This window comes from Octopus bimaculoides, chromosome 29 (genome assembly GCF_046866305.1).
Source record: "Octopus bimaculoides isolate indiv1 chromosome 29, ASM4686630v1, whole genome shotgun sequence".
Taxonomy (NCBI): Eukaryota; Metazoa; Mollusca; class Cephalopoda; order Octopoda; family Octopodidae; genus Octopus; species Octopus bimaculoides.
This window is the reverse complement of record NC_142956.1, coordinates 3,447,684-3,513,571: the sequence shown is the minus strand read 5'-3', so window position 1 is coordinate 3,513,571 and position 65,888 is coordinate 3,447,684. Positions and strand designations below refer to the sequence as shown.

Sequence of the window (65,888 nt, the reverse complement as noted above, 5' to 3'; positions counted from 1 at the left end):
GTTTGTGTGTATACGTCTTTGTGTGTGTGTGTGTGTGTAAGTGTATGAATGTATATGTAAGTGTATAGGCGTATCTGTGTGTGTTTGTGTGTATGCGTCTTTGTGTGTGTGTGTGTGTGTTTGTGTGTGTGCGTGTTTGTGTGATCGTCTGTTTGTGAGTGTGCGTGTGTGTGTGTTTGTATGTATATACATATAAACTTTTTCCTGCATTTAAATATATTTTTCCATGATGAAAGCTGCAATGTCTAAAATAGTTATAGGAATATCCTTCATTTCTATGGATTTCTATACCCTTGAAACGGCCGTTGAAGTATTACCACCTAAGTATTTAAACTGGAGTACCTACATCTAATTATTGGGAACTTCAACCTCCATGCTTAAAACATCCATTTATTCACTTTCTCGCAAGGATTTTCACTTTTAGTTTTTTAATATTTCTTAACAACACCTTTAATCTTTAAGTAGGACAATGTTTTCAATGTATACCTTTTAAGATGTTAATATATATTTTTATAGTTCAATGTAGTTTTTCTCCCCATATCATATTTTTATATATTTATGTATCTGTAATTTTTAATATTTTTTAAGATCTTAATGAGTGATACATTATATATATTTCTAAAATTTGCATATGTCAGTTTTTGTGTCTGATTATATGTTATTTAAATATAATGTATATATATATATATATATATATATATATATATATATATATATAGTGTCTCACGTTGTCACAGTACTGCCTATATAATAAACAAAAATATTATTATATATATTTGTATGTGTGTCTTCGTGTCTGTGTTTGTCCATCCACCCCGCTTGACTACCAGTGTTGCTGTGTTTACATCCTCATAACATAGCAGTTCACCTCATAGAAACCGATAGAATATGTACCAGTTTTAAAAACAATAAAGAAATTAAGTTCTGGGTATGGTTATAAAATTGACAATGAGAAAATAAGCCATCTATTGTATATGGACGGTATGGGCTTACTTCTCAAGGTGCCGAGTAGCAAACCCACTGACTTTTCAGGGTTAATTTTTGCTCCTGTCACCGTTTCGTATTCTTTTAGTATCTCGCCTAGCATCTCGATGTGCTTTTGGCTCGACGCTATGATGGTGACATCGTCCGCATATGCCGACACGCTCGTCCCGCAACCCAGCTCCCGTGGGATGCCCCTCAGTGTCGCCAGCTTCCGCAGTAGTGGCTCGAGAGTCAATACAACAGAAGCGCCGACAGGGGACATCCCTGACGGACCGAACGCGTGATGTCGACCGGTTGTCACAGGTGACCGTTTACCTGAAATTACCGATTGGATGCTACTATGCAAGGCAGCGATCCAACCGTGGAAGATGGGACCAAAGCCAGCCGCCAGGTATTGATGGTCGACCCTATCGAAAGCTTTAGATTGATCAGCGCCCCACCCATGCCAGGATCCTCAACTACCCTGTCCAAGATGTAGCGCATGAGGTGGAGGTTGTCATGGATGCTTCTGCCCGGCATGGCACATGTTTGCGCCTTGTCGACCAGTTTATCGATGACAAGCACATGCCTCTCGGCTATTACTTTGGCCAAAATTTTCAAATTTTCAAATCTGCGTTGAGCAGAGTGACGGGCTTCTCGCGCAGCTTCGATCCCTTCGTTCCATAAGGCACGCATTTTAGCTCTGACGACGCAACCTTCGTGTTTGGCGTTGAGGTGTTGGTAGAGGGCCATCCTCGCAGCCAACGTTGGTTGCGCTGCCAGTTGTAAGTGCTTCTTCTAGTTTCTTAACTAAGTCTCCCTCTACTCTATTTCGATCTATCGCTAATTCTTTGATAAACCTAATCGATTCCGATTTAATTGCCATTTTTAGGGCAAACCACCAGGTGTTGTTAACAATGGCTCCTGTTAACGCCCTCTTAATTAACTCGCTAATTCAGTTCCTGTAAACCTGCTGCACTAAGAGCGATACGTTCAGTTTCCAGTAATCGGGACCCTGCCTATGTGACTTATCTCAGTCGAGCGTACACATCACAAATTTGTGATCTGTGTAGCTGACTATTTTAAATTGTAGACATCCTACACTATCTCTATCCGCTGTCCTACATAGAACTCTATCTACATATGATCTCGCCGATCCGACGCGGTTTGTCCAAGTCCACCGTAGCACATTTGGATGGTCGAGTCGGAACCTGTCAGACAAATGGAAACGTCTGAGCAGGTCTTTAAGGCACTTACATCCCCTTCTACTCCTATCCATTCCCACATAGTCTAGATGCGTGTCCAAGGTGGCGTTCCAGTCCCCTACTAACAGTAAAGGTCGAGACGTTCCCAAGAAAACCTGTAGACGTCTAAAGAAATCTGCCCGACCCGTTAAGGACTGTGCATACACTGCCATCTGACGGAAAGCACACACATTTCTGCCATCGACGTCCAAGACAACCAGCCTACCTTCCGGTTCTAGGAATATTGGCCTTACTTTTAGGTTCAGACTTCCGAATAAGCACCACGGTACCACCACCACCCATGTTTGGTAGACAGGGAGAAAAATAAATGTCGAATTGTCCGCCAAACATGGACTTGAGGGCCCACGGGTTACTGAGTCTGGTTTCACTGATAGCTATGATTTCTACGTTCTGTGACTTGATGTCATTTAGAAGATAACCTTGTTTCCAAGCTGACGCCAAGCCACATACATTTACACAACCTAATTTAAACATAATTTTGTCGAAACAGTAAAGAGACGAGAAAGAAGCTTACTTACTCATTTCAAAAGTTTTACATTCGTCCTCCTTTGAAGTGTCTTGGAGGAGGTCTTTAAATAATTTTTTGGATAGGAATTTTTGGAATTCTCCCTACCACATTTGGAGAGAGGGATTTGAGTGTGTGGTGCTGTGTCTGTGTCATGTGTACTATTTTAATATGTTCTGGTGGTGTTGTTCGTGGGTGATTGTTATTTTTGAAGTCATCTTCACAGATGTATGTGTGAGATGCGATATTGTTCATTAGTTTTGTGTCTTTTGTGTTTATAGCAGAGAGCAGTGTATGCATTTTTGTGGTGTTGGTGCTGGTTTGGTTGTGTAAGGGGCTTTCAGGGGTTGTGTACCTCCCTGCTTTGCTTGTGTTTGATCTTGTCTTTTTTTTAAATCTCTTTCTTTTACCCCCTGTGGCTATTTGCCATTCTACTGGACTGTCATCGTTAGACGAAAAGTCCGATGGATCAGAAGGCGGTAAGGGCAAGGCATCTGGTTCTATGTGTGTACTTTTAGACGTTGTTGTGTTGTGTGGTGTGTGTGTGTGTGTTGTTGGGGAATTAGGGTTAATATTTGTCTCTTCTTCATTGATATTTGTTGTTCTTGGTTGTTGTTCTTGGTGCTGCTGTTGGTCTATCTTTTGATGTTGGTGGTGGTGTTGTTTCTCTAGTTGGTTTCGGTGTCAGGGGTAATTGTGATGGTGTTGTTTCTCTTCTTCGTGTTGATGGTGATGTCGTTTGGTTTTGTTTGTTGATTTGTTGCTCTTGTAAATGGTTGATAATTGCAATAGAGACATTAGTCTCTCTCTATCACCTTTCAACATAATTATATATGAAGATACAGTAGAACAATTAACAACATAATAAAAATAAGTTTTATTCTTGGATGATGCTTGGTTTTACAAATCCTGTGTCATTCAGCTTAGCAGCCGCTGATTCGGTTGTCATCGGAATTGGAAGGGAAAGAGCTTCCTTGATGCATGCCAGAGGAACAAGTAGCTATCACATCGATGGCATCGTGGTGAAGAGTGCTTCGTTGAGGAGCGAGGTGTTTTCACGTCGAAGGTCTCTCACTCAACTGAGTTATAAAACGAAAGTAACTCTTAAAGTACTGGTTTTACTACGCATGCGCACTCGAGGGGTTTCCGGTGGTGAAGTCCCTTGTGCATGCGCAGATTGTACTTCCTCAATGGCGGCTATAATTTCGCGCCACTACACTCTTGACGAGATTGCATTTCTTTGTATATTTCTTGGGTCATTTGTGGGTTTGGTGGTGTTGGCACCAAACGTTGTCTTCTATTTGTTTTGTGTTTTGATTGTAATTGTTCTCCTTGTTGTTGTTTGTTATGTGCCAAAACGCTCTGTCTTTCTCTCTCTCTCTCTTTCCTTCTCTCTTTACGCATCTGTTCCAACATACATTTGATTCGATCTTTCTTTCTCTCCCTCTCCTCAATATATATATATATGTAGTGGCGCGTGTGGCCGCCATCTTGGGAAGTGCCATTGCGCATGTGCCAGGGATTTGCCGTCAGCGGAAGTACTCGAGCACGCATGCGCAATGCAACAGGTGGAGAGAGAGCAATAGCGTTCGATCTTTTCTCTCTAGCAGCTGTCGTGACAAGACGTTCTTCCAGGCTCTCTCAACTCGACCCCCGACCTGTGGTCAAAGCTTCTTTGGTATCCCAGCGGCATGCCTGTTCACACAGGAACGAAAACGGCTCTACACCAACCTGGAATAAATTATTGATCTGTTGTTACCGTTATCCCTCGTGTTGTTGTATTTCTGGATTTAATGATTAATATAAGAACTGGGGAGAGATGGCCGAGCCGTCATATCTCATCCAATTCTTATATATATATATATATAACACATTCGCTCCGTCTTTCTCACTCTCTCCCCTCGCTATAATATTAAGCATTTCTCTTCCCCTGTCTCTCTCTCTCTCTTTCAATCTCAGCTTAAACTCGTCCACTTTTACCAAAACGAATATATCATGATCTCTTTGTCTCTAGCTTTCTTACTGTCTTCCTTTCTTTCTGTCAATCTGTCTGTCTCTTACTTTCTTTCTGTCTCTCTCCTAAACATATCTACCCCCTCTTTCAAAACATATATATCATTTGCCTTCTCTGTCTCTTCTCTCTTTCTTTTTACAACTTCCCACCTCAATGTATATTAATGTATCACTTATCCTCTCTCACCTCCCTCGCAACGGCCTGTGAAGCAAGGAACAATTATTTAACAATCAACAGACAACTTGTCAACAATTATCCAAGAATACCTTTGGAAATGCAAATCTGGAAAACGACAACACAAACACTGAATGATCTCAATATTCCGATACATAAAGATCGACTTTCATCCTTTTGGGGTCGATAAATTAAGTACCAGTTGCATACTATCCCCTCCTCCAACATTTCGGGCCTTGTGCCTAAAATTGTTGTTGTTGGCACTCCGTCGCTTACGACGTGGAGTGTTCCACTTGATCCGATCAACGGAACAGCCTGCTCATGAAATTAACGTGCAAGTGGCTGAGCACTCCACAGACACGTGTACCCTTAACGTAGTTCTCGGGGAGATTCAGCGTGACACAGAGTGTGACAAGGCTGACCCTTTGAATTACAGGCACAACAGAAACAGGAAGAAAGAGTGAGAGAAAGTCGTTGTGAAAGAGTACAGCAGGGTTCGCCACCATCCCCTGCCGGGGGCCTCGTGGAGCTTTAGGTGTTTTCGCTCAATAAACACTCACAACGCCCGGTCTTGGAATCGAAACCGCGATCCTATGACCGCGAGTCCACTGCCCTAACCACTGGGCCATTGCGCCTGAAATAGAATAGAATATAATAATACGTAAAGGGAGATAATTAGACATTACTGTTTCAAATATTTCAGGCATGGAATATACGCATGCGCATTGAAACGTGATTCCTGATTAATGTTGACTTCCGGTTCAATGTCCTTTCAATGAATTTCTTTTAATCAGCTGATAATAATAAATCCATTTAGAATTCTTAAAATACGTTTCTCAATTGCCATATACCCACATATATAAACAACACGATCCTTTATGAGACATTTCCGTAAGTATTAATGAAAATATTCTGTTTTTAATTCTGGAGACTTTTGGCGCCAAAATGTTTCGTTTCTTTTCTAGGTTTTATGAATGAGAAATGTCCTTGATTTGTGCGGGATTTGGCTGCTATTTCTATTCATGGAAGAGAGATGTCCTTGATTTGTGCGGGATTTGGCTGTTATTTCTATTTATGAATGAGAAATGTCCTTGATTTGTGCGGGATTTGGCTGCTATTTCTATTTATGAATGAGAAATGTCCTTGATTCGTGCGGGATTTGGCTGCTATTTCTAGCTATGGAAGAGAGGTGTCTGCAATTTGTGTGGGTTTGGTGTCTTGTTTCTTTCTGTGGAAGCTTCCTTCTACACTGTCCATCGTTGCCAAGTTTGGAAATGGAAAATCTACGTTTTATTTTCGTTGTAACTCTATAAATGTAATTTATTGGATTAGTTGCGATGAATGTGGCGTAGAGTATGTAGGAGAAACTACTCAGGAATTACATCCGATGAAACACACACACACACACACTCTCTCTCTCTCTCTCTCTCTCTCACACACACACATAGAAGACACCTTCTCTCTCTCTCTTTCAGTCAAACACACACTACAAAAAGATTCGAGAAAAAGTACACAAATAAGATTTACGCTCTCTCGCTATCTCTCTCACACACATACACACACAGTGATACACTCTCTCTCAGTGAATCACTCACACTCATTCAAAAGAGATGCGAGGAAAAACAAATTAAAAAAATGTAAGATTTTCTCTCTCTCACACACACAGCAACACATATCTTCTCTCTCTCTCTCTCTTTCTTCCTCTCTCATACACACACACACACACATACTTTCTGTCTCACACCCCTCGTCAACACATCCACACGTCCCTGTCAATTTTCTCACTTTCACTTTATGCTGACATCAAATGTAATGTACATTTCCAGCCACAGAAATAAATAATATCTGCAATGTATTGTATGAGTTTGTGGGTGTTGTGGGATGTTTCTCTGAAAATGAGGCAATACACACACACACACACACACACACACACACACCTCTTCCAGTATAACGGAGACAATAAATTTCTGACCGTTACTTCGCAAACTGTTACGACCCTTGTCCACAAAAGCCTCTATAGAAGGTTTTTCTGTCCTTCTGATCCTAGATGCCCCATTGCTCCATAAATGACAAATCTAAAGAGTGTAGAACCTTCTGTGGAACATATTTCATATATTTTCCAAGAATACACGAAATCCGCTGAAAAACATTGATTTTACGTGAGATCAAACTAATGGTCAATCACACATACATACACATCTTTCGTCTTGAATATTATAGATATGATGGGCTTCTTTCAGTTTCTGTCTACCAAATCCATTCACAAAGCTTTGGTTGGCACGAGGCTATAGTAGAAGTCACATGCCCAAGGTGCCACACTATGGTACTGAAACCAGTATCGTGTGGTTGGGAAGCATGCTTCTTACCACACAGCCACGCCTGTGCCTCTGTGTATATATATACATGTAAATAGCCAGACAGGCAGGAACAGATCCATGTACGCAGCAAGTAAATACACACATGCACAGACTCGGTCATATGTGTAAATACATAGACATATACATATACACACATCTATATATGTAGATGCTTGTGTGTGTATGTACACTGTATGGATATGTGTGGATATGTAAGCTTCACACAAGATTCTGTGATGGAGATTTTAATAAATTAAAATATTCAGCTGTTAAATACTTATTCTTACAGTTTATCTCAACAGAAATGAATCTGTATTTTTGACATAGCCTCTGTATCTTACACTGTTGTTTCCATATAATTTCAGAACATCAGATGCCATTGATTTAACAGAAGAAACGGCCTCAGTATTTACCATTTTAATGAAGACTTAAAGAAAATATTATACAAAACAGAAGTAGGACATTGTTTCTGCAATTCTGTCGTAGAATTCCTGTGAAACATTTGCTCTGAAATAATACTATTAGCCAAGTTTGTGAACAACACTGACTGGAGTGTGAAGAAGAGGAGCTTCTGTGCTGATGAAACTTGGATAAATTTATGTAATTGCTGCTAGAAAAAGGCAACACTGGATTGAAATACAACAGCAGAAGTATTTGTAAGGAATTAAGTATAAGAATAAAACAAGAAAAAAATTTTAACTGGGATTTGAGAAGAAAATAATGGAAAAGAGAGAGAAGCTTAAAGAATTGATTTCCTCTGAACAAATGAAAGAGAAAAGAAAATTGTCTTGTGACTGTGACATCTGTAAAAAGGTCTTCTCTCTCAAATGTAACCTAAATTCCCACAAATGTATTCACACAGGAGAGAAAGCATATCATTGTGATATCTATGGTAAATCATTCTCTGAGAATAGAGCCTTGGCAAAACACAAGCGTATTCATACAGGAGAGAAGCCATATCACTGTGATATCTGTGGTAAATCATTCTTTCAAAGTAATGATTTAAAGAAACACAAACGTACTCACACAGGAGAGAAGCCACATCATTGTGATGTCTGTGGTAAATCATTCTCTGAAAGTAATAATTTAACAGCACACATACGTATTCATACAGGAGAGAAACCGTATCATTGCGATATTTGTGGTAAAGCATTCACTCAAAATAGTGCATTAACTACACACAAAATTATTCATACGGGAGAGAAGCCATTTCACTGTGATATTTGTGGTAACACATTCTCTCAAAATAGGGCCTTAACTACACACAAACGTAGTCACACAGGAGAGAAACTGTATCACTGTGATATCTGTGGTAAATCATTCTATCACAATAGTAACTTAACAAAACACATACGTATTCATACGGGAGAGAAGCCATATCACTGTGATATCTGTGGTAAATCATTCTCTGAAAATAGTGCCTTGGTAATACACAAACGTATTCATACAGGTAAGAAACCATATCATTGTGATATTTGTGGTAAATCATTCTCTAAAAGTGATGCCTTGAAGAAACATATGCGTGTTCATACAGGTGAGAAGCCATATAATTGTGGTGTTTGTGGTAAATCATTTTCTCAAAGTGATGCCTTAAAGAAACACAAACGTGTCCACACAGGAGAGAAGCCATATCACTGTGATGTTTGTGGTAAATCATTCTGTCGGAATAGTAACTTAACGAGACACAAAGATATTCATACGAGGAAGGTTAGTTTCTGTAGTTGAGACTTGTTTCTTTTCAATATTCACCTCCCACTCATGTATCTACTTTCCATGATGTAAGGACCCCTTATACCAAACCTCCTCCTCCTGATAACTCTACATATTATTCTTTATTGAATATCGCATCCTGTAATTACAGCATATTTTATTGTTTATTGTATTTTAAATGGTTCACTCATTATGTTACACAATAACTTACAATATTAATTTTTTAGACTCAGGAATATTGTAAAGGGAAATATTTATGTAAAGAATGACCCCAAGAACAAAACAGAAGAAATCACAAAGGAAGATCATGAGGCATAAGTGTAGTTTAGTGCCCCACACAAGACTGATGCCTTGATAGTTTCTGAATAATGTTTTTTTTTAAATTAAACTTTGCAGAGATAGGTTTTCAAGTGTCCAAATTATGATGATTTCCATAAAATAGAGAAACAACATTTGGGAGTAGATTTCTCACTATTCTTTGTCAACTCTGTTCCACTTTGATAAACTTATCCACTTCTTCAACATGTGAGGTTAAATTCAGTTCAGCCTAGATAACCTATAAAATATCTTTTGTTACTCTGACCTAGCTTAGCTAAGAAATTTTTATAAAAACGGAACAGTAAATAGAATGCTCTCTTTCTTTTACTTGACATCTGTAACAGAGGCAACATGTCTTGTCTCAGTAATGTCAGAGACATAAAGATGTCTCTGTACTTCGCATAGACCCAGAGTAATGTTCAAAGTTCCATGGTAGACTACTGCATCAGATGAACTACGTACACAAACACACACACACACACAAACATATTCATTCCTGACATATCATTTCCACAGATGTACCCTGTTTCTATTTCTAGCAACTCGTAGCAGTTGTCAACATTTTGCATGTAGTGAAGAATTATGTGTACCAACGACAAATGAAGTCCAATGAATAAATTATTTTTAATTATGAATCGATTCACTCATTTGTTTACTTCAAAGGCACTCACATTCCTTTGGCATCTGTTTACCAAGATACACATGGCCAAGCATATTGTGCTCTTCTGTCAATAAATTTAATTTGATTTGTTGTTTACCATATAATATGTGAAGGACAGTTTAGAATGATGTCTCAAAAAATACTGTTCATTAGGTGTTCTGGCATTGTGCAGGAAATAACAGTGAAGTGCTCTGAATTTCACTTGGTCTCCAGGTGGTCTCATGCGACGCTAGAAATACAAACCAAATGCTAAAATATGCCTTGTTTTTCATATAAAATGGAAGGACACTCAAAATACACACAAAATTACTGTTTGAAAGAGATCTTACACCATTTTAGAGACAACACCCAAGTGTTCTAAAATTTGTATTGATTTTTGTATAAAATTGAAGGACACTTTAAGAATGATTTGTGAAACACTGTGCTAAAGGTGGCCTCACTTCATGCTAGAAATAGCAGCAAAATTTGCATTCTTTTTCATAGAAAAGTGTAACACAACTGTCAAAATATTCTCCAATGAATCCATGCCATGCTAGAAATAACAGCCAGTTTGCAGGACGTCCTCATCGAGCTTTGTAGATCTTGCAGGATGAGGCGCGTCTTCTAGGCTGTAATTTCCGGTTGACACTGGCTTACGCTTATTGTCCAATCCCCATATACTGCATTAATATTCCTAGCACTTTCCTTTGCGTTGTTGCCTTTATCAAACTCACAATTCAAAATATGCTGAATATTCTCCTTTGTCACTTCCATTATAGCTTTGAAAAAATAACTGTTCAAGTCGAACTGCGCTCTTGATGGAACAAAATATACCTACACACATGTGTTTATATGTGTGTATGCATGCGTAGTAAGAGACACATATTATAGAAAGTGTGTGAGGTGGGGCGATATATTAATATGGGAGGGGTTGAGAAAGTATTTTCTAACTATACTCTTTTACTTGTTTCAATCATTTTGACTGCGGCCATGCTGGAGCACCGCCTTTAGTCGAGCAAATCGACCCCAGGACTTATTCTTTGGAAGCCTAGTACGTATTCTATCGGTCTCTTTTGCTGAACCGTTAAGTTACGGGGACGTAAACACACCGCCATCAGTTGTCAAGCGATGGTGGGGGGGGGGGGGGACAAACACACACACACACACACACACACACACACACACATATATATATATATATATATATATATATATATATATATATATATATATACACACATATATACGACGGTCTTCTTTCAGTTTCCGTCTACCAAATCTACTCACAAGGCTTTGGTCAGCCCGAGGCTATAGTAGAAGACACTTGCCCAAGGTGCCACGCAGTGGGACTGAACCCGGAACCATATGGTTGGTGAGCAAGCTACGTACCACACAGCCACTCCTGCGCCTATAAAACTTTAAGATTCTTGGCTGTTATTTTTCAGATTAACACCCACACGATCTTCACTAGGGTGTTAGGGTCAGGGTTAGGGTTAGTTTTAGGGTTACGGTTAGGGACGGAATTCCCCAACCCTAACCCTAAAACCCTAGTGAAGATCGTGCGGGTGTTAATCTGAAAAATTACTGTTATTTCTAGTATCACATAAGGACCACTAGTTGGGCAAGATTTCTTCAGACGCTTCGTAAAGTGTCCTTCAATCTTTCATGAAAACCAATGCAAAATATAGTGTGTTGAGCTGTTATTTCTAGCATATTGCCAGACCACTTGTTGGACAACACATTTTATAGACGCTTCGTGAAGTCTCCTATTTCTATATGAAATACATTACAAATTTGATGGTCGTTGCTTGCTGCTTCCCGAACGATACGAGACAATAAAGAGGTCTGTGTCTGTAGCAAAGGCCGAAATAATTATGCAAGGAAGATAATTATTGGGTTGGTGTGTAATTGTTGCGCCCTTTTTTCAACAACAATAATAACAATATTTAACAAAAGCATCTTTAAATGACGGTCTGATCGTCTGCCAAGCAAATGGGAAGCAGTAATTGAAGTGGATGGTGACTATTCTCCAGAATAATCATTTAAAGATGTTTTTGTACATGTTGTTGTTGTTTTTGTTGAATAAAATTTGTTGTAAAAAAGCCGCAATAATTATGTAACCGTAGGCGCAGGAGTGGCTGTGTGGTAACTAGCTTGCTTGCCAACCACATGGTTCTGGGTTCAGTCCCACTGCGTGGCACCTTGGGCAAGTGTCTTCTACTATAGCCCTCAGGCCGACCAAAGCCTTGTGAGTAGATTTGGTAGACGGAAACTGAAAGAAGCCCGTCGTATATATGTATATATATATGTGTGTTTATGTGTCTGTTTGTCCCCCCAGCATCGCTTGACAACCGATGCTGGTGCGTTCACGTCCCCGTAACTTAGCGGTTCGGCAAAAAGAGACCGATAGAATAAGTACTAGGCTTCTAAAGATTAAGTCCTGGGGCGGACTTGCTCGACTAAAGGCGGTGCTCCAGCATGGCCGCAGTCAAATGACTGAAACAAGTGAAAGAGAGTAACCAACCGAATAGGTTGCGTGAGGGAGAGAGGATGGGTGGGTGGGAGAAAGGAAGGAAGAGAGAAGAGGGGGGGGGGAAACGCGAGGTTATTCTGTCATAAAGAGTGAAAGAAAAGAAATGGGAAAGAGAATGAGAGAAAGAAAGAAAGAAAAGGAAGAAGAAAGACAGAAAGTAAGAATTAAAGGAAGATAGAAAGAAATAAGGAAATAAACAAAGAAATGAATAGAAATAGAGGAGCAGTATGAGTAGAGAGACAAAGAGAAGAAAGTCATAAAGGGAGGGAGGGGGAGAGAGACAGATTGAGAAATTGAGGTTGAGGGTGAGGTAAACGATAGAGTAAGGGGCTGAGAGAAAAGAGACAAAGTGGGAGATGTCGGTTGTGTGTTGTAGGAGGGAGGGAAAACGAGAGAGTATAAGGTAAGAGTATAAATGAGACGGAATGATATAGTAATATATATGAGTAGGGGAGAGAGAGAGAGAGAGAGAGAGTATGAGGTAAGAGGGAGGTTAAGAGAAGCGGAGTGACGTAGCAATACATGTCGAAAGGGAGAGAATGAGTTAAGAGAGAAAGGGGGAGCATACAGTAATATATAATGAGGCGAGAGAGCGGTGGGAGGAGAGAGAGAGAAAGAACGTATGTGAATTTTTGCGTGAGTGTACGTATGTATGTGGAGGCGCAATGGCCCAGTGGTTAGGCCAGCGGACTCGCGGTTTCGATTCCCAGACCGGGCGTTGTGAGTGTTCATTGAGCGAAAACACCTAAAAGCTCCACGAGGCCCCGGCAGGGGATGGTGGCGAACTCTGCTGTACTCTTCCACCACAACTTTCTCTCACTCTTACTTCCTGTTTCTGTTGTACCTGTAATTCAAAGGGTCAGCCTTGTCACACTGTGTCACGCTGAATATCCCCGAGAACTACGTTAAGGGCACACGTGTCTGTGGAGTGCTCAGCCACTTGCACGTTAATTTCACGAGCAGGCTGTTCCGTTGATCGGATCAACTGGAACCCTCGTCGTCGTAAGCGACGGAGTGCCAGTATATCTATGTATACGCTCATATGTTGGTGCGCATGCAAGTACGTAGGCATACTCCTGTTTATGAAAGACTAGTCTCCTGTCTTGTTCTCTCGTAAAGCTTTCCTGTCCTTCTTCAAAGAAAGTATATTCAGCACTTTCGACTATTTATAGTCTGGGAAAGTTGGGTTCAAGGTGGACGAACAATAAAAGGGTGCGTCTGAATGTGCGGCAGACGGTTTTCACATGTTTGACCATGTGTGCAGGTTATACTTCTTGGTTCGAAGTGAGAAAATATTGAATAAATAAAGGAATAAATTCAGAATGAACTAGAAAAGCAGTCGGAGAGCGCTGGCCTCTGCCAAGCAGCTCATTTCCACCCATATACACGCATACTGAAAACCGCCCAATTTCCCAAACCAACGCCGGCAAAAACATGACCTCCTTGGCGGGGGTAAAAAAAGAAAAAAAATTAACACAGCCATACTCTTTACTCTTTTACTTGTTTCAGTCTTTTGACTGCGGCCATGCTGGAGCACCGCCTTTAGCCGAGCAAATCGACCCCAGGACTTATTCTTTGGAAGCCTAGTACTTATTCTATCGGTCTCTTTATGCCGAACCGCTAAGTTTCGGGGACATAGACACACAAACATCGGTTGTCAAACGATGTTGGGGGGAGAAACACAGACACACAAACACACACACACATATATATATACGACGACCTTCTTTCAGTTTCCGTCTACCAAATCCACTCACAAGGCTTTGGTCGGCCCGAGGCTATAGTAGAAGACACTTGCCCAAGATGCCACGCAGTGGGAATGAACCCGGGACCATGTGGTTGGTACGCAAGCTATTTACCACACAGCCATATGATTTTAAAAAAAAAGAACCCTTTAAAAACAGGAATCATCTGAAGCAGTTATAATGCATCAATGACAACAGCAAGCTAGTTTCACCATACAACTAAACAGAAACAACAATTACCTAAAACTTGAGTGATACACACACAGCCACCACCACCACTACCACCATATCACAATCACCACAACAACTATCCTACCACTATTACCACCACCACAACCACCAGCATTGTCATTGCTTCCACTTCAACCACATACACCGCCATCAATGTTATCATGACGGTTACCTTGACAGTCACTTTCACCACCACAACCACCACCATCACCTCAGCATCACACATCACACCGCTCCTGTCGCCATTATAACACCACCAATACTATTTTATCCTCCTCCCATTCTTATCTCGACCGTTGTCATCGTCAACCCTGTCTCTGCTTTCACCACAATCACTGTCAAAACTACGACCACCACAATCAGTTTCTTTACACAGTTCAAAATCCATTATCCGATGCTCAAGGGACCGAGATTGGTGCAGATTTCTAATTTCAGAGTGCTTTATCAAAAAAAAAAAAAAAATTGCATCTACAAAACGGAACAGTTTGAGGACAGAAACCAGGTCTAAACACAATAGCTTATAGACATACCCTGAATGTAGTTCTATATAAATCTTTAATAACTTTTGTATACTTCAGACCATCAGAAATGTTAAGATATCAGCCTCTACCCACGTTGTCATGCTTTGATTAAAAGATTACAGCATGGATTAGATTACTTCGATAAATTTCGGCCGAAGTTGACTCAGGCCATGTCTAATTTAATAGCACCACCTGGAAGAGATACACAGTCAGCTCTGGGGAACCGTAGCCCATTCCAACAGAGGGTTATTGTTTTCAGAGACATATCTGGTATTTGATGGGGGTGTAGTAACGCCGTGCGCATGCGTGGAATTAAACAAGCAAGCTTTCCCGCTTAATTCATTCTCTTTCTCGGTCGGCCAGCCATGAGCATGGACGTGTCAAGCAGTGTCTCCAACATTCCAACTCTGGAGACAGTCTCTTTACGTGTTTAGCTGTCACTCTCCATCTTTCGGACTTACACTCGACAGCTCGCTTACATCTACATACCAACGTCCCAACAACTATGCTCACACACACAGAAGCTGTAACAACAAGAGCTAAAGATGTATATATTTACCACCTGAATAAATGTTGTTTAAGTTGATAGTCTGGAGTTCAGCGTTCCGTTATATATTCTTAATTTTATATAGGAAAGTCAGGTATACATCTAATGATGTATAACCAACTTTCCTATAGCGGTAATCATCTAGGGATGATCGTTTGAATGCCGTGAAGTCTCTTTCCTCCTTTATGTGTGTCTGGCACGATGTTGAAGAGAGCAGGGCCAACTGAGGTGAAATAGTTCTGTCATAGTGTTGTGATACGACACGAACATTTCTGTAGTGGACGGATGGCATGGGAGCCAAGCCTCAAACGAATTTTAAAGACGGGCAATGTTGATGGAATATTTTCCACATCATACAGATGATATAGAGCTCACAGCGGCGGTGGAGAGAGCAAAGCCCGAGCTTTTTGAGTCGATCCCAATAGTCAAGGCTTGTCATCCTCCAAAGACCTCCGCCAAGCAGCTCATTTTAAGATAGATACGCGAGTAAAATTACTAATAGACAAACGAAAATAAACTTTGGAAACAGCAACAACACTATAGGTTATGTGGAAATGATGAACGTGTTTTCAAGGGAGATAATCAAAGACTGTAACATTGTAATACTTCATGTAAAGTAAATATAACAAATGAAAAATCCTTCAAGAATCCATAAAAATTCCCGGATCACGACCAAAATTTCATCATCTGTTCCTTGTGTCATTACGAACTTTTCGTGCAAGTTTCATCAAGTACTGTTCACAACTTTTTGAGTTATTTTTCACACAGACGGACAAACCAACGCCGATGAAAACATGACCTTGTAGGAAATTGGTTATACACCATTAGGTGTACACCCAATTTCCTATATTAAATTAGAATGAACGGAACGCAGAACTCCAAACTATCAACTCAACAATATTTATTTAAGGTGGAAAATAGACAGCTTTACTCTTGTTTGTTGTGCTTGTCTTCTGTGTGTGAGAACATGGTTGTTGGGACGTCGGTATGTTGATGTGAGCTGTCTGGCGTGAGTTCGAAAGATGGAGAGAAGACAACTAGACACGTCCATGCTCAATCGCCGGCCAGCAAGAAAGAGACAGAATAAAGCGGGAAAGCTTGGATGTTGAATTCCACGCATGCGAGAGACTACGCATGAGCACAGCGTTACTACAGGGCTCCCTTGCCATTGCGGAACGCACGATAATATAAAATTCTGTTGGAACGCCTGAGGCAGGATGGCCACTGAAAACCACCCACAAGATGTAGCACAAACACACACAAAGAAAAATGAAAGAAATGAAATGTACACTCGTGTGATACATGCATGCAATGTACAAATGAAAGAAAAACATGCAATATGGGCATTTTGGTTGTTTACGTTTTATTCGATTTAGTCCTGAGGTACACAGACGCACATACATAACTATAAACATAGATGCATACATAAATGTCGACCCCAGCACTTGTCTGTTTAAGCCTAGTACTTATTCTGTCGATTTGTTTTGCCGAACCGCTAAGTCATATAGTGATGGGTGGGGTGGGGTGGGGTGGACATAAAGGCACACTGACACAGGCTTCTTCCAATTTCTGTCTATCGAATTCACTGAAATGATTTTGGTCAGCCCAAGGCTATAGTAGAAGACACTTGCCCAAGATGCTGCGATGGGGAACTGAACCCGGAACCATGTGGTTGAGAAGCAAGCTCCTTATCACACTGCTATGCCTGTACTTACACACACACACACACACACAACACACAAGCACACACACACATATATATTGTACGTACGTAGCTTAGTGGCTAGAGTGTTCGGCTCACGATCATAAGGTCAAGAGTTCCATTCCCGGTGATACATTGTGACTTTGTGCAAAACACTTTATTTGAAGATGCTCCAATTGGCTCAGCAAAAATGTCACCTTATGTGTAACGCTGAATATATATATATATATATATATATATATATATATATATATATATATATATATATATATTCAGCGTTACACATAATGTGTAGGCGCGGGAGTGGCTGTGTTGTAAGTAGCTTGCTTACCAACCACATGGTTCCGGGTTCAGCCTCGGGCCGACCAAAGCTTTGTGAGTGGAAAAACTGAAATAAGCCCGTCGTATATATGTATATATATATATATATATATATATATATATATATGTATGAGTGTTTGTGTGTCTGTGTTTGCCCCCCCCCCCCCCAACATCACTTGACAACTGATGCTGGTGTGTTTACGTCCCCCGTAACTTGATTTTCTCGACTAAAGACGGTGCTCCAGCATGGCCGCAGTCAAATGACTGAAACAAGTAAAAGAGAAAAGAGAAAGAGAAATATATATATAAAACATTCGAGCGAGGTCGTTGCCAGTGCCGCTGGACTGGCACCTGTGCAGGTGACACGTAAAAACACCATTTTGAGCGTGGCCGTTGCCAGTACCACCTGACTGGTCCCCGTGCTGGTGGCACATAAAAGCACCCACTACACTCTCAGAGTGGTTGGTGTTAGGAAGGGCATCCAACTGTAGAAACTCTGCCAGATCAGACTGGAGCCTGGTGCAGCCATTTGGCTCGCCAGTCCTCAGTCAAACCGTCCAACCCATGCCAGCATGGAAAGCGGACGTTAAACGATGCTGATTCTGCTGATGATGATGTAGCTGAAATTTACAGAAAAGTAAAAGACGAAGACAGGTGTGTAAACAACAAACAGGTGTATTTGTTTAGCTCTCGGAAAGGTGAGAAAGTCTTTTATGTTTCGAGCCTACGCTCTTCGACAGAAAGGAACGCAAGGAAATAAACAGGGAAAGAATAAAAAATTTAAAAAAAAGACTGTTGGAGCTAGCGGTCAATCATGGGTACATGCATATATGGGTACAAGATGTCACCAACAGTAAACAACTACGAAAACAAATGAATTCAATACGCAAACGAGAGAAACAAATGGAAAACAGGACAAGTAACACAAAGAACGACCCTTCATCAATTGTCGGCTGTCTGTCTACTCCCCATTTCGAGCATCTTTATGTTATTTTTCCTGTTTTACGTCTGTTTCTCTCGTTGTTTGCGTTTTGAACTCATTTGTTTTCGTATTTCATGTTGTTTACTGTTGGTGACATCCTGTACCATATATGTATATATATATATGTGCATATATATATATATCTATATATATGTGCATATATATATATATATATATATATATATATATATATATGTGCATATATATATATATATATATATATATATATATATATATATATATATATATATATATATATATATATGTGTGTGTGTGCATATATATATATATCCCTCTCGTTCTTCCTCTGTTACTACTACGTACCTCTTTTTCCCCCCTCGTATTTCCTCTCTTTCTCTTTTCCCCTGTTGCTCACCAATTCTTCTACTTCCTCCCTTTGTTTCTCCCTCTACCGGCATGGTCACATGCTTCCGGTCAATAATCCTTTCCTTCCTTGGCTTCCGCCAAGCAACGCACGCACCACTTTGTCCCTCTCGGGTCCGTGCCTCATCGCGTTCATACACACATAATTTTTCTCGTCTGGCCGTAAAGCCTTTTCTGTTTGTTTTCCTGTCTTGTTTTTTGTCCGCCACTACATTCCTCCATGGCTAGATTTAATTTGCATATACAAATTTAATCTGCGATCCATGGGAAGAGCCGTTTTAACGATGCGTCCTGCCCGAAGCTAGTCGAAACGCTGGTGTTAAAACGTGGGTAGCTGATGAAGTAGAATGTTCTCGTCTACGTTTGTTTGCAATGTCCTGTACCCAGATATGCACCTATACATACAGGTGGATGTCGGTATGCACATACCTGTACGTATATATGCATATACTCATTTACTATTTGTTTATATATATATATATATATATATATATATATATATATATATGTATATATATATTATTTACATTATTATTTGACTGAACGCCACGTATCCATTTCTAAGTATGGTGGTAGTGGTGGTGGTGGTGGTGGTGGTGGTAGTGGTGGTGGTGGTGGTGGTGGTGGTAATACGGCGAGCTGGCGGAAACGTAAGCACGCCGGGCGAAATGATTAGTGGTATTTCGTCTTTCTTTACGTTCTGAGTTCAAACTCTGCCGAGGTCGACTTTACCTTTCATCCTTTCGGGGTCGATAAATTAAGTACCAGTTGCGTACTGGAGTCGATCTAATCGACTGGCCCCATCCCCTAAAATTTCGGGCCTTGGTGTCTAGAGTAGAAAAGAATATTGACGATGACGTAGGCATTGAGATGAAGAATGAATGTTGCCGGGAATGGAAGATACGGGAAAGATATATTCACACGGTGTGTGGGAATGCTGGACAACATCGACATACATACATGCTGCAACAAACACACACACACCCATTAATCAAACATATACACACAGCAATATACACACCCGCCAACAGAGACACTAGAACAAAGATAACACACACAGACATTTAAACAAAGATATACACAAATATATCAAAGTAACACCCACATATTTATAAACTTCCGTATGCTTCATTATACATAACCCATCGAAGAGTCGCATAATTCTTTCTGCTGTTTTAACGAACAGAACTCGCAAGATTTTAGAAGGACTTCAGGCTGAAATTGAACCCTAAATATTATTTGAGGTAAATATTATTGTATTAACACACTTACATCGTTAAACACTCATTACGACCATTTCAAACATATATATACTTTTATATTGAACTTTATTTTAATTTCATACAATATTTTATAGACTAGAAACTGCTAAAACCTCTTGCAACAAAACATTTCATTTATTTCGCTTTGAGATTTGGTTTGCAAGATTCTTTATATGAGTTCGTGTGTTGAAGCATATTCTGTTGTGTTTGGAGTGAGTCGTTCTCTTTTAATGCCTTATAATTTCCCCGGTGAGTCTGTCAAATTATAAGGCACTAAAAGAGAATGACTCTCCCCAGACACAACAGAATGTTCCTCTAATTATCCAACATTTTAGTCAGTTTATCATGGATTTCCAATTCACAAGTGAGATTTAGAATTTGTAAATCAGTTTTATAGCCGTTAAATTCATTGGTTGTTTTTTTTTTTCTAAATTTCATTTTTGTAATATGTTTGTCAGGGCGAGAAAGCCCCTGCCTATAACCCTTGTTTTTTTTTTTTTTAACCTGGGTCTTTGAGAGTAGGGAGTGGGAGGAAGGCAGCCCCAAAACACGAGACCCAACATGAATGCATAAACAGAAAAATTCTCTGCTAAAAGGAGTCGAAGATCATGTGATCCTGTTAAAATAGGTGATAGCATAATCGACTTACCTCGTCCCCTGAAATTACTGGCCTTGTGCCAACATTTGAAACAAATATTTAACCCTGAATTTAAATGTAATAGTTCTGGTAATTAAAGAAGAATTGTTTGAATATGAAATAGTTTTGTGATAGCATATATCTTTTTATCACCATTTTGTTGGCACTCCGTCGCTTATGATATCGAGGATTCCAGTTGATCCGATCAACGGAACAGCCTGCTCGTGAAATTAACATGCAAGTGACTGAGTACTCCACAGACACGTGTACCCTTAACGTAGTTCTCGGGGATATTCAGCGTGACACAGAGTGGGACAAAGCTGACCCTTTGAATTACCTGTACAACAGAAACAGGAAGTAAGAGTGAGAGAAAGTTGTGGTGGAAGAGTACAGCAGGGTTCACCACCATCCCCTGCCGGAGCCTCGTGGAGCTTCAGGTGTTTTCGCTCAATAAACACTCACAACGCCCAGTCTGGGAATCGAAACCACGATCCTATGACCGCGAGTCCACTGCCCTAACCACTGGGCCACTGCGCCTCCACAATAATGAAATAGTCATAAAGATATTTGCAAAACTGTATTAAGTAGCCACTTGTTGACAGTGTCTATGGAAAGAGTAGCAAAGCAGATGCGGTAAGATCAAAGATCAATACAGGAAGTTTTATTGTACAAACCCTATTGTCTATTGATTCTTTTATTAGTTTTCCTAAATGAACTTCTTTTTATAGAATCAATTTGTGTCTCCACCCAGTTGGGCTATGATCCACAGATTTATAGCTCAAGATGTAGTATCACCACCTAGCTGATTAATAGACTGTACCTTCCAATGTTGTGGGTTTAATTGTAACCAGTCAGACTGTAAGCTAACCTAGAGACACAACACAATGACTGTTGTTAGGTTTATTAGTGTCAAGAAGAACGTTCAGCTATAAATAATACTTGAGATAAACTGAAGTTTCTAATATTTATGTTGTGCAAGATTTTAGAACCATCATTTTGAGTATATTGTTGTTTACCTCGTTTTATAAGTTTTATTAAACCTGTTTTACTTTCTTACTTTTGACATCTTTTACTTAAAAGACATGGAGGTTAGTGAGATCATGAAAAGAATTTTTTCTGGTGACATTGAAGGAGTCAAAATCTTCATAAAAGAGCATCCAGAAAAAGTAAGTTGCTCTGTTTATTGCCTTCGCTAATTTCACAGTTTATTTTTCTAAACCCAATATTAAACGTTCCTAAGTCACCACATATATTTGTCCATAATATTTCATTTCTTTCATTGTAAGGTAAATACCACCTTGACTGATATCCAAAATACAGTGGAGAAGTCTAACCACTGGATTTGGTTAAAAAGGGATGATGAGCAATGGCTAGAGAAATATTGAGCTTTATTTAATAACCAGTTGATCTAGCAAGCGGGGCCTCATATCAGTGAGGGGTCCAGTGCGCATTCATGCCGTCAAGAGGTAGGCCCCGAAACAGCGCACATTCTCTCCTGATGACCCCATACACTTGCTGGCTTCTGGTATGCAGAGTTCTCAACTGGTAGCACTTGCATGTGAGAGTTGTTTGCAAGACATCAGTTTATTTTTCTAAACACAATATTAAACGTTCCTAAGTCACCACATATATTTGTCCATAATATTTCATTTCTTTCTTTACCTCTTTCTTCTAATCCTCATCATTGTCACTTTTTATGAATATTCAACCAAAACCTTGATGCATGCCAGAATTGATAGACTGTGAGTGAGAGAGAAACCCACCCTCACACACTGCAATGGGGTATTCTGGCAGGAAAAATTCAGTCCAAGAGATGAGAGACAGATGGAGTCAGTAGATGGATGGTGACTTTTTAAGGAAGTCCTTTTGCCACAAACAATTGAAGGTTTTACTGATGTCAAGGGCCACACCAATTCTTTTGCAGAATTTATCAAACATACGAAAGCACTGGTGTGTCACATAGGAATCAAACCCCAACTTGATCTGGCTTTATAAAACTGTACGGGTGACCATTGAATAGAGAAAGATACCCAAAGGGACAAAAATGATGATTGTTTGTAGCTTTTACTTCATAATTGAAATATTGGAAGTTAGAATGACACGATGATAGTCAGTAGATGGGATATTGTCTGCAGGAACCTAGAGCAGGGCTTCTCAAAGAGGTCAGTACTACTAATGTTTAGGGGCTGTGGGAAAATTTTATAAGAATTTATGTATATATGAAACTCAAAGTATGCGTACCTGAGTTTGGTTGAAGCCATGTATTAAAGGTTGGATCAGTAACAAAAGCGAAGTAGTGATTCATTAAATATTTACTTATTGTGTGTGTGTGTGAGGTGGGTGGGGGGGTAAGTAGTCACCCATTTCAAGACTAGGACCCAGAGCTAAATTAATCTGAGCCGGTATTAATTAAAACAACATTAAATATGTCCACAATATTTTTATAAATTCTTTCTGTCCATTTTCCTCGCATTTTCCTTGTGTTAAACGGAATAATAACTTAAGTGGTTTGTAGACGTTTGACGTCTATTTCTAGCGTACAGGCGCTGTCCCTCCAGTGCCCTTTATTATAATTGTAATTCTTATAATTATACTTTAAATATAAATTAACCAATATGGTCTTGTTGGCACGCTGGCCACTGATAAATCACTAATTAATGACTTTATCCTAATTATGTGTCTATATATATATATATATATATATATTTATATAGAGACAGAGAGAGAGAGAGGGAGAGAGTGATAGGGGTCTCTCAATCACCTGGGAGGTCAATAACTTTGAATAACGACTCATTTGAAACCATGAAGTCTCCTACAATCTATGCCAACGTGGGATGTGGAAGTAAAATGATGATATATATATATATATATATATAAAAATATATAAATAAACAAATGGAGTTAAACGCAGGTGTTATTCAAATTCTTTTACTTGTGTGATTTTTTGCTTCCCTGGTAACTATTTATCTATTTTTTCCGTGTTAATTGTTAACAAGGGGAAAATCCACACACATCTATCTATCTATCTATATGTTAGTATGTGTGTGCATATGTATGTGAGTGTGTGTTGTTCATGTCTCTTGTCCGTCTTTCTTTCTTTTTCTTCTCCCTCTTTTTTCCATTTATGCATCTTCCTTATTTTTTGTCTGTCTGTCTGTCTATCTGTCTCCTTTAATTTATTTCAAATGTCGTTACTATCTTCTCTTCAGATTAACCAAACTGATTCAGACGGTAAAACTTGCCCCATGACGGCCTGTAAATGGGGCTATGCAGATTTAATAAACTTATTGATAGATTCTGGAGCTGATTTGGACATGCGAGACAACATATATCGTCGTACAGCTTTACATTATGCTGTGTCTGGGTAAGTTCAGAATTAACTAAAATCTCCAGATCTGTTTTTGTTTTTAAATTTCTTCCAATTCCAGACAGCTTAAATATTCAAAGATGCCATAGTTGTGGCAGTGTGACCTGATGACAACATAGCAGTAGTTAACAACATGGTTTCTCTCTTTCTTTTTCTTCTCCATGTATTCACTTCGCTATTGGATTATAAACATCTGTTAGGAGATTTGCTGTCAAAACAGATTAGTTTTGTTTTAGAAATAATCTTTGAGAGCCAATAGTTCTTCAGATTGATCCAGTGTGGTGCAGTGTCCTCTGTTAATATTGATTATAGAGAGGTGAATCAATTTTTCCGCTAAAAATATTATTTCAGCTCTAAAATGAGAAAATTTTGTAACTTATTATGCTGGCAACAATCTGTAAACTTCCTCCCAGAGATTATATCTCACTTCCATCTACAATATACTCAGCACTTTCTTAGATGGACTCTGACATGAACTGTGCCTCATCATGTCATCTCTGGAAACTAAAGCATTTTTTTAAAGTTCTTATTTTTATAGCTTCCTCAGTCACAAATTTTTGTTGTGTTTCACACATACACACACTTGATTTCACAGTCAGACGCCCAGACACACACACACACGCGCACACGCCCAGACACACACACACACGCACAGACGCACACACACAAACACGCATGCACACAAACACACGCACACTCACACATACACGCACGCACACACACATACAAACACACGCACAAACATGCACGCACGCACACACACACGCAAACATACACACACACGCACACAAACACACGCACACACACACACATAAACCTTTTCTCACCAACAGAGTTAATATCTCTCTGAACTTTCTTCATCTTGTTTCTTATTCTAGCAACTCTGACAATTTCTTTTGTGATTTTTCTTTCCAATTTGCTATGAGTCTTTCTTCTTCATTTGTTCACTCTTGTTGTATGAATATTCTTTGATGACAGTATTTTCTCATAGTTTATCTCTTTGAAATTTTTCTCTTGTGATGTAGTGACGAATTTGGCCACCAAAACAATTGTAAAGAATGAAATCTTGAATAAATATTTCTTTCCCTTATTCCATAATATTGATTTGTATTCTATGGTTGTTGGCACTCCGTCGCTTACGACGACGAGGGTTCCAGTCGATCCGATCAACAGAACAGCCTGCTCGTGAGATTAACGTGCAAGTGGCTGAGTACTCTACAGACATGTGTACCCTTAACGTAGTTCTCGGGGGATATTCAGCGTGACACAGTGTGACAAGGCTGACCCTTTGAATTACAGGCACAACAGAAACAGGAAGTAAGAGTGAGAGGAAGTTGTGGTGGAAGAGTACAGCAGGGCTCGCCACCATCCCCTGCCGGAGCCTCGTGGGGCTTTTACGTGTTTTCACTCAATAAACACTCACAACGCCCGGTCTGGGAATCGAAACCGCGATCCTATGACCGCGAGTCCGCTGCCCTAACCACTGGACCATTGCGCCTCCACTGTATTCTATGGATATTGCAACCAATGAACATAAAAGTTGGAACTACTTTCAAAGCTGGGATTGCACAACCGCATTGAAGCTTTTTCCAATGAAAGTCACGTGTGATAAAGAAAAGCAAACATTTTTGAGGATTGCTGTGTAAGGGAGACAATCAATTTCTGACTGTAACTTACGGTGTAAGGGAGACAATCAATTTCTGACTGTTCGCAAAGTACAGACTTTTTGGCTTTAGAAGCCCCATTTCTCCATTTCACCCCGCAAAAGAAAAATCTAAATGGTGTAGTGCCATTTGCCGAACACAAGTAATGTATTTGCCAAGTGTGTACGAAATCGGATGGAAAATATTGGCTTTACGCGAGATCAAGTATTGGGGGAGGGTGTATGTATGTATGTATGTCTGTGTATTTATGTATGTAGAGAGAGAGAGAGAGATGCATACTCACACCGAATGTATATATATGTATGTATGTATATATATATATATATATATATATATATATATATATATACACACATGTATTTTAAAAGGCTTAATTTTTGTGTCGGGAACAATTATATATCTAAAGAAAATATAATAAGTCCATGTCTCTCACGTTTCTATCTTTTACTTTTAGGTGTCAACTTGAAGCTGTGACCATCTTAAAATCTCAGGGAAGCGATGTGAACGTGAAGGACAGATATGGTGACACTCCTCTTCATTCGGCTGCGTGGAGGGGGAAGGAATGCAAAGATGTGGTGGCAACGTTATTACAGACAAAAGGAGAGAGCGTGCTTGAGGTTAGTGACTATATATTTATGTGTGTATACGCACGTGTGTATTCATATATGTATGTATGTATGTATATATATATATATATATATATATATATATATATATATATATATATATATATACTTTATTTAAAAGCAGTAGAAATATAACAAAAAACCGTTACTCTGAGTTTCACGTTCCCGTTCAAAACTGTCCGATGAACGGGAACGTGAAACTCCGAGTAACAGTCTTTTGTTATATTTCTGCTGCTTTTAAATAAAGCATATTACTCTACCTCTGGTATTTGAGTACTCCTTTTTTCCCACCTTGTTGCACATTTCATGTGCTTACTCCGGTATATATATATATATATATATATATATATATATATATATATATATATATATATATATATATATATATATGAATACACACGTACACACACACACACACACACACACACACACACATATATATATATATATAAAATGTGTGCATGTATATATAATGTAAATTGTGATGCGTGAATGTTTGTGCCTCAATCAATTTGTTTGTTTGTTTATTTTATTCATATTAAATTCCGAAATAATCCTAATCTACTTTGAAAGGATTTTCTGGAAATTTTCATAAAAATTTATCCATTAAAAAAAAAAAAATTATGAGGAAACAAAGTCGACTTTTGCGAATTTTTACTAAACACCTCTCCCAACCTTTGGGACACACTTAGATAGGTATGTATATACAATGTATGTATATCGTGAGGTGCGGACAAAAGCCTCCTAGGACCAAAGCCCCCTAGGACCAAAGCCCCCTAGGACCAAATCCTGCTGGGCAAAAGCCCGTCAGACAATTTTTTTTCTTTTTACCTTTGACTTGTTTCAGCCATTACGCTGTGGCCATGCTGGGGCACCGCTTTGAAGAATTTTTAGTTGAACATATCGACCCCGAAATATTATTTTTTAAATGATTTTTAACCAGCGCCAATTAGTTCAAAAAGGTTTTTCTACATGCTATAAATAACAGCCAAATCACTTGAAATTCTTTTATAGCCACTCGGTTATACTTTTCGGGTATTCTTCGGTTTTTTTTTTAAATATTTTCTAAAACTTTTTTTTCTCGTTTCAATCATTGGACTGTGACCATGCTGGGGCACCACCTTGAGGAATTGTTGCCCAATGTATCTACCCTAGAATCTTTTTTAAGTGATTTTCAACCAGCACATGAAATTAAGCCAAGAAGGTCTCTCTACGTGCTAGAAATAACAGCCAAATCTTAAATTTTTTAAATGTAATTTCACGTAAACTAAAATGGAAATCACGGTTGGCTTTTGTCCGGGGACCTTTTGTCCTATAGGGACATATATATATATATATATATATATATATATATATATATATATATATATATACGATAGGCTTCTTTCAGTTTTCATGTACTTACTGCACAGCCACACCTGTGCCTATGTGCATAAATATGATATAAAGCACCTTTAATTACTCCACACACCAATCAATCCACCTCTTTAATTCATTTAATTCTTTCTCTTCTCTTTTCCTCAGTTTTTTTTTTCTTTTGATGTTCCTGCCCCACGACCCCTCCATGCACCATCTACAATGCTTTTATTCTTTTTTCTCTTTCAGGTGAATCAACGAGATGACTTTGGTCGCACACCTCTACACAATGCGTGTCTCTGTAGTCAAACAGACACAGTTCGCCTCTTATTGAATCACAGTGGCATGGATGTCAACGTGGTTGACGATCATGCTAACACACCTCTACATTTCGCAGTTCATTTGTAAGTCCCCATTGGATCGGGATTATCCAAATTTGTTTCTTTCGTGTTTCCAATGATGTTTGTTTCTTCTTCATTGAGTCATTCATGACATAATCCCACCATGGGGGTCATTGTTTTTCTTCTCTCTTTCACACAGTAAAGACACTGTAATCAACTTCATTAATTAATCATCACTATAATTGTTGTTGTTGTTGTTGTTGCTGCCTGACTGGACTCTTTCCTTCATCTCATCCTCCGTTACCTCAGTGTTACAGGTTCAAATCCTCCCTTTTCTTCCTTTCATCTCATGTACAACTGCCTTCTCTCTCTCTCTCCCTTGTAGTTTTCCCCCTTTCCTCTGACCCTGGGCTAAATACAGAATCATCCCCTTACAGTATTTATATTTGTCTCTTTATGTTTCATGTTCAAACCCTGCCAGTGTATCTATTATCATTCCGGGGTCAATATAATTTGTACCAGGGGTTCATTTAATAAATGGTCCCCCCTCTTTTCTCCTGTTCTTACGCCTTATTACTGTAGGACAAAATACCTTGTGATATTTATTTACGATTCTTTATGTTCTGAGTTCAAATCCTGCCAAGGTCAGCTTCTTCTTCCATCTTTGCAAGGTTGATAAACTACAATACCAGTCATGTACTGGGGCCCATATAATTAACTGTAGCCCTTCTTTCCTTCCTAAATTTCAGTTGTTCATTGTACCATATATACATTTCTGTGTATACTCAGGTGTGTATATATCATTGTTTTACTGTGTAGAATGTGTATTGATTAAATGTGTATGTGTGTAATAATTGTTGTAATTAGCTTATGGTGACCTAATTATATTTGTTTTTTCTTTTAATGACCTAATAACTATTAATCATCTCAATCTCTGTAATGTTTGTATTTTTCATGTTTTTCTTTCCTCTTTCTATAACTTCCAGCTAACGCTATGATGTGGTGACTTTGATGCTGTCCCAGGTTAGTTCACAAATACATATTATATACACTCTCTCTACTATTTTATTGATCTGTTTAATATTATCATTATCAAGGTACCAGTGAAATAATGGGGGTAGATTTAATCACCTATGACAGATCTTGGGTCTTTGGAGGAACTGTATATTGATCATGATCATGCTGATGGTAATGGCGATGGTGACAGTCCAACTGACCACCACCACTGACAATAGTATTTTTAATGGTCAGATGAAACACGGTCATTATGAAATTAACCAAAATATAACAGATTTCATGCCTATAAATATATATATATATCATTTATCTGTTTAGACATTAGACTGCGGCCATGCAGGGGCAGCGCCTTGAAGAATTTTTAGTCAAATGTATTGAAACCAGTACTTTTTTAAGCATAGTACTTATTCTCTCAGCCTCTTTGCTGAACCACTACACACACACACACACACACATGTTGGAAAAATAGAAGTTGAAAATGCACTGAAAATAGTTAAAATATTTTTTCTTATAAATTTTGAAGCTTTAACCGGTTTCACAGTTTACAATGATTTTCAAGAAGTTCAAATAGAAAATCGTGGCTTATGCCGCAGCTGTTTTGCTTCTGACTAGTGTTTGAAGTTTGCCCTGTTTTTATAGGGAGCATGGCTCAAATATGAACCCGCATGGGACTGATGCAAAACGGATCGAAATGATTGGTGTTATGAATAAAGATTCATGTTAACTCCATTTTTCTTCTTTTCTTTTCCTTCTTTGGAATGTCATCTTCACTGTATGTGGCCAAGCATTATCCTGATGAAAGAATATTTTTCGTCTTGAAACCAAAGTTGGTCATTTTCCTTCTAGCACTGCTCAAACTACTCACAGTAGATTTCCTTTGGAATTGTTTGGTTTCAGTTTAAAGTTTGAAAATGGATTAAACTTTTCTTAGGAGTAAAGATTATTTGTCAACATAACATGGCAGTCCTGCTTTAGGACGAATGTTGCTGTAATTTAGCCCCAGGAGGCATCGTCTCCAGCTGGCTGTACGACACGACCTGTGTCCTTATATTTTCGAACAAGGGAATCTAGCACCCCCACTCGGCTCAAAACAATATCTGTGTATCATGATTATTGTTTGAGCTGAGTGGGGGTGCTAGATTCCCTTGTTTGAAAATATAAGGACACAGATCGTGTCATACAGCCAGCTGGAGACGATGTCTCCTAGGGCTAAATTACAGCAACATTCGTCCTAAACCAGGACTGCCATGTTATGTCGGCAAATAATCTTTACCCCAAAGTACAGTTGCGGAATATCTCTCATTGTGAGATTTACAAATAGTAATTTTCTAAGTTTGATCTTGTAATCCAGTAGAAGACAGTAATGATATATTAATATCCATCCTTATTTTCATTTACTTTTTTACCTTCACAAAGGAGTCATTGAAATTAGAAATCAAAAACGATGATAACAGGACACCATTGCTTGAAGCTGTCGTTCAAGGGCACATCGGAATAATGCACAAATTGATAACCAGGGGTGCAAAGATAAATGCTGTCGATAATGAAGGCAATAATTGTCTGCACCTCGCTATTAAAAGAAATGCATTTCATTCCGAGGAGGAACACATTGCTCTTTTAGATAAGGTAAGTTTTAAAATTGCTTGTGAATGTATTCAGGGGTTAGACAAAATAATGAGAACCCCTTCTTTCACTTTTGACATGTAATAGCTGTGGTGTATACTTGCGAGTAGATGTAAACGCCTTACCTCAGTTTTCCTTTCGTCTGTCTTTTGCGGTATCCGATCCTCGAAGCTTGCCCCGACCTGAAGAACACTAGGAATAGCAGCTGCTTCTCTCAAACTTAGACCGTCGCTTAGCACGTCCTCTCCTGACCACGACCCCGTTCGAAAAAAAAAGGGCACGAATCCCGATTGAGGCTCCCTCTGCCCTTCTTCCTCTTCCGGTGAACTCGCCCTTCCAATCAGCTCCCCAGTCACTGACGTCATACCACAATAGCGAACCAGTGTCATTGTATTGTTTTAAATAAATCAAGAAGAAAAAATTACATGTTGACATGGGATTTGATACTATTACCACGTAAAATTTGATTTGATTTGGTTGAGCCATTTGAGAATGCATTGGGAACAGACAGACAGATAGAGGAACACAGAATTTTAGATACATAGATTTTGTATTGTGATTGGCAAGTAAATACTCATTAAATATCATTGAACTTAATGTTAAACAATAATGTATGTTTTGTTCAATATAATGATCATAAATATTGTCTTAACGTAGAAAGTAAAGCAAAGACAAATAATAATGAGAAATGGACTCAGCTAGAGATGATGTAGAAACACAACGTTGTGTAATTAGTTTAATCACTGGATAAACAAGCTATATGAAGCTAGATGAAGTAGTTGAGACGTTGTGTAATTTGGGACATCAATAATGTGTATTTGTGCAATAATGTATTCATCATTTTATATTTCACCATTTGTAGTGCTGCACTGAACTTAAACTGGGAACGGAAAAAAGGCTCTCTGGTGTGGTGATTGCTAATTATTTAGCTCGACAGGGAGCCGACTTTCACTATAGAAACATAGACTGTTTAACTCCATTGGACCTCCTTCAAAAAGCAGATTTGAAAGAGAATTTAAGGATACTATTCCCATTAGAGTAAGTATTCATTGGCAATGACAAGATAAACCAATTCACTTTCTATTTCGTATATAATCATGTTTATATGTTTGCCTTGTTTTAATTCTACCAATACATTATATTGTCTCAGTGTCTTGATAAAAGAACACACAACAATAGTAAGAAGAACAATAAACAAAATCCAATTGTTAGGTGATCAAAGAAAGCACATTATTTTGATTACTTTCAAATGATTGGTTGTGTTGACAGTTATACCCCACTGTCCACCCCACCTTACTTCCCAATTTTAAAGATTTGTAAACAATGGGAAAATGTAGAACTAAATAATGAGGGGAATGAAAACATTTTGAAATTGTTACTTAGAAGTCTACCGACATTTTTTCCTGTCTCTTCTCTGCCCCTATCAGTCCTCATCATGTAAGCTATCTTGAGAAAAAAAACATCTACAAATACATACAAACAGTATATAGATTCAGTAGATATAATACCACTTGCTAAAATCAGAGCCAAGGTTCCAAAATCCACCATAAACTCACGATAAAGATACACGTGAGCAATGCAATGAACATATGAGAAATAGGCTGTAGTGGCGCGAAACTATAGCCACCATTGAGGAAGTACTATCTGCGCATGCGCGAGGGACTTGCTTTCCCGGAAGCCCCTCGAGTGCGCATGCATAGTAAAACTAGTAGTTAAAGAGTTACTTTCGTTTTATAACTCAGTTGAGTGAGAGACCTTCGACATGAAAACACCTCGCTCCTCAACGAAGCACTCTTCACCACGATGCCATCGATGTGATAGCTACTTGCTCCTCTGGCATGCATCAAGGAAGCTCTTTACCTTCCAATTCCGATGACAACTGAATCAGCGGCTGCTAAGCTGAATGACACAGGATTTGTAAAACCAAGCATCATCCAAGAATAAAACTTATTTTTATTATGTTGTTAATTGTTCTACTGTATCTTCATATATAATTATGTTGAAAGGGGATAGAGAGAGACTAATGTCTCTATTGCAACTGTCAACCATTTACAAGGCATATATTTGCGTTGAATACAAAAGTATGTATCGTATATTTCATTATCAATTGATTTCACGCTTTGCATGACAAACATACTCTGTGATCTTCAGAAGTTCGTTCCATGTAAACATCTTTTGCTGTGTAAGAAATGCTGTCCCCGAAAGATACCAAAATGATGTCCTGTGTGTGGACAGAATATAACAGGCAAAACTAGTTTGGGTAAGAATATTATAATCATCTGTCTGTTTGTCTCAAAGACTTTATGGCATGGAATATTGTACTTCATATCCAGTTCTGCCTTAATCAAGCAGACTTTTGATAAAAGATGTTCCAGGTGTCTCTGTGATATTATATCTCTCATTACACCCGCTAAACATTGTCCTTGTCCAATTAGAAGACTTGTCACACTTCAAGATGGTTACTTTCTGCAACATAAGAATAATAAAGAATACTGAATTATAAATGGTGACTAAATATCAATAAATCTCCAAGGTTCTGTTAGTAAATGCTTAAGTTTTACTATTAATTGTGAGTGATTAGAGTGATTAATGATTTATCAATAGATTTGGAAGTTGGTAATTAAAAACAACTACACTTAAATGAATATCAGAGTGAGCCTTTATAAAGTAGGAGATTCAATAAGAAAATCTCAACTGAGGGTTTAGGGACCAACATTAAAGAGGAGACATCAAAAGGGTGGGGAAACTTTGATTGATGTATAGATTAGTATTCTTGAGAATCAGTTCTTCTGAACCGTTTCAAATATTTTCACAACCATAATGTGTGGATGACAAGTTTTATGTCGTTAATGAGGTTTTCTGTGAATGTATTGTATTAATTTAGGACACCAGACATCACCTCCTGTTCGACCTAATCTCACTTTCTGTTTGACCTGCTTTATTAAGAAGGATGAATGACATTGAAATATCTTCAGATATTTCTCCACATCTGATTGCATTCTGGAGAACTGTGAGGTGGGTAATTGAATTAAAGATTACTATCAGTAACCAATAACAATGAGAGCAGGTGTATATATATATCTATCTTGAAGTTGTGTGTCGTATTTGAAGCTGGATCTTCGATGCACAACTTGGTTGACATTGGAATTAAGTAGATGAGACGAAAGTTGATTAGAGAAGTCTAGAGGTGAAATATATGAAAAACAATACAAAACTAAGAGAAAATCTGATATCAGGTGATAAATGAGATAATTACAGAATTATATGAATTGTTGGATGCCTTAAGAGACAGAGAAGGTTTAGTCTATTCCTTTGTGGGCCTCAATATTGAAACATTACTCGCTAACGCTGTAGAAATTACCAAAATGTTGTCCAAAAGCCTATTGGTCACCATTTGACCAATACTCCCCCGTAACAATAAAATATAGATCATAAATAAGGAGAAAGAAACTTTACTACAAAGTCTTAAAAAATTTGGAAATATATTTTTCAGTTGTTTTACAGTCATCGAGGAGGGAAGTCCAGATATTGGCAGAATCAGTTGGTAAGTATAAAATAACTGTACCTAATTATGTTAGTCAACATTACTTCATAAGGAGTATAGGGGTGTGGTGTCCCGGTTTCTTTGGCATATATATATTCCTCCCTGGGCTGAAAGCTAGCCCATTGTGAGATTATTAATTTTCACAAGCCGAGTGGTCTGGGTCAATGTGGAATGAAATGTTTTGCTCAAGAACACCATGCGTTGCCCAGTCAAGGAATTGAAACCACAATCTTAATGTCCTGAATCGAACACCTTAGCCTCTAAGTTATGCGCCTTCTCTTACTGTACCTAATCGATTTCTATAAATTTTACCTTCACCTGAGCTATTTTATTTGACCGAATGACTGACAACAGGTTCCGTTCATTTGAGAGGTTAGCTCTAAAGTAATTGTATTAAAGATATTAGTGAAAATTCATAACATCGAGTCTAGCATGGTTTGTAAAATGGATAAATTAGAAAATCCAATAGAGTTGATATTATCTTTTCGAACAGGGAACTAAAAAAATATGTTGTTTTTGTGTAAGTTGAAGATAAAGATTTTGTTTCTTTCTTCTCCTAATTTCCTGACTAAGTTTTCTGATAGATTATTGTTGTTGTTGTTGCTAGCTATCCAGATATTTGTTGTAACATGTTGTCTTCTGTTGAGGAAGAGAAGATACCCAGGACGTCTCCGGTCACAATATGTACCATTCTTATACGGTATTAACTCTGTATAACAATATTGCTTTTAAATCTTGACTCAAGGCCAGCAAGTTCAGGGCAGGGTGTAAGATAATTAAAGGAAACCCAGGGCTTAACTGGTACTTGTTTTTTCCACCCTGAGAGGATGAAAGGCAAAGTCAACTTAGGTGGAATTTGAACTCAGAACATTAAACCGCAAGAAATGCTGTTAAGCATTTTCTCCAACGATTCTGCCAGTTGACTGATTTACTTTATATAAAATTATTAATTTCAAACATTAATTTAATGTCTGCAAGTCTGGAGAAAGGGGTCAGTTGATTACATTCACTCCCATTACTCATCACTTGTATGTGTGTGTGTGTGATGTAAACTTATTTTGTCATAGCATCGTCTTGTACCCTCACCTTACATTTTACATTTTCTTACCTTCTTTGTAATTACTATTGTTTTACTTGTGTACAGGACCACATCCTCACAAACTGGGGCTATTCACCTCTATAGCCTAGTAAGGTCCACATGACAGTGTGTTGGCTTCATTCCATAGAAAACAATATGTTGTGAAACGTTTCTGCTTATTTATGTGACACTCACTCGATATATTTTATAATCCATGATAGTGATATTTTTTATATTTCGTAAGAAAATGACTCTGCCCAGACACAACAGGATATTTTTTATAAATTGATCTTAATTAGCATTAGTGATAATTGTGGTAAAGTAGTGGTGGTGGTGGTGGAGTGGGGTGTGAGTATGGTTACATATTCTTTGTGATAGTGTGACAACGACATCAAAAAGATGTCTGTTAGTTAAAGCCTTCTGCAAGGGTGTGTATTTTGTGTCCTCAAAGTTGCCGGTAACGGGGTTTTCACTCTCTGGGGAGAAACTTTGACTGATCTATAAAGATATCCTATATTCTTGAGAACCAGTTGTTTTTGTGCCATTTCAGATATTCCCACTGCAATGATATATGGATGAACAGTTACTTATATGTAGTTAATGAGGTTTTGTGCAAGTGTATAGTGTTTAGGACACCACCTGTTACCATTTTCTGCTCCACCTGCTTAGAACTAATCATTGCTCACTTTTAAAGGAGACTTCAAGTATTTCCTGAATCAGATGGCATTTTGGTGAACTGTGACACAGGCAATTGAAATTAAAGCTTATCAGAGGCAACATTTAACAAAGAGAGCAGATCCTACTTGAAGTGGTGTGTCATGTGTTCTTGGCAGGATCCTTGATGCACAACATTGTTGACATTGGAACTAAGCAGAAGATAAGCTGAATGTTGGTTAGTAAAGTCTGGAGGCAGGAGGACAATAACGTGTCATAGATTTGACACAGATATAAGAAACAAAAGACAGAACTAAGAGATAAACAGTCTTATCAGGTGATAATTAAATGAAATATTTGCAACAATGTTAGATTAATTAAGGATGTCTTGATAAAAAGCGAAGATTCAGGAACGTTAGTCTATTTGGTTGTAGATCTAAATTTGGTACTATTAATGTGACCATGATAGAAAGCATAAAAATGATGGCCAAAGAATAGGGGTCACCAGTTGACCATTGATGGTAGAAATATCTCACAATAATAAAATATAGATTATTAATAATAAATACTATTAAATGTAAAACTTGGAAATATTTTTTCAGTGTCTCTAATGTTTGAGGACAAGGGTGTACAGACTGATTCCCAGCCAGTACAGTCCACATACCAGCAAGTTGGTGAGTATCAAATAACAGCCCCTAATTGATTTCTATAAGGGTTACTTACTTCACCTGGGAATATTGTGTATGAAAGAACAACTTAAACCAAGTTCCATTTCTACTTTCCAATTGAAAGATTAAGCTGTATAATACTTCTATTAAAGATATCGATTTACTGAAAGGTAAATCGATATCTTTGTTGTTGGTGATAATGTTTAAATTAGAGAATTCAATAGAGTTAATTTTGTCTTTTGATCATCGGAACTAATGATGTAAGTGTAAACAGGTGAGTTAATTAGGTTTCACATTTTTAATGTTTATTGAGGAATTGTTATTGTTGTTTTTTAAGCAGATGTCTCTCATAAGTTGGAAGAATTACAATGAAAGAGATGGCATGAAAATACCATATAATAGATCTGACCTAGATATAAGAAAGAAAAGGCAAAGCTAAGAGAAAAAAAACAGTGTTATCAAGTGACCACCCTGGCACTGAGAGTAAATCTGTCATTTTGTTTATTAAAAATTGTCTGTCCAAGTAGAAGACTTTGGTTTCATTCTTGGACAACCATTGTCACACACACACACACACACACACACACACTCTCTCTCTCTCTCTCTTACACGCTCTCTCTCTCTCACACACTCTCTCTTACACATTCTCTCTCTCTCTCTTTCTCTCTATCGCCCTTTCCTCAAGATAAATACTTGTTGCAAGATATAATACAATAAATGATATCGTCCTTTATCATCTGATTTTCAAGCTGCCCTGCATTGGCTGTGTCATCCGTGATCAAATAAGTTTTTATTCAGAGTTACCACCCACCCACTTTAGTTGAGGAACACATCTCAATTACACATTCCAGCTTTTCGAAGGTCGTATGCTCTTCCTAACACCATCCACTTTATAAATTGTCCTGGGTGCAATTTATTGTGCCTAAAGTAATAGAAAGTTTGTAATGTCTACAAGAATATTAAACGCTCTCCTTTAATTTATACAAAGAAATATCAGATGCTTTGAAAGAACCCTTAAGAACCCTTACAGGTTACTAGGAGGCTGTTTGCAGATGCTGAGGGTGGCAGGTAGAAATGTACTGAAAATGAACTGAACAAGCATATAGATAATACCTACAATGACCCTAAAGCGGGATCAACTGTTCCCACTTGTGGATGGTTTGAAACACCCACCAAAAAACCGAAGGGGGTGATGGTGTGCCATACAACGTGTACAAGTATTGTACTCAATTATGGTATAAGCTTTTCCTCCTACGTTGAGAGCTGGAGTATAAAGGTGGCCTGGTTAATGACTGGTGCAAGGTAGAATGAGTTTACTGACCAAACAAAGCTGATCCGGGACCGATCGTCCAGTTCGATCGACATTCTTTTGTCTAGAATGTAAATGGCAAGATTCACATGGGTGTACTTGCTAAGAGATCAGATATATATATCTACAAAATAATGGCTGAGAGAAAGTGTGCAGAAGGCTGGCATCTCTGGAACCCTTATAAGTAGAACATGGATTTTCAGTCTGGGATGATACAAAGAAGATACAAAGGAAAATTAAAAGGGATTTGAATGTCTTATGGCTTGAGCTGGTCGAAGCTTTTGGCCTTCTGCGATGCAGTTGATGTCTCTAATCAATTGTTGATGGATGCAATGAATCTGATGAGGAGCTGCTAAAACAATTTCAATATGAAGTTTGCGACAAAATATTTCACAAAAGACTGCCATCGTCTTGAAATCGGAATTGCTGTAGATTGCACAATAAAAGTCATTTGGTTTGTGCCTGTTATGGAGATGTTCCTTTGATCAGAAGAGATGGACGATTCAAGTGAAATCACCTAAGAAGGTATCCATGGATGACATAACAATACCATGTAATAGATTTGGCACAGATATAAGAAATGAAAGACAAAACTAAGGAGAAACAGTTTCATCAAGTGATAATTAAATGAGATAATTGCTACATTATTTGATGGTGAATGTAGGATGTCTTAATAGAGAGCAGTTTAGGAAGGTTAGTCTATTTAGTTGTGGACCTAAGTGTTGAGCTATTCCATGGGACCAGGAAAGAAAGTATAAAAATAATGACCAAAACCATAGTGCTCACCAGCTGACCATTGATGATAGGAATGTCTTACAGTAATAAAATAAAGACCATTTAACAGGAACAGAGACATTATACTATGAAGTGTAAAATTTGGAAATATTTATTTCAGAATCCCTAAACCTGGGTGAGGAGCATCTTCATAATGTAGCAAATAACATAGGGATTAAATGGCAGCAAGTTGGTGAGTATAAAATACTTAATTGATTTCTATACATTTTGCCATCACTTGAGATTTTTGTTTGTTAGAATGACAGAGAACAGGTTCTATTCCTAATTTCCTATTGAATGGTTAGCAAAAGATATTACCGAAATTTCACCGAGGCTGGTAAAATAGATAAATTAGAAGATACACAAGAGTTAATATTGTCGTTTGAAACAGGTAACTAAATTATATGTATGTATGTATGCATGTATGTATGTATGTATGTGAGTTTTTAATACATTTTCCCACATTCAATGCAATATTGCACTTTACATCTACACATCAAACGCTCTGCACTTCATCTGGAAACAGAATCACTTAAATGCAAATAGACACAACAGCTCTCTCTCTCTCTCTCTGGACAAGTTTGCAGATCAGCTTCTATGCTTTCAGTATAGTCTCCACCACTTCTAATTATATCTGTTATGTAACAGAAACCACCAATTATCCAGTAACACAGTCACGTGATTAGAATGTCATAGAAAAGAATCACAAGACGGGTTCTTCAAGCTGAGCTAACTGAGAGGAGACGTAGGGGTAGATCGAGACTAGATTGTTGGATAAAATCCATAGTTTCAATTGGTCATGTTTGAGAATGGATTCAGAAAAGCTTCTGATAGGACCCGATGAAGGAGGTTCCTAAAGACTCTAACCCTGCAACCCTCCTCTGAATACAGGGCAGAGAAAATGGATGGATGGATAGAACAATTAATGTAACTGTTGGTCTTTATAGATTCTTGAGGCTCTCATCCACAGAAACACTTCTCCTTCCTGTTGTTTACCAGAAATTTCCTCGTCTAACATTCAATTAATTATTTTTAAAATGTGTTTTCTCCATTTCCATCATTTATTTCAGCGTGTTTTTTTTGAAAAATTTTTTTGTCAACATCTTTAGAAATAGAGATCGATGTCTTCTATTTTCCATGTTTCTTAAGTATTTCTCATCCCTCTAATCACATAATTTCTTTGTTATATTCGTAACAACCTATCGGTCATATCGTTGCAATTATTTTTTGTATTGTATTTTTTGCAGGAAGAGAATTAGGAATTAAACAAGTTCAATTGGGTATTATCCAGTACAATAACCCTCATGATGTTGTAGAACAAACTTTCCAGATGCTCTATAAATGGTTTCAGAGTTGTGATCCAGCGAAACGTACACTTGGAACTTTAAAGGAAGCTCTTAATAAAACGGAGTGTTTCGATGCTCTTGAACACCTATCATCAGACGTAAACTGAATTTCTGTGTGAATTGTCACTGTTGTCCAGCCCCAAGTCTACCTTTGACAAACAGAGACCTACACGCAAATGCCATCCGTCCAGGACCATCCTGTCTCTTTCCTAAAACCACATTGTCTAACGTATCCTTTAAGGTGATAAGATGTGAATTGAGTAGGATTCGGCTACTAATTCTAGCAAATTTGTCTACTACATGGAGACTCCTTTTTCTTAGAGATTAACCTTTGGAAATAAAGATAAACTTTGAAATTTCATTTGTTGTTGATGTTGTTGTAAGTCCCTGTATCTCTCGAAACTTCTCCATTGTTATTTCAGCAGTTTTAATATCTTGTGGATTTCTTAACAAAAGGAAATGTGCAAATCCATTTTATAAAGCTTGCTTAAAAGCATATTTTGTTTTCGAGTAGAACCTCCTTGCAGACACAATTGTCAGTAAATATATGGTTTCTATTTCTAGCAATCAGTATTATTATATTACAAGCATTCCATATGAACTCAACGAATGCTAAAATAAGATCTGGCTCAAAATTGTGTTCATGGTAATACTTCTATTTGCACAAAGAACACATGTATAATTTTAGGGTAAACTCCAAAAGATTTCAAAGACATGCCCCACCAAAATTTGAGGGCCAAGCCCCTTGTAGAGCATGAATGTCAATTTATACAAAATCCAGTGCTGAAAATCTTTAAAACTAATCTTAGGCCAAATAGCGTGAATTAACAATGAAGGAGATGAAAAAAACAAGTTGAAATTTGAAATGGATAAAGTATGGATATATACATTCCTGCGTTACAAGTTTTCTTTCTTTGTTTAATTGCTCAAATGGTGAAATTACGAGGCAAAACTGGTCAAAAGACTGAGTTGTTTTCACCTCCAGCCATTTTCAGAGGCGTCCTCTGAATATCGTTTACGCCTTGTACATTGTCAGTCTTCCTATCATGGAGAGATTAGTCCTGAAATTGAAGAAACTCAGTAGAAGTTTGCTATTATTATGCCTCTTGGTCCCATCAGGGTCCCTTGGATATTGATTGTTTTTACATTTTCACCTATGAAAAGATTCTCTCTTTCTCTTTCTCTCCCTCTTTCTAGCTGTAATGCGTCATCCTGGATTTGTTCTTTTCATTCGACTGCGGTCAGGCTGGGGCATTGTCTTAAAGAATTTTTCGTCATCAACATTATCATTATCGTTTAATGTTCGCCTTTCCTACAGGCATGGGTTGGACAGTTTGACAGCATTTGGCCAGCAGAAAGAGCTGCTGTCCCGGCATCATTTCTGGCTTGATACAGTTTCTACGGCTGGTTACCCATTCTAACGCCAACCACTTTACAGAGTATACCTGGGTGCATTGACGTGGCACCGGTGCAGCTGCGTCAGCACCTACGAGCCCACAAGATTGTGTACGCTCAACTTAAAAGGGATGCGGGGGAAACACACGATTTTAATTCGCTTGACGAATCTTTTCAAGTATAGCAAACTGACCGGTGTCATCCCTTCTGCGAGGCCCAACGTCGTCAGATCCTTTCTCACCAGTAAAGATACAATCAGCTGTGCCCCTGGAGGAACGAAAAACACACTGACACTCAGACACTATATTTGGAACTACGAAGGTATTTAAATGTTCTAACAAAATGTGGGCAAGTACCTTTCCAACGACAGACAAAGGTGAAATCCCATGAAAATCACCACACAGATCCTTTGGCCCCTGATTTATACAAGGAGACTAAAATGGCATCAATCCATTCTTGAGACACTTTCTCAGTTCTCCAACAGTGACAAATTAATATATTTAAGAGTTCAAACATTTTGTCACCCCCATATTTCAAGACTTCTGCACAGATTCCATCAGACCCTGGAGACTTATTTGTTATTCAGCTTATTCACAGCTAAATAAATGTCGTTTAGAGTTGGTTCTAATGCCATCTCTTCTATAACTGGAAGGTGTTCAATTTTTTTCTATCGTCCTCATGTCAGCAGATGATGGTCTATTCAGAAGTGCAGGAAACTGTTCTACCCAACACTTATGAATAGAAGCAAACGTCCATTTGCTGTTCTCACTGGAGCTACTGAGGAAGATTTGGGGCCATATCATAAGAGTAGAAACGCTTGGCATCCTTTCTATCAGCTGCTTCTTGTACCCCTTTTGCTCTATTATTCCACCATTCCTGTTTAATTTTCCTTTGAGCTGTCCCCTCATGCTCAATCCTTCTCCACCTTCTATGGTCAATAGCTATGCCCGCCCATGTATCAGGAAGCCATCAGCAAGTCTTTACATCTCTTTTTTGGTTTATGTGGAGGTCGTTCTCCTTTAGCTAACTCTCCATAAAAGAGTTGTTTTGGCATCCTTGAATCCTTCATCCTGACCAGATGACCACTCCATCTGAGCCTTTGCTTCAACACAAGAGCTTCTACACTTTCACACCGAGAGTTTTCCAATATTTCAAGATCACTGATGCGGTCCTCCTACTTAATGCCACAGATCCGTCTGAGACACATCTGATGGAAACGTTCCAGTTGTTTAAGGTGGTATGGATATGTGACCCAGGTCTGGCAGGCATAAAGAAGAGAAGAGAGTACACACACCTTGTACACCTTTATCTTTGTCTTCCTGCATATGTCTCGCCGACCCCAGAGACGCCATTCTAGCCTTCCGAAAGCATCACTTGCTTTCCTAATTCTGTATGGAATTTCATTGTCCAAATTGCCATATCTATTAACAGTGCTTCCCAGGTAGACAAACTGATCGACTACACCAAGTCTTCTACCATACACATAGATATTTGGTTCAATATACTGCTTACCAGGGGCAGGTTGGTACATGACAGCAGATTTCTTGAGACTGACTGTCATCCCTAAGGCAGTGCAAGCATCAGAGAATGCATTCAAAATGCGTTGCATATCAATCTCTGTGTGCACTGCTAGATCACAATCATCTGCATACAAAAGGTCTCTTATGATATTGGTAAATACATTTGTTTTTGCAGCAAAGCGCCTGATATTAAATATGCTGCCAGAGGTTCGATAATGGATGTAAACACCACATCTGCAATTTCTGAACGCAATACAGAAAACCATCACAAAATATATGGCAAATAGGGTCAGTGCTAGAATATCCCCCTGTTTCACTCCATTTTGTATTGAGATGGGCTCCGACATTTTACCTCTAACATTAACCCTACCCTTCATGTCGTCATGAAAAGACCTTACCACAGCAAGGAACTTTTCAGGACGACCAAGTTTCTGGAGGACTTTCCACAGTGCTTTTCTATCAACTGTATCAAAGGCCTTTGTCAGATTGACAAAAACCTGATATCAATCCAGACCCTGTTCCACACCCTTCTCCTGAAGCTGTCTAGCTGAGAAGATCACATCAGCAGTGCCGCGTCCCACACGAAAGCCAGATTGACTTTCTGGAAGAACACAATCTGCAACGTGTTTCAGCAGATGGTCCAGAAGTACCCTGCATAAAACTTTTCCCACGACAGAAAGCAATGATATTCCCCTGTAGTTACCACAATCATTCCTGTTGCCCTTTCCCTTATATAAGACCACCGTTACTGTATCTCTCCAGTCCTCAGGTACAGATTCACTATCCCATATCCTGCCAAACAAGAAGTGAAGTTGCTGCAGAAGTTTCTCACCACCATGCTGCAACAACTCTGCATGAATGCCATCCAAACCCGGAGACCTCCCATTATTCATCCTTGAGACAGCCACTGCAACTTCTTCCAGCATTGGTGGTTCCACAAGAGCCGCCCTCACAGGTTATTCAGGGATGAGACTGAGAACATCCTCACTAACTACAGACTGCTGATTCAAGAGTTCATCAAAGTGTTCTCGCCACCTTTGCAGAATTCCTTGTGAATCACGAAGAAGTTCTTTACCATCCCTGCTTCGAAGTGGTGTCATCAGAGAAGAAGTCGGTCCATAAACTTCTCACAAGAGACCATATAACAGCTTTGAGTTATTGGAATCCGATGCCGCCTGTATCTCATCAGCCTTCTTACTCCACCAGGTATCCCTCACCTGAGAGAGCCTCCGCCTCACACGTGATTTCACATCCTTGAGTTCCCTATGCAACACATCTCTCTCCTGTGGCTTTGCTGACAAATGGCGTGACAAAGTATGTCTTTTATCAGCCAATAAATCATCTATTATGTTCATCATTTTCTTTAAACCAATCTTGTATCAATCCCAGAACTTTCCTGCCTATATCATAAAATGACTTTTTAAGGGTCGGCCAATCCTCACCAATATCTGCAACATTCATTTCCTCTCGTAAAGTACTCTTCACACTGTTACACCTAAAACGAGCAACATTCAGTCTTTGAGGTAGGGTAATCCCTGCAGCCCAGATTTTACATTTTGTGATTAATTTCACTTTTGCACATATCAGGCGGTGGTCAGTCCAACATTCAGCCCCACGAACAACACCGCACATCTCGTCTGTCACGCACCCTAATAAGGATGTAATCCAGAATATGCTATTCTTTAGACGCAGGGTGCATCCATGTGGTCTTAAACTTATTCTTTTGTTGAAACATGGTATTGGTAACACACAGACGCAGCTCCTCGCACATCTGCAACAGAAGCATACCATTACTATTACACTTCCCCACCCCATGCTTTCCAATTACTGTCCATGTGTTAAAATCCCTCCCCACTCTAGCATTAAAGTCACCCAGTACGATGACTTTGTCTGCCCGGGGGATGTATATTACGTGCCACCTGCACAGGAGCCAGTCCATCGGCACTGGCAACGATCTCGCTCGAATGTATTTTCACGTGCCACCGGCACAAGTGCCAGGGAGGCGACGTTGGTAACGATCAACGGCCACGCAAAATTTAAAAAAAAAACAGATTCGAAATTGATTGTTGCATAACAAAATATAATAGCAGAGTGTAAACCTGTATTATATTGAATGAAATCACGGTGACAACGTGACTGACAACGTGAAAGACAACTCGGGTGTGGCAGGATTAGATGACGATATGAATTTACCCCAGGTGTGTCCATTATTCTCTTCTCGTTATTTTACCAAAAATCATCCCGTCTAAAATTAACCACGGTTCTCTTTATGGTGTTTTGTGCATGTGTATGTGATATTGTTGGCGTTGTCATTGTTGCTGTCATCACTCCCATTTTGCTGAGCAATTGACAGTATTGCAGCCTCAGATATATCGTCCCGGATATACTACGACTACATACTGCACTGGTTAGGTGGTTGGTGGGTGAAATGAGGCCACGTCTACCTGTTTCACTATTTCAAGTGAACACTTGATTTTTAGAAGTGAGTTTTAATCCTAGGTGGTGTTTAGCTCTCGGATAATCTCTAACCAAGAATACATTCTAGCCATAACCATATATATATATATATATATATATATATATATATATATATATATATATATATATATATATATATATATATATATATATATATATACACACTTTATTTAAAAGCAGCAGAAATATAACAAAAAAGTGTTACTCGGAGTTTCACGTTCCCGTTCATCGGACAGTTTTGTTAGAAATGGGACTCTCCCATATTACTCTCCCATTTCTAACAAAACTGTCCAACGAACGAGAACGTGAAACTCCGAGTAACAGTGTTTTTGTTATATTTCTGCTGCTTTTAAATAAAGCATATTACTCTACTTCTTGTATTTGAGTACTCCTTTTTTTCCCACCTTGTTGCACATTCTATGTGCTTACTCCAGTATATATATATATATATATATATATATATATATATATATATATATATATATATATATATATTAAGGATGGGATTTTTTTCCCATATAAAAAAGTAGACAAAATAAATAAAGATTGGTTTAGAAACATGAAACTTTTGTATGGAAACGGGTGGACTGATTTTGGTGGTGGTGGCCACGCTGGAGATGATGTAAACAAAGAAAGAGAAAGAAAGAATGTAGCAATGGATAGGAGGTGCGGGAGAGAGATATTATTCAGTCTGTGGTTATTTGAGACGAGTAGTCACAGTATAGCCACCAACACACGCTACAATATACGCATACATACACACATATACCTTTAATCAAACACACACTCACACTACAACATACGCATACATACACACATACATACACCAGATACCATGACAGTATAACATACATACTTACACATACAGACATTTAAACAATGGTACACGCAGAGGACAAGGTAACGCCCATTAGTTTATAAACTTCGTCCTGTTTTTCAGAATTGCCCAGCGACTTTTGCAGAAGCCACATATTTTTCTGCTGTTTGAATATATTGAACTTTCAAGAGACCGAAAAACTTCAGGCTGAAATCGAAACACATTGACTTCGGTGAATATTATTTAATAATTACTTTAATTAGCAATGTACTAACACTTTTACATCAGTAAAAATCATTAGAGCTGTTTAAAACCTAAATATCTTTATAATGAAACTGTTTCATTTTCAAGCAGTATTTTTTACAGACTAGGAACTGTTAAAATATTTTACAATCATTAAATTACAAGTAAAACATTTTATTACCATTTACAAAATATAAAATATAGTCCAGTTGTAACAATGGAAAAACTATTTGATAGAAATTAAATGAATGAAAACATTTCATCTAATTATACACTATTTTGTGTGGTTTTCAGTGAATTTCTAATTCTGAAGTGAAATTCTAAATTTGTCCAACACCTCACAGAATTTATCTTTTCTTCTGTTCTTTAAAGCGATTTCTGTTTTAATGACAGAAGTCCTTGTAGTTAAGGAGGTTTTGTACAAATGTACAGTGTTTCAGGATACCTGTTATCGCTTTCCTCACCACCTGTGTAGAACTAATCATTGCTCACCTGAAAAAAGCTGCTTATTAAGGAGGATGAATGACATTGAAATATTGTCAAATATTTCCTGAATCAGATGATTGTCTGGTGAAGTGTGATGTGGGCAGTTAAAATGAAAGATTACCAACAGCAATCTTTAGAAAAAGAGAGCGGGGTTATGTTTATCCTACCTGAAGCGATGTGGCATGGCTTTGTGGCCAGATTTTCGAGGACCAATTTGGTTGTCATGGAATTAAGTAGAAGATGAGAAGAATGTTGGTTGGTGAAGTCTAGAGGTGAGAGGACAATCGTGTCATAGATTTGGGGGAAAATATATGAGATTAGCAGTGTTATCAAGTGATAATTAAATGAGATAAGTGCAATATTGTTAGATTCTGTAGGATGTCTTAATAGTGAGAAGAGATTTAGGAAGGACAGTCTATTTTGTTGTAGACCTCTACATTAGGCTATTACACGGTCCCATGGTAGAAAGTATAAAAATGCTGACCAAAGCCATATTACTCACTAGTTGACCATTGATTATAGGAATGTCTCACAATAATAAAATACAGATTATTCATAAAGATAAAGAATTTATGAAGTATAAAACTTTGACCTGAGTTATATAGTTTGTGTGAATGACTGAGAAGAGGTTCCATTGCTAATTTCATTCGAATGGTTACCTATAAAGTAATTCTGTTCTACTACAAATGCAAGAATATCCAAAAAAATGGGTTTTACGGAAATAGGGAAACATGAGACACAGGAAAAAGGACTCTCATGATAAGGAAAAAATACAAAAGATGAAATATAAACCCTGAAGCGGTTCTCTTCCCTTAAGGAAAATATTCACCCGTCTATCATCTCATTGTCATCAATCTCTCTCTCTCTCTCTCTTACTCTCTCTTATTCTCTCTCTTTCTCTCTCTTATTCTCTCTCTCTTATTCTCTCCCTCTCTCTCTCTCTCTTACTCTCTCTCTCTCTCTTATTCTCTCTCTCTCTCTCTCTTATTCTCTCTCTCTTACTCTCTCTCTCTCTCTTATTCTCTCTCTCTTACTCTCTCTCTCTCTTTCTCTCTCTTATTCTCTCCCACTTACTCTCTCTCTCTCTCTTACTCTCTCTCTCTCTTACTCTCTCTCTCTCTTATTCTCTCTCTCTCTTATTCTCTCTCTCTCTCTCTTATTCTCTCCCACTTACTCTCTCTCTCTCTTACTCTCTCTCTCTCTCTTACTCTCTCTCTCTCTCATTCTCTCTCTCTCTCTCTTATTCTCTCTCTCTCTCTCTCTCTCTCTCTCTCTCTCTCTCTCTCTCTCGCTCTCTCTCTCTCTCTCTCTCTCTCTCTTATTCTCTCCCTTACTCTCTATGCATCTACAAGCAGCAGCCCCTTGATTTTACTGATTTGAAATTTAATAAAATGTCCAGCAGTGTTGGCGTTGTTGGTAAAATGGCTAAATTAGAAAACACGATAGAATTAATATTGTCTTTGGAATGAAAGAAGTAAAACAATTTGTTGTTTAAAGGTAAACAGATGAGTTAATGACAGAGCTTGTTTGTTGTGCATCTTAATAAGTTCCCTAATTGTTGTTGTTGGTGGTCTTTTTAACAAAATGACTAAGATGAAAATGGTTACAAGTATGAACACCCTGTCTTTTTTTCACTGATTGTAAATTTATCCTTACATCCCCTAAACATTGTCTTTATCCCAGTAGGAGACTTTGGTCTGCTGCTCAGACAATTGTTCTCTCTTTCTCCTCAAGATTGGCTGCAAGATACAATGCAATCGATTATAGTGTCTTCATCATCGAATTGGATGGGTGGTCACCGTCCATGTCAGTTCTTCTTCAGAATTACTGTCCACCTCGATTGCTTGAGAAACACATCTCCCTTAAACATTCCACATCTTTTTATGGTGGTATGCTTTTCTTAACACCAACCACTTTATAAAGGGTCCTGGGTACATTTTAATGTGGCAAAAACACTAGAAAAAGAGTTTCATGTCTCCAACATTGAAACTAGAATAACTGTAGATTGCCCAAAACCAGTCACTTGGATTATGCTTGTTATGGGGATGCTTTTATGGGGATCAACAGATTTATCAGAAGAAATTACTCAAGGGAAATCACTTAACAAGGCATTCATGGATGACATAAAAATACTAAGAAGAGATCAAATGTATATGCAAATAGTTCTGGATGGACTAATTACTTGGTCAAGAATGCAGTTTAAGGCAAATACTTGATGCAGTCTGACATTTGTCAAAGGTCAACAGAAGCAGGTAAAGTTCAAAATAGCCTTAGAAACTATGCCAAAAGTTAACAAGTAAGTTGAGGACGATGCTACAATACCACATTGTCCAGTAAGAGTAGAGGCATTGATGGTATTGCAGAAAGTGAGGATGGGCAATAAGCAATTGCCAAATCAAAACTTCTGGGCAAAAACAAGATTTGGTACTTGAAGTTTGATCTATATCGCCATCTTGATTATATATTCTTGAATATCACATCTTATGTACCATTTCAGATATTTTCCCTTTGCATTAATCTGTGTATAAACATTTGTGTCATTAAAGATGTTTTGTGTAAGTATACAGAGTTTTAGGATACCTGTTATCACTTTCTGTTTCACCTGTGTAGAACTAATCATTGCTCACCAGGAAAGAAAACTATTTCATTAAGGTGTCTTTAAATATTTCCTGAATCAGGATGAAATTCTGGTGAACTGTGAGTTGCATAATTAAAATCAAAGATTAAAAGCAGCAACGTTTGACAAAGATAACAGGTGTGTGTTGATCCTACTCCAAGTGGTGTGACATGAGTTTGTGTCAAGTTTGTTGATGACCAACTTGGTTGACATCGGAATTAAGCAAAAGAATGAGTGGAATGTTGGTTAGTGAAGTCTAGTGGTGAGGGCACCATGCCATGTCATAGGTTTAGCACAGATATAAGAGAGAGAAAAGATAAGAGGTGTTAACATGTGATAATTAAATGAGATGATTGCAACATTGTTAGATTGAGTGGGATGTCTTAATAGAAAAAGGAGGCTTAGGAAGGTCAGTTTATTTTGTTATGGACCTAAATATTGAGCCATTATATAGGACCACTGTAGAAAGTATAAAATTGTTGACCAAACCTATAATGGTCAGCAGTTGTCCATTGATGATAGGAATATCTTACAATAATAAAATATAAACCATTAACAGAGATAGGAAAATTGTGCTATGAAGTGTAAAATTTGGAAATATTTCAGATTCTGTAATGGTAGAGGAGAAGCATCTCCATAAGGTGTCCAGAAAGTTGGCGGGTAAATGGCAGGAACTTGGTGAGTATAAAATACCCAGTTAATTTCTATAAATTTTGCTTTAAGCTAAACTTTTGTTTGTTTGATTGACTGAGAACAGGTTCCATTCCTAATTTCCAATTAAAAGTTTAGCTATAAAGTAAAGATATCAATGAAATTTCGTAAAATGTATAAACGAAGAGACAGAGTAGAGTTAATATTGTCGTTTGTAAAAGGGGACTCACAAATATTGTTGTTTAAGAGTAAACAGGTGAATTAATGACAATGTTTTTGCTTGTTTACACTTTTAGTAAGTTTACTGTTAGGTTTTTGTTGTTTGTTTAGGCAGATATCTGCCTTAATCTGGCCGAGTTAAGAGGAAACGGTTCCAGATGTGCCATAATGCTTTATCTTGGTTGAAGAGAACCACATTATCAAATGCAACCTTTTTAAACACGAGAGTTTGCATTGTGTGGGACATGCTGTAGTCTCTTTGATTGTAGTTCTTTCGACCCTGGTCAATATATAGTGCCAGTCTCTATAGAAAACAGGCTCCCATTGTTGACTGTGTCCATGGCTGGATTGAACTCAGTATTGTAAATTAATGAAACTCGCTTACGTTAAAAAAAAAAATCTCAACAGAAAATTCAAACTCAACTTGATTTTGTTTCTCAATTGAAATCGTTTCACTCTCCTTTATTGGAAAGGCATGAACACCACAGTATCCCATTTCCCCTTGTCTGAAAGTTTAACAACATAAAACATCATTTATACAATGTTCCTATTATTTACAGCAATGTCTTTACCTCCCTATGGTTCGTAGACTGAACCATAGGAGAGATGTCTTTACCAGGACATTGAGCTGTGTTGGGGACTAGATTTGAACCTTTCACCCCTCACTCAAGAGGTCATAACATTATCCCCTCAGTCAGCTGATAGAAATGATTTACCTAAATTAAGAGAGGACATCATCTGTGACATTGCCAATTTGTTATCTCTCTGGGAGTCATACAAAATGTACCAGTCATATACTGGGCTAAAATCAATCCACTAACACCAGTCTATTATCATCATCATCTTACATCCATTTTACTAAGTTTGTAATGGTCAGACGACTTCTCCCAGAGTTGTTGTGGTCCTTTGTCAGGGTTGATCGCTTGTTTCCTTTGACTTGAATTCCAGGCATTTCTTTATCCAAATTTCATCTTCCATATCCCTTCTATATCTATAACATTTATTTTTGTTTTTCTTGTGAACTATCACAGATTCTTCTGAGACCCAGTTTTTTTGGCTCCAAGTTTTCAACACATTAACATTTCACTTCTAGTGATGTGTGCTCACCTCATTTCCTGGCAGTGTCCACGCATCCTCCGCATTCCATGTAACATTACACTTTATAAATACACCTCATGCAATCTCTCCTTCATTTGGAGACAGAATCCCTTAGTTGCCAGTAGACATAACAATTCCCTGTACATTTTTCATCTCGTTTTTCCTCTAACTACTGCACTTTTTGCATAGTCCCCCCACCCACCCACTTCTAATTATGTCTCTTAGGCTAGAGAAACTATCAACTGTATCTTGTTCTTACTACGAATTATTCCTGTATATCTGCTACTTACAAAGTCCTTCCCTAACCCTAACCTGTCCTCCCTGTAAGCTTGCCTGTGATACCACTGCACCTATTGTGTACATTAGATACACCATATAGAATTCCTATTAACCCCTTTTCTTTCCCCTGCATATAAATTGTGATAACTTTGCAGATGATGTAGATGTTTGTGGATGCAGTGATTTTTTCAGGACCCAAGTGTTGTAGGTGTATGGTGTAGATTTTGGTGACCCTTGTCTTATGACCTACAAACTAAAACTCTTCTCATTGCTTTGTTTACTCTCGAGTCTCTCTTGTATGAGATTCTTTTGAAACTGTCGCCTTGAGCCAGTGAAGGAATTCCTTTTTGGGAGTCAGTATTCTGGTATCTTCTATATGTGATAGGTACCTAACAGTAAGTCATTCAGGTACACAATCCCCACTTTTGAGATATTTCTGAATTTTGATCATTTTTAATTATTTACTAATCATAAGAGGGTGGAGGCACAATGGCCCAGTGGTTAGGGCAGCAGACTCGCGGTCATAGGATCGCGGTTTCGATTCCCAGACCGGGTGTTGTGGGTATTTATTGAGCGAAAACCCCTAAAGCTCCACGAGGCGCCGGCAGGGGATGGTGGCGAACCCTCCTGTACTCTTTCACCACAACTTTCTCTCACTCTTACTTCCTGTTTCTGTTGTGCCTGTAATTCAAAGGGTCAGCCTTGTCACACTCTGCGTCACACTGAATATCCCCCGAGATCTACATTAAGGGTACACGTGTCTGTGGAGTGCTCAGCCACTTGCACGTTAATTTCACGGGCAGGCTGTTCCGTTGATCGGATCGACTGGAACCCTCGTCGTCGTTGGAAGCGATGGAGTGCCAACAACAACAACAACATAAGAGGGACGACATCACAGGTGACTATTTCAGTCATTGAATATGGGATGTTACCAAAACGACCGAAATTGAGTTCCTCCGAAGAGTCTCTGGAGTAACGTGTGTAGCTTCGAGATTTAGGTGTCTCTCCAGGTCAAGCGACTGCTTCTCTGCATTGAGAGGTCACAGCTGCTGCAATGCTACCAGCATGTGATTAAAATGTTTCAGGAAAGAATCAAAAGAGGGATTCGTGAAGCTGAACCAACTGACAGGAGACCCCGGGGGGGGGGGGGGGGGGAACCAAGAATGAATTGTTGCATAATACCCATAGTTTCATTTGGTTGTGTTTGGAAATCCTCTCAGAAATTCTAATAAAGGTTTCTTTAGATAGGATCGTATGAAGGAGGGGCTTGAGGACTCTGCCCCTATAACCCTCCTATGAAGAGATGGCAAAGAAAATGAATGGATAGATGAAATGGTTTAACTATTGCTAGTCTTTGTTGATTCTTTAGGCTCCCATACACTGCTACTCACACAAACACTTCTCCTGCCAGTTGTTTACCAGAAGTTCTCTCGTGTGTAACTTCCATTTAATTCGTTTTTTTTTTAATGTTTTCTCCATTTCCAGCCTTTTTTTCCACTTGTTTGTTATTTTTGTCACTATTGTTAGAAATAAATAACAATGTCTTCTAATTTCCCTGTTTCTTAAGTATTTCTCCCATTTCTATTCACATAGTTTCTTTGACTTAATTAATACAGCCTACAGTACACAGGTTTTATATTATCGTTAATGCTGTTGCAATTATTTCTTATTTCTTTTGCAGGAAGGGAATTAGGAATTAAACAACATGACCTGGAAATCATAAAAGCTGACCATTCCTATAGCGTTAGGGAACAAGGCTTCCAGATGCTGCTGAAATGGTATAGAAGTTCTGATCCAGCGAAACGGACACTTCGGATATTAAAAGAAGCCCTTCAAAAAAGTGAATGTTTTCTTGCGCTTGAAAGTTTATCATCAGACTTCAATTGAATTTCTGTGTAAATTGTTGCTGTTGCCTAGTCCCAAGTCTACCTTCACCATCCACAGACCTATGATCAAATGTCTTCCATCCAGGACCATCATGTTTTCCTTGTCTAATGTGTCATTCTTTAAGATAAGATATGAATGGAGTAGGATTCGGCTACTAATTCTAGCAGATCTATTTACCACATGGAGACCCCTTTATTGGTTTAGCTTCCTTTTTGTGGGAGACTAACTTTTGAAATAAAGATAAGCTTTGAAATTTCATTTGTTGTTGGTGTTGTTGTCGTTGTAAGTCCCGGCATCTCCCTAAACACTTCCATTGTTATATAGTTTAAATATCCTGTGGAATTTTTCCAAAAATGAAAGTTGTAATTCCATTTTGTGAAACTTACTTAAAATGCATATTTTGCTTTCAAGTAGAACCTCCTTGTAGACACATTTGTCAGTAAATATACAGTTTCTATTTCTGCCACGTGACAACTTGCTGGAGCAACCTGCTGGAGCCTAGCAGCAGGTATAAAAAAGGGGAATTTGACAAGACAATCAGTCGGACGCTGACACTTGTTGATGCTGCATCGAAGAGGCCAGGGAATAGAAGAAAGAAGACATGTACCTAACACCAGAGCTGAAGACACCTCCGAAAGGGGGGGGGGGCCATCACGTCAAAACGGTAGAGGAGTAGGGGCCGAAACCGGACGTGGTTCTTCCTGATGATGTCTTGAGCTAACTGGATCCTATAAAGGAGCTGTTGTGGTAGCAGACCACGAAACATGGTTGAAATTCCTTCCTTCCATTAGGCTTCATCCAAAATCTAGAAAAGGAAACTTACAGCTGACCTCGTGATAAGAATTGTGTTGGGAGATATATTCCAATTTGTTTAAATGTTTGTCCCTGTGCCTTGTTGCATGTCAAGGCAAAGAGTGGTTCCACAGGAAATTGTTTGTATGGTAACTGTGAATGGGAACTCCATTCATTGAGACCCATTCGGAATCCCTGAGATTATCTGCATTGATCCTGCAACACCACTAGCCATTTTTAGCATCTAAATTCTTCAAAAACCTAATGCAGCCTGTTGTCTTTAGCGTGAGAATATGTGTTGGAAACCCTGATGGTATGAATTTGTTGATGAATTTGATGAGGTACAGAGCTTCGTTATCAATTGTATCTGAGCTTCTGTATATCTTTACCTCACCAGGGATCCTGGTCAACATGAAGTCATTCATAAATTGTGATATTTCATTTGTTGGAGTCATAATGGGTCTCTTTGCAAGCCACATGGGGGTCTGTGAAGTCATTTGCAAGACAACATCCCATAGACTTGAAAGTCCAAAGTTGTAAAGCAGGTTGATTTTGAATGAACCTAGACTTTGTCCGACAGAAAGGTCACCATTTCCTGCATCAAGATGGTGATTAACAGACTCTTTCCCATCAGAATGACCTTTTGTAAGAAGTCTTAGATTGGTTCCTATCTTCACTATTTCTACTCAATCCTCAAGAAAAGATCTGTTTCGTGTTGCATCAACAAATTATGATCTTCCAAGATGACATAACTGCAAGAATTTCTTTTCTATCACCAGACAGTGATATAGTAAATCCACAAAAAAGGTTTGTTACAGTCTCACACATCATGCAATCTCCTTTCAAGGAACTCACAGATATGCTTATGCCCCATCCTGATCCCATCGATAACTAAGAGACCAGATTGTGGCACAAATTCTCTTGTGGCGTCTCTCATTGTGAATCTTAATGTTGATTTTGTAGTCTCTCTGAGAGAAATCTTGGACATAGAATGAAGAACTCCCCCTTTCAGAAGCAAAGTGGTTGCAATTCCAGACATGGCAGTAGCAACTATCAAGTATGATGTTGATCCCACATGTTTCTCCCTGTGCCACCATTTGCATTTAAGAACAGAATTCTTCCTTCTTTACTATTTATGGACCTGATAGCTTTATCAAACTCCAGTCGTTGCTCGATGTTCAAAGTTGGCAGAAGTTTATTTATGCTTTTTTTTTGCCTTAAAAATGGTTCCTTTTCTTAGCCCACTTGGAACATTCGCTACTTCAACAATACTTGTATCTGGTCAAAGAATACCATTGTGGCTGTAGATATCGAAGCTGTCAACTTCAAGCTTCCTTTGGATATTTCTGAGAACAATGTTCAATTTCCGTTTAGAGATGATTTCTTCATTGTTCTGGTGCATATTTTCTTCAGCAACATAATTCTTCCATGTATCCCAGAAAACAGGAGGATCACCTGGCGTGCATATTTCAGTTGGGACAGAAAATCGGTTTTATTTTATTTTGTCAGCCGTTTTACCGGGATTCGTGCTTTCAAACCTTTAATGCGTAAAACAAGTGATTATTAAGATGGATGTCAGCCAAATTAAAACAACCTCACGCCCACAGAATGAACAAACCAACTTCTTCTTTCCATAGATACAGGTTCGTACGTAAGGACGTAAGGAAGGTTCCTTCGTAAGATCGTTCGTACGTACGTATTTACATAAATACAAAGGTACGTTCGTTCGATCGATCGTTCCTTCGTTGTACGTACGTACGTTCGTTCGCTCGTACGCATATTCGTTCGTTAGTTCGTTCGTTCGTACGTAGCTACGTACGTACGTTCGTTCGCTCGTACGCATATTCGTTCGTTAGTTCGTTCGTTCGTACGTAGCTACGTACGTAAGTACGTCCGTTCATTCGTTAGTTCGTTCTTTCGGTCGTTCGTTCGTTTCATCGTTCGGACGTACGTACGAAAGATCGTCCGAATGTTCCTACGTACGTTCGTTTGTTCGTTCGTATGTACGTACGTACGTCCGTTTGTTCGTTCGTTCGTTCATTCCTTCATACGTATGGATTTATGTACGTACGTTCGTTCTTTTGTAGGCTCGTTCGTTCTTTTGTAGGCTCGTTCGTTCTTTCGTTCGTACCTACGTACGTCGTTCGTTCATTCGTTCGTTCCTTCGTACGTAGTTCGTTCGTTCGTTCGTTAGTTCGTACGTACGTACGTACGTTCGTTGTTTCGTTCGTTCGATAATGCGTTCGTTCGTTCGTTCATTCTTTCGAAAGTTCGTACATACGTACGTTCGTTCGTTAGTTTGTTCGTTCGTACGTACGTACGTTCGTTGTTTCGTTCGTTCGCACGTACGTACGTTCGTTCCTTCGTTGGTTGGTTCGTTCGTCTGTTCGATTGTTCGTACGTACATTCGTTCGTTCGTTTGTACGTACGTACGTTCGTTCGTTAGTTCGTCCGTTCGTTCGTTCGTTTGTACGTACGTACGTTCGTTCGTTAGTTCGTCCGTTCATTCGTTCGTTCATTCGTACGTACGTACTTACGTAAAAACGTACGTACTTACGTAAAAACGTACGTACGTACGTTCGATCGTTATTTCGTTCGTATGTACGTACGTTCGTTCTTTTGTACGCTCGTTCGTTCGTTCGTTCATTCGTACGTTGGTACGTACGTTCGTTAATTCGTTCGAACGTACGTACATACGCACGTTCATTCGTTCGTTCGTTCGTTCGTAAGCACGCACGTATGGACGTACGTTCGCACGTACATACACACATTCTTTCGTTCGTTCGTTCGGTCATTGGTTTCGCTCGTTCGATATTTTGTTCGTACGTACGTACGTTCGTTCCTGCGTCGGGACGTAAGTACGTACAAACGTTCATTCGTTTGTTCGTTCATTCGTTCGTTCGTTCGTTCTTTCCTTCATTCGGTCGTTCGATCGTTCGTTCGTAAGTACGTACGTTCGTACGTAAGTACATACGTACGTTCGTACGTATGTACATACGTATGTACGTTCGTTCTTTCATTCGCTCCTTCGATCGTTCATTCGTTCGTACGTACGTGCTTTCATTTATTCGTTTGTTGGTTCGTTCGTTTGTACGTACGTTCGTTCTTTTGTACGCTCGTTCGTTCGTACGTACGTACTTACTTTCGTTCCTTAGTTTGTTCGTCCGTTCGTTCGATCGTTCATTCGTTCGTAAGTTCGTACTTGCGTACGTTCGTTCAGTCGTTCGTCCGTTCGTTCTTACGTACGTACGTTCGTTCCTTTGTTGTTTCGTCGGTTCGTTCGTTCATTCGTTCGTTCGTTCGTTCGTACGTACGTACGTACATTCGTTCGTTCGTTTGTACATACCTACGTACGTTCGTTTGTTCGGTCGTTCGTACATACGCACGTACGGTCGTTCGTTCGTTCGTTCTTTTGTTCGTTCGTTCCATCGTTCGTATGTACGTACTTACGTAAATACGTACTTACGCACGTACGCTCGTTCGTCCGATCGTTCGTTCGTTCGTACGTACTTACGTACGTTAGTTCCTTCGTTCGTTCCTTCGTTCGTTCGTACGTACGTTCGTTCGTTCGTACGTACGTACGTTCGTTGTTTCGTTCGTTGCATCATTCGTTCGTTCGTTCGTACATACGTACGTTCTTTCCTTCGTTCCTTCGTTCCTTCGTTGGTTGGTACGTTCGTCCGTTCGTTTCTTTGAACGTACGTACGTACATTCCTTCGTTCGTTTGTACGTACGTACGTACGTACGTACGTTCGTTCGTTCTTTCGTTCCGTTCGTTCGTACGTACATACTTTCGTAAAAACGTACTACATTCGTTCGTACGTACGTAAGTTTGTACGTACGTTCGTTCGTTAGTTCGTTCGTACGTACGTACATACGTATAAAGGTTCGTTCTTTCGTTCGTTGGATCGTTCATTCGTTCGTAGGTACATACGTACGTTCATTCGTTCGTTTGTTCGATCGTTCATTCGTACGTATGTACGTACGTACGTTCGTTCGTTTGTTCGTTCGTACTTACGTTCGTTCGTTTGTACGTACGTTCGTTCCTTTGTACGCTCGTTCGTTCTTTCGTTTGTTCGTTCGTACGTACGTTCGTTCGTTCTTTCGTTCGTTTGTTTGTTCGTTCGTACGTAAGTACGTTCGTTCGGTCGTTCGTTCGTTCGTTCGTTTGTTCTTTCGTTCGTTCGTTCGTTCGATCGTTCCGTCCTTCGTTCGTATGTACGGACATAAGGTACGTTCCTTCGTTCGTACGTACGGACATAAGGTACGATCGTTCGTTCGATCGTTCCTACGTACGTACTTACGTACGCTCGTTGGTCCGATCATTCGATCGTCCGTTCGTTCGTACGTACGTACGTACGTACGTTCGCCCGTTAGTTCGTTCGTTCGTTCGTACTTACGTACTTACGTAAAAATGTACGTACGTTCGTTCGTTCGTTCGCATGTACGTACGTACGTACGTTCATTCGTTCGTTTGTTCGTTCGTTCATACGTACGTACGTACGTACGTTCGTTCGTTCGTTCGCATGTACGTACGTACGTACGTTCATTCGTTCGTTTGTTCGTTCGTTCATACGTACGTACGTACGTTCGTTCGATCGTTCGTACTTACGTTCGTTCATTCATTCGTTCGTTCGTTCGTACGTACATAAAAACGTACGTACGTTCGTTCGTTCGATAATTCGTACGTTTGTTCGCATTCGCACGTACATACGTACGTTCGTTCGTTCGTTTGGTCATTCGTTCTGCTCGTTCGTTATTTCGTTCGTACGTACGTACTTACGTAAAAACGTTCGTACATTCGTTCGTATGTACGTACGTACATTCATTCATTCGTTTGTTCGTTCGTTCATACGTACGTACGTTCGGTCGTTCGTTCTATCATTCGTTCGTTCGTTCGTACTTACGTTCGTTCGTTTGTACGTACGTTCGTTCTTTTGTAAGCTCGTTCGTTCTTTCGTTCGTTCGTACGTACGGACGTTCGTTCTTTCGTTCGATCGTTCGTTCCTTCGTTCGTGTGTACGGACATAAGTTACGTTCCATCGATCGTACGTACGGACATAAGGTATGTTCGTTCGTTCGATCGTTCGTTGTTTCGTTCGTTCGTGCGTGCGTACGTTCGTTCGTCCGTTCGTCTTTGTTCGTACGTACGTACGTACATTTGTTTGTTCGTTTGTACGTACGTACGTTTGTTCGTTCGTTCGTTCGTTCGTTCGAACGTTCGGTACGGACGTACTTACGTTCGTTCTATCGTTCGTTCGTTCGTACGTACTTACGTTCGTTCGTTCATTCGGTTGTTCGTTCGTTCGTTTGTTCGAACGTCCGTTCTTTTGTACGCTCGTTTGTTCTTTCGTTCGTTCGTTTGTTCGTACGTACGTTCGTACTTTCGTAAAAACGTACGTATGTTCGTTCGTTCGTTCATTCGTTCGTACGTACGTTGGTACGTACGTTCCTTCGTTAATTCGTTCGTTCGTTCGCACGTACATGCGCACATTCATTCGTTCGTTTGGTCATTGGTTTCGCTCGTTCGTTATTTCGTTCGTACGTACGTACGTTCGTTCCTGCGTCCAGATGTAAGTACGTACAAACGTTCATTCGTATGTTCGTTCATACGTTCGTTCGTTCAACAGTACGTTCGTTCGTTCGTAAGTACGTTCGTTCTTTCGTAAGTACGTTCGTTCGATCTTTCCTTCGTTCGTTCGTTCGTTCGATCGTACGTTCGTAAGTACGTACGTACATACGTACTTTCCTACGTACATAGTACGTTCCTACGTACATACATACGAATGTACGTTCGTTCTTTCGTTCGTTCATTCGATCTTTCATTCGATCTTTCATTCGTACGTACGTTCGTTCTTTCGTTCGTTCGTTTGTACGTACGTTCGTTCTTTTGTACGCTTGTTCGATCTTTCGTTCGTTCGTTCGTTCGTACGTACTTACTTACGTTCGTTCGTTCAGTCATTCGTACATACGTACGTACGTTCGTTCGGTCATTCGAACATACGTACGTACGGTCGTTCGTTCGTTTGCTCGTTCGTATGTACGTACTTACGTAAATACGTACGTACGCTCGTTCATTCGTTCGTTCGTACGTACGTACGTTCGTTCATTCGTTCGTTCGTTCGTTTGTTCGGACGCAAGTTCGTACGTACGTTCGTTCGTTCGTTGTTTCTTTCGTTCGATCATTCGTTCGTTCGTCCGTACGCACGTACGTTCGTTCGTTCGTTCGTTCGTTCGTTCGTTCTTTCGTTCGTTCGTTCCTTCGTTCGTATGTACGGACATAAGTTACATTCGTTCGTTCGATCGTTCGTACGTGCGTACTTACGTAAATACGTACCTACGTAAATACGTACCTACGTTCGTTCGTTAATTTGTTCGTACATACGTACGTTCATTTGATCATTCGTTCATTCGTTCGTTCATTCGTTCGTTCATTCGTTCGTACGTACTTACGTTCATTCGTTTGTACGTACGTTCGTTCTTTTGTAGGCTCGTTCGTCCTTTTGTAGGCTCGTTCGTTCTTTTGTAGGCTCGTTCGTTCGTACGTACGTTTGTTCATTCGTTCTTTCGTTCGTTTGTTGGTTGGTTCGTACGTACGTGCGTTCGTTCGTTCATTCATTCGTTCGTTCTTTCGTTCGTTCGTTCGTACGTACGGACATAAGGTACGTTCGTTCGTTCGATTGTTCGTACGTACGTACTTACGTAAGAAAGTACGTACGTTCGTTCGTCCGATCGTTCGTTCGTCCGATCGTTCGTTCGTCCGATCGTTCGTTCGTCCGATCGTTCGTTCGTCCGATCGTTCGATCGTTCGTTAGTTCGCACGTACGTACGTTCGTTCATTCATTCGTTCCTTCCTTCGTTCGTACCTACGTTCTTACGCACATTCGTCCGTAAGTTCCTTCGTTTGTTTTTACGTACGTACGATCATTCGCTCGTTCGTTCGTACGTTCATTCCTTTGTTGGTTGCTTCGGTCGTCCGTTCGTTTGTTCGTACGTACGTACGTACTTTCTTCGTTCGTTTATACGTACGTTCGTTTGTTCGTTCCTTCGTCCGTTCGTTCTTTCGTACGAAATTTCGTACGTATGTACTTACGTAAAAACGTACGTACGTTCGTTCGTTCGATCGTTCCTACGTACGTACGTTCGTTCGTTCCAACGTACGTACGTTCGTTCGTTCGTTCGTTCGTACGTACGTTTGTACGTACGTTCGTTCGTTAATTCGTTCGTAGTTACGTACATACCTATATATGTTCGTTCTTTCATGCGTTCGTTCGTTCCATCGTTCACTTGTTCATACGTACGTACGTTCATTCGTTCGTTCGTTCGTTCATTCGTACGTACGTACGTTTGTTCATTTGATCGTTCGTTCGATCTTACGTACATACGTTCGTTCGTTCATTCGTTTGTCCGTTCGTTCGTTTGTACGTACGTTTGTTCTTTCGAAGGCTCGTTCGTTCTTTCGTTCGTTCCTTCGTACGTTTGTTTGGTCTACGTACGTACGTTCGTTTATTTGTTCGTTCGTTCGTACGTACTTACAATCGTTTGTTCATTCTTTCGTGCGTATGTTCGTTCATTCGTTCGTTTGTTCGTTCATACGTACGTTCGTTCGTTCGTTCGTACGTACATAGTTCGTTCTTTCGTTCGTTTGATCATTCGTTCGATTGTTCGTTCGTTCGCACGTACGTACGTAGGTTCGTTTATTCGTTCGTTCGCTCATTCGTTCGTACTTACGTTCGTACGTACGTTCGTAAGTACGTTCGTTCGTTATTTCGTTCGTTCCTTCGTTCCTACGTACGGACATAAGGTACGTTCGTTCCTTCGATCGTTCGTACGTACGTTTGTACGTACGTTCGTTCGTTAAATCGTTCGTACTTACGTACATACCTATGTACGTTTGTTCTTTCATGCGTTCGTTCGTTCATTTGTTCGTACGTACGTACGTTCATTCGTTTGTTCATTCGATCGTTCGTTCGATCTTACGTACTTACATTCGTTCGCTCATTCGATCGTTCGGTCGTTTGTACGTACGTTCGTTCTTTTGAAGACTTGTTCGTTCGTACGTACATTCGTTCGTTCTTTCGTACGTACGTACGTACGCTCGATTATTCGTTCATTCGTTCATACGTACTTACGATCGTTCGTTCATTCGTTCGTTCGTACGTACGTTCGTTCATTCGTTCGTTCATACGTACGTAGTTCGTTCGTTTGATCATTCGTTCAGTCGTCTGTTCGTTCTTTCGTTCCTTCGTTCGTACGTACAGACATAAGTTTCATTCATTCATTCGAACGTTCGTACGTACGTACTTACGTAAATACGTACGTACACTCGTTCGTTCGATCGTTCGTTCATTCGTTCGTTCGTTCGTTCATTCGTTCGTACGGACGTTCGTACGTACGTTCGTACGTACGTTCGTTCGTACGTACGTTCGTACGTACGTTCGTACGTACGTTCGTTCGATAGTTTGTTCGTTCGTTCGGAAGTACGTACATTTGTTCATTCGTTCGTTCGTACGTACGTTCGTTCGTACGTACGTACGTACGATCCTTCGTTGGTTGGTTGGTTGGTTCGTTGGTTTGCACGTACGTACGTACGTTTATTCGTTCGTTCGTCCGATCGTTCGTCCGTTCGTTCGTACGTTCCTCGGTACGTACTTACGAAAAAACGTACGTTCGTTCCTTCGTTCGTACGTACGTACATACGTATGTACATTCGTTCTTTCGTACATACGTACGTACGTTCATTCGTTCATTTCTTCGTTCGTTCATTCGTACGTACGAACGATCGTCCGTTCGTTCGTACTTACGTTCTTTCGTTCATTCGTTCGTTCGTTCGTTTGTACGTACGTTCGTTCTTTTGTACGCTCGTTCGTTATTTCGTTCGTTCGTACGTACGATCATTCGTTTTTCGTTCGTTCGTTCGTTCCTTCCTTCGTCGTATGTACGGACATAAGGTAGGTTCCTTCGTTCGTACGTACGGACACAAGGTACGTTCGTTCGTTCGATCGTTCGTACGTACGTACTTACGTAAATAGTACGTACTTTCGTTGGTCAAATCGTTCGTTCGTCCGTTTGTTCTTTCGTTCATTCGTTCGTTCGTTCCTACGTACAGACAAAAGAATCGTTCATTCGTTCGAACGTTCGTACGTACGTACTTACGTAAAAATGTGCGTACGTTCGTTCGTTCATTTTTTTCTTCGTACGTACGTTCATTCGTTAATTCGTTCGAACGTACGTACATACAAACGTTCATTCGTTCGTTAGTTCGTTCGTTCATTCGTACGTACACACGTACGTTCGTTCATTCGTTCGTTTGCACGTACTTACGTTCGTTCGGTCTTTCGTATATACGCACGTACGTTCGATCGTTCGTTCCTTCGTTCGATCGTTCGTATGTACGTACTTACGTAAATACGCACGTACGCTCGTTCGTCCTATCGTTCGTTCGTTCGTTTGTTCGTTCCTTCGTGTACGTACGTATTTACGTAAGTACGTACGTACGAACGTTCGAACGAATGAACGAACCTTATGTCTGCACGTACGAACGAACGAAAGAACGAACGGACAAAGTAACGAACAAACGAACGTACGTACGTACGTACAAACGAACGAAGAAAATACGTACGTACATACGAACAAACGAACGGACGAACGAACCAATCAACGAAGGAATGAACGTACGTACGTACGAACGAACGAACGAATGACCGAACGAACGAAACAATGAACGTACGTAAGTAAAAACGAACGAACGAACTAACGGACGAACGTGCGTACGAACGAGCGTACGAACGTACGTACGAACGTACGTACGAACGAAGGAAGGAACGAATGAATGACGAACGTACGTACGTGCGAACTAACGAACGATCGAACGATTGGACGAACAAACGTACGTACGTTTTTACGTAAGTATTTACGTAAGTATTTACGTAAGTATTTACGTAAGTACGTACGTACGAACGATCGAACGAAAGAACGTACCTTATGTCCGTAAGTATGAACGAAGGAAGGAACGAAGGAACGAACGAACGAACGAAGGTACGTACAAACGAATGAACGAATGTACGTACGTACGTACGAACAAACGAACGGACGAACCAACCAACCAACGAAGGAACGTACGTACGTACGAACGAACTAACGAACGAAAGTACGTACGAACGAATGAACGAACCTACGTACGTACGAACGAACGAACGATCGAACGTACGAGCGTACGTACGTATTTACGTAAGTACGTACGTGCGAACGTTCGAACGAATGAACGAAACACATGTCTGTACGCACGAACGAACGAAAGAACGAACGGACGAACGAACGAACGAGCAAACGGATGATCAAACGAACGAAATAATGAACTATGTACGTACGAACGAACGAACGAACGTATGAACGAACGAACGAACGTACGTACGAACGAACGAAGGATCGAACGAACGAAAGAACGAACGAGCCTACAAAAGAACGAACGTACGTACGTACGAACGAACGAACGATCGTAAGTACGTACGAACAAACGAACGATCGTAAGTACGTACGAATAAACGAACGTACGTACGTACGAACGAACGAACGAACGTACGAACGAACGAAAGAACGAACGAGCCTTCGAAAGAACAACGTACGTACAAACGAACGAACGGACGACCGAACGAACGTAAGTACGTTAGATCGAATGAACGAACGTACGTACGAACAAATGAACGATGGAACGAACGAACGCATGAAAGAACGAACATACATAGGTATGTACGTACGTACGAACGAATTAACGAACGAACGTTCTTTCATTCGTTCGTTCGCTCCATCGTTCGTACGTACGTACGAAAGATCGTTCGTTCCAATGTTCCTACGTACGTTCGTCCATTCGTTCGTTGGTTCGTTGGTTGGTTCGTTCGTTCATTCGTTCGTTCGTACGTACGTACGTTCGTTCGTATATACGTACGTATGTACGTACGTTCATTCGTTAGTTCGTTCTTTCGTTCGTTCGTTCGTTTGTACGTACGTTCTTTCGTTCTTTTATTCTTATGTACGCTTGTTCGTTCGTTGCTTCGTTCGTTCGTTCCTTCGTTCCTTCCTTCCTTCGTACGTAGTACGTTTGTTCTTTCGTTCCTTCATTCGTATGTACTTACGTTCGTCCGTCCGTTCGTTCGTTCTTTTGTTCGTTCGTTTGTTCGTTCGTACGTACGTTTTTTCCTGCGTCTAGACGCACGTACGTACAAATGTTC

General features: G+C 39.3%; 2 protein-coding genes and 1 long non-coding RNA gene across 5 annotated transcripts; all 3 read left to right on the top strand.

The window, feature by feature from the left end:
- The first annotated feature begins 5,615 nt into the window (after nucleotides 1-5,615).
- LOC149130288 (uncharacterized) lies at nucleotides 5,616-36,755 on the top strand. Its single transcript, XM_089345707.1, has 12 exons — nucleotides 5,616-5,812; nucleotides 7,644-8,728; nucleotides 21,892-21,977; nucleotides 24,021-24,175; nucleotides 26,297-26,459; nucleotides 28,074-28,228; nucleotides 29,155-29,188; nucleotides 30,599-30,808; nucleotides 31,668-31,843; nucleotides 32,957-33,065; nucleotides 34,299-34,349; nucleotides 36,684-36,755. The coding sequence occupies exons 2-10, from the start codon at nucleotides 7,999-8,001 to the stop codon at nucleotides 33,045-33,047; spliced, it is 1,800 nt and encodes a 599-aa protein (XP_089201833.1). The 5' UTR covers nucleotides 5,616-5,812; nucleotides 7,644-7,998; the 3' UTR covers nucleotides 33,048-33,065; nucleotides 34,299-34,349; nucleotides 36,684-36,755.
- Nucleotides 36,756-36,761: 6 nt separating this feature from the next.
- On the top strand, nucleotides 36,762-40,248 carry LOC149130287 (uncharacterized). The gene is made up of 2 exons (XR_016238962.1): nucleotides 36,762-39,025; nucleotides 40,080-40,248. It is a non-coding gene; the product is annotated as an uncharacterized LOC149130287 (long non-coding RNA).
- Nucleotides 40,249-45,163: 4,915 nt separating this feature from the next.
- LOC149130286 (tumor necrosis factor receptor superfamily member 1A-like) lies at nucleotides 45,164-54,126 on the top strand. Of its 3 annotated transcripts, XM_089345314.1 has the most exons (4): nucleotides 45,164-45,291; nucleotides 46,512-46,620; nucleotides 50,341-50,412; nucleotides 53,663-54,126. In XM_089345314.1, exons 3-4 carry the CDS (start codon nucleotides 50,349-50,351, stop codon nucleotides 53,866-53,868), a joined length of 270 nt encoding a protein of 89 aa, XP_089201440.1. In that variant the 5' UTR covers nucleotides 45,164-45,291; nucleotides 46,512-46,620; nucleotides 50,341-50,348; the 3' UTR covers nucleotides 53,869-54,126. The 3 variants fall into 3 exon arrangements, with proteins under 3 accessions (XP_089201440.1, XP_089201438.1, XP_089201441.1); XM_089345312.1 differs by lacking the exon at nucleotides 45,164-45,291 and having other exon boundaries at nucleotides 46,100-46,620; XM_089345315.1 differs by lacking the exons at nucleotides 45,164-45,291; nucleotides 46,512-46,620 and having other exon boundaries at nucleotides 49,637-50,412.
- The last annotated feature ends 11,762 nt before the right edge of the window (nucleotides 54,127-65,888 follow it).

Coding starts and splice junctions, on each gene's coding strand:
- LOC149130288 (XM_089345707.1), top strand. CDS start 7,999: ATGGAAAAGAGAGAGAAGCTTAAAGAATTGATTTCCTCTGAACAAATG. Junction 21,978..24,020: donor TAAAAGAGCATCCAGAAAAA/GTAAGTTGCTCT, acceptor TCTTCTCTTCAG/ATTAACCAAACTGATTCAGA. Junction 30,809..31,667: donor ACATTGCTCTTTTAGATAAG/GTAAGTTTTAAA, acceptor CACCATTTGTAG/TGCTGCACTGAACTTAAACT.
- LOC149130286 (XM_089345314.1), top strand. CDS start 50,349: ATGGTAGAGGAGAAGCATCTCCATAAGGTGTCCAGAAAGTTGGCGGGT. Junction 50,413..53,662: donor GGGTAAATGGCAGGAACTTG/GTGAGTATAAAA, acceptor TTTCTTTTGCAG/GAAGGGAATTAGGAATTAAA.